The sequence below is a fragment of the Sturnus vulgaris genome, chromosome 15 (genome assembly GCF_052056855.1).
Source record: "Sturnus vulgaris isolate bStuVul1 chromosome 15, bStuVul1.hap1, whole genome shotgun sequence".
Taxonomy (NCBI): Eukaryota; Metazoa; Chordata; class Aves; order Passeriformes; family Sturnidae; genus Sturnus; species Sturnus vulgaris.
In genome coordinates, this window is record NC_142257.1 from 17,185,103 (window position 1) to 17,245,124 (window position 60,022).

The window sequence follows — 60,022 nt, forward strand, 5'->3', positions numbered from 1 at the left end:
GGTGGTGGGAGAGGCTCTGGAGCCAGCTTGGCAGGAACCACTGCTGGAGCCTGGGATGGGATATTGGGATGGGATGAGATGGGATATTGGGATGGGATGGGATATTGGGATGGGATATTGGGATGGGATATTGGGATGGGGTGGGATATTGGGATGGGATGGAGCTGCAGCAGGTGGGAGCATCCAGAGGCACGGAGCAACCCAACCTGCAGTGCTGGGGTCTGCACCAAGGTGGGTCCTTGAGGCATTTCCAGTGCTGCACGTCTGCGTTTGGAAGCGCATCCATTGCTAAAGACACTTGAGAGCGTTTGGCAGGGTTTCAACCCCAAACTTGAAGCCAGTGTCAGTTCGCGGGGTGAGGATTTGCTGGCAGGAAGCAGAGCAATCCCTCAGCGCTCTGCAGGTGCCCGTGGGGGGAACAATCCCCAGCGCTCCGGGGACATCCCTGGCAGCTCCTGCGGGTCTGCTCCTGCCGGGGGCTTCGCCAGCCGGAGCTTTATTCCATCCTCTCCCTGGTCCATTCACCATGCCTCCTGCCTCCTCCCCCTCTCGCCGTCCCTCCCACCCTGCCTGCCGGATCCCCAGCAGTCTCTTGACACCTTGGGGGAAGGCTGGGAGGTGTAACCATCGCCAGCGAGCGAGGCAGAGCAGGAGAGAAGGGAGAAGGAAGCCAATAACGGGGAGGTCCAGGAAGGTGGTGGAGGGGGAGGGACGGGGCCACTCCTCCATCGGTGGGACTGCAGATTATTTTGCATGGATTGTTGAAGAGAAAAGGGAGCTGCATTTGTGAAGGGACCAAAAAATAAACAGCTCATTGCTCGGGTAAGTGCCAATGCGAGCTCCCCGGCTCTCATTGTCATGCTGTACATCGATCCCCGCTCCTATTTAGCTTAGTTGTACTGGGTTTGATTCTTATTAGGATTATTTGATGCATCAGCTGTATGCTTCAGCTGCTGGAGGCTGAGCCTCCCGGTACGTGTGTGTGTGTGTGTGTGTGTGTGTGTGTGTGTGTGTGCATGCGTGCATGTGGGAAGATGCCCGTTCTCTGGATGTACATTGACACATTTTTCCAGCTCTCAGTGCGGTGTCTCGTTCGCAGTTTTACCCCAAAGCGTGCCTTACACACACACACAAATGGTGCTTGCTGCTCCTGCCTTTAAAATCCACTCACACGCGCAATTATTGAAGCTGAAAATTAAAGAGGGGGCTCTTAAATCACAGACCTCAGTGGTAGGGGGCTACTCCTCTTTATGCTGAGCTTGTCACGTTCAGTATTATGTTTTATAGCAAAGCTACATTTAAAGATCAATTCGGCAGTGGTTATTGCATCCAAATTACATGGTTGTCATGGAGATGGTACAGAGAAGCTGAAGTGATATGACTGCATCTGGACTGGAGTGGGGCTTCGCTGCCGACTGAGATCCTGCCTTTCCTCCTGTGTCTTTTTGTCTCTGCTGGGTTACAATTTCTTTTAATCTTGAATGAAGCGGTGCCGTGTTAGAGGATTTAGAGGTCGAGCTGCTGGGAAGGGTGTGTGTTACCCCCACTCAGCACTGGGTTATTATCATAATTGTTCCATTAACGTCTGCGTCTCCCTGAATTTCTTCCACAAGTCTGGGAAGGAGGAAGGCGTGAGAAGGACGGATAGTTTTCTGCACACAGCTAGGGCTGGGAGTACTTTCTAAAAGGATACCTGCCATGCCCACACCTCCCTGCTGGCTCCCACACCTTGGGGGACAAAAGGGAAAGGATGCTCTGATTTTAGCCATGTTTATCTTCCATTTTTCTGCCTTCAACTTCGAGGATTCAAGGAGCCCGTCACCTGCTCGTCACTGTCTCAGGGGAATGGCTTTTAAAATTTTTTATTTTTATTATTATATTTATGTTTGCTTTGCAACTGGTAATATGGATGTGTTGGCAGTTGGGAAAGAAAATCCATAATTTATGAGGATGAAATTTTCCTGCCTAAGGCTAGCTAGAATACAAAGAGTATATCTGTGGGAAGGGCATGTTATATGTTACAGATGTGTATTTCTCTAGCGGCTGGGAGTAAATCACACTATTGTGCTCATCTTCATTATTTTGGGTGTTAGGCTGGCTTTAGTCAATATTTAATCTAAGCTCATTGTGTGCTCACACAATAAACGTGCAATTGGAGCCTAACTTTACATCTCTAAAATGCTTTGGGAATGCATGTGGCATTGTCTCCATAAATGCAATTTCACCCTTTTCTGTGAGACCAAGCCTATTGTGGGCATGTAAATATAGTAAAAGGCACTGGTGGAAGCAAGCCCGTCAGAATGGCAGTGTTTCTCTAATTGTATCACTAAACATAAGACAGAATTAATTACTAGGATAAACAGAGCTTTGTAGCTCTTGGATCAGGATAATATTTGCATGGAGTTCCAGGCCTGCATTATAGTAGCTGGCATTATGGCTTAAATTCCCCCCATGCCAGTAGATAATGCTTTTAGCCAGGAGTGGAACATATTATCATTAGATATTTTTGCATTAAAAATATGTTAAATCCCCATGTCCTTGTCAAATTGTCCATTACAACAGTTCCAAACTCTGTGATTCAACTAGGATTTTCCTTAATGTGATTTTTCCCATACAAGTCCAAGCAAACAATGGATAAAGTCTGAAAGTGGGCAGCTGAGTCCAGAGAGAGATGGTCGATTCACAAAATGGATGGTCCTCATTTCGTGCCTCTTTCCCCCCTAAAAGTTAGGCACAAGTGGAGTTGAAGAGGGCAGCTTTCCCTGGACATCCCCTTGGGTGTGTGGGGCTGGAAGCTGAGTAGTTCTGCATTAATACTGAGTTCCCTCCTGTCCCAGCACCCAATCACTCTTCAGCCCACCCTAGGACGTGGCTGGATTATTCTCTGGGGAAACTTGGCGTGGCTAAGTGACTTTGGCAAGGTGGCAATGGCAGCGTTGGGCAGGGGACACAGGAGCTGTGCCAGGAAGAAGCTCTGTGTGACCACCAGGGCTGCTCAGTGTCCTGCTTGCCCTGGGGAGGTGCTGATGGGAAGCAGTAACTCCAGTTCCTGGAGACCAGGTGGATGGGGTGAGGCTGTGTTTGCTGAGGCCACTCAGGAGAGTTCCACGGAGAGTGGCAAGAGGGAGTCAAGCAGTTTCAGACCAGTTTCTGAGGTGCCCAAGAAGAGGATTTGCTTTTCTGACCCCAGGGTGTCCTCCTTGCGTGGCTCTTCACATCAAGCACTCACAGGTGTCTTGGCTTTCTGCTCTCCCCACTGGTGCTGCTCACCCCTCAACTCCCTCCTGAAATACCCTGAATTGCTCTTCTGGACTTCAACCCACAGTACCATCACTTCTCTGCTCTCCATCCCATCACCCAACACCTTTTTGTCCTCTTCCTCCGTGGGTTTTCCCTCCAGTGGAGTTCCCTCCATCCAGCAGTGCCACAAGCTTCCCTGCCATGGGTTTGTGTGTTCTGTGCCTGTTCTGAGGCACACAGTGCTGGGTATCTCAGGCCACCATGTCAAAGGGACTGAAGTGAAAAGTCTCCTTTGAAATCTGAAGTTGCCCCATGTGGAGTCCGTGGTTCTGCACAAAGCTGGAGCTGGTTCTTGGTGCCAGAAGGAAATGGAATTCCCTGTTCAGGTCACACACACAGCAGCTGTGTGTGGCCCTGCTGACTTGCACAGGTTGGTGGAGGTGCCAGAAGGACGTTCCCTGGGCTGGGAGGGAGCTGTGGTTACTGCCAGCAAAGTGCTGGCTATGGGCAGAGTGATTCCTGCTGAGGGAAAAGCTGCCTCGGAGGTTGTGTGTGAGCAGTCCCTGGAGTGGGTGATCTCCTGGTGGAAGTGGTCACATCCCTTGAGGGTGCTGCTTGCCCTCCTACCTGACAGACTCTGCTGTGGACACACCTCTTTGCCACATTTGCTGGAGGTGGAAACATCTCCTTGCCCTTTTGGCAGGAAAATGCCTTTGTCAGGGATGTGGTGGGACAGGATCCATGGGAGGCTCGGTGCATCCAGGCTCTCAGTGGCTGGATGGAGCCATAGGAGTGGTACAGGACCAGATTCTGCACAGGAGGCTCTGGTACTTCCCTCTGGAGGTGACAGTGTGAGAGGGACAGGGTCAGTTCTGGCTCCCTCCCTGTTTGCTGTGACCCTGGGGAGGTGACTGGCAGGCTGGGCTCATGAGGGAGAGGCACCTGTGCAACCTGGACACCTCTCCTTCATCCTCACTGTCCCTTTGTGTTCCTGCAGGAGCTCCAGGAGGGGCTGAGATGCTCAGGGAGGTCCTTCCCTGCAGTCCACAGCCCAGTTTTCCTGAGCCTGGGCAGCACCTAGCTCTGCTCAGCTCCCAGGTGGGGACACTGGTGATTCCTTTAGAGCAAACCCTTCCCATCATTGGATCAGCCCCGGTGCTCCCTCCCTTGCACCAGGCAGGGCCAGACAGAGGAAGGAGCTGCAGGCAGCCTCAGCAGAGATTCTACACTGAGCCCAAGCTCCTTCTTGTGCTCTCTGTGCTTTTTCTGGGCTCTGGCCTCAGCCTGGCACTGGGCACAGGCTTTGTCACCTGCCTCTTCGCCACTGTTACATTTCCTCCTCTCCTTCCTCTGCCTCCTTCTCATCACCTCACATACTGCCCTCATGGTTTCTCAGCTCTGTGGTTCTGAAGGGCCTGGCTGTGGCTCAGGTCTGCTGTCAGGTTGTTTGAAGGAGCTGTCCCCATGTCCCCATGTCCCCATGTCCCCATGTTCCCATGTCCCCATGTCCTGGCCAGGAGCTGTGCTCACGCTGGGTCCCAAAAGAGGAGACCACACCTGAAGGGATCTTCCCAGCACCACCCTGAGGGGTGCCATGGCAGCTGGTCAGGGTCACCTCTGTGGTGCCACCAGCCTTGCCTCATCCTCTGCTGTGTCCTCTTCTTCTCTGAGGAATCCTGGATGGCTCCCAGCAAGGGTGGTGCTGGTGGGATGCCCTGACATTGGTGGCTGCTCTGAGACCTCACCAGGGGCAGGGAAGGGGCAATGCTTCCCTCCAAGCAGGATGAGCCCAGGATTCATCCCAGGATTTTCTGCCTTCCTCTGCAGCATGGCACATGGTCTGGTTCCAAGGGTAATCTCCCAAAGCCCCACTTTGGCAGAATCTTTGTGCACTGGTTTTGCATCTCCCACTCTCCAGCTCTGACAGTGCAGAGCTCCCAGTGGCTGTGGGAGCTTTCCAAGTGTTGTGACTGTGGCAGGGGCCATGCTGGGGACAGGGCTGCTCTGTGACCTTCTGGATGAAGTGTTTCCTGGGCTGCAGGCCCTCAGCTGGATTTGGTGTCTTGTGCAGTCACTGCCCGTCCTTGTGTCCCCTGCAGGTGATGCAGCTGAGCTCCCCGTGTGTCTGTGGCCTTTCTGTGCCTCTGGGATGGAGAAATTAATTCTCCCTCAAAATACAAAACCTAGGAGAGGTATCACCTAGAGGTGATACTCCCTTTCTGGGGTTTGGAGGATGTGTCTCCGAGCTCTCCTGAGCACTCAGGCAGGAGAACTGACATCAGACCCCAGTGGCTGATGCACTTATGGTTCACCAACCGTCCTGAAAAGCCCAGGGAAAATGATGTGAGCTCAGCCTCCTCTCTGGCTTCTCCTCCCCCATGTGCAGTTGTCTCTCTATTATTTTCTTGATATGGAAAAACAAATTTGACCCAAATCTCTTTTTCTTGTAAATCTTTAAAAAATTGTAAGATAGCAGGGAAATGCTGTGATACCAAACTAAATTGAAGGGTTGCATTTTTTGTTTTCTGTATTTGCTTACATGCTCCAAAGTCAAAGCAGAAAACTCAGTTCTTGCAACTTTTTTTTTTTTTTTTAATCCAGCTCTTCAGTGTTTTCAGCACAAGTGCATCAAAACTCTAGGCAAGGTTTAGCTGACCTATAATTGCCATTTTCAGCAAGTGAACAATTTTTCCAAAAAATTTCACACGGTTCTGGTCAAAAGCCTCATAGAGGTGGAGAGGGAGTTCCCTGTGGTACCTTCCAGCCTTCCTCCAGCTCCTGATCCAGAACTGGGTGGTCTGAGGCTGGCTCAGGGAAATATCCAGGTGCTGCCATACACAGAGCAGGGCCTGGGCACACTCACAGAGATCTCTGCCCTCTCTGTGCACGGCCTCCTGCTGTTGGCTGGTGCTGCACACAGGAGGAGAGGATGGCCCTGGACTAGTGGAAGGTGACCCTGCCCATGGCAGGGGTGTGGAATGAGGTGATCTTTGAGGTCCTTTCCAGCCAAACCTTTTGGGGATGCTGTGGCACCTTCTCCAGTTCACCCACAGCCTCTCCTTGTTTCATGTCCTAGAGCAGCATCTGCTCACCACAGGTCCTGGAAGTTCAAGGAGTGTTTGGACAACGCTCTCAGGCTGGGGTTTTGTCCAGCCCCACAGGGTGGGATTTCTGGGTTGTGCTGTGCAGGGCCAGGAGTTGGACTAGATGATCCTTGTGAGTCCCTTCCAGCTCAGGGTATTCCATGGAAGATAGATTTGGATGAGTCCTGCCCTCATTGTGACACGAGACACTGTTCCCAACGCTGAGCTCACCTCGTGTAGGGCTCTGCTCCTTCCCAGATTCTGCATCTTTGCTGCTCAAACAGGCACTGGCACCCAGGCTGTGGGAGTGGATGGAGCTTTGGGAGCCTGGAGCTTTGGCACTCCCTAGGAACAAAAGCAAGCAGGACACAGGCATGGGGGGAACAGGAGGAGTTCCTGGCTAGAAGGGGATACACGATGCAGGGGGATTCTGCTAAATTAAAAATAAGTATTTGTCTTTACTGGTACAACAGAAGCTAGGGGAGCAGGCAAGAGGAAAGTGAGAAAGCTTTATTTAATTAGATTATAAGGCCCCAAAGGCTTCAGACTCATAAAAAAAAATGAATTGACTTTTGTAATTGAGGATGGGGTTTCTGCCAAGTGCTGCCTTAATGAGTATTTAGGTTTTGCCTCCTAAGTTAGCAGCACCAGGCAAGGGCAGCTGTTCAAGCCACTCCTCACCTGTCCTGAGCTTGGGAACAGGAGCTGCCTGCCTGCACTTGGGAGTGCTAACCTGCCTTTCCAGGAAGGGACATGCTGTGTCCTTTCGAGGCAGTTTATCCAGGTCCCTTGGTATTTTCTCACCATAAAAGCCTTTCCTCTTCCCCAGAACACACAGGCAGCTTTCTCCATGCATGGGTGTGGAAACTGAGGCAGCAGATAATCACAGAGTTGTTTTTCCTCACAGTAGAGAGAATTAATTTGCTGCAGCAGCTGAGGCAGTTCCCTTTGGTGGCTCCTTCCTCGGGGCTGCTGGGACAGGTGTGTGGCTCTGGAGCCCATCCTGTGCCTCTCCTGCAGGTGATCCTTAAAGCTCAGCACCTGAGCATGGTGAAAGGGTTTTTGGTGTGTGCACAGCTGGGACCTGCCTCTGCAGGAGCCACAGGACATCAGGGAGGGAATTATCCCTCATCCCAACCCATAAAACTGTCTGGAAAGAGCAAGAGATTTTTATCCCAGACTTTTGGACCTACCTCCTTTCGCCCCTAGAGGCTTCCTAGAGGCTTTTCATTTTTGCATACAAGAATGGGGAGAGTTCAGTGTGCAAAGGTGGCTTCAGGATTTCCTGTGTGCCCTGCTGTGAGAGCTGGGATAAATCCAAGAGGAGGTGATTCCAAAATGCCTGGTGGGAATGTTGATCCAGAGCTGCCTGGGGCCCAGGAGCAGAGTAACAAGCCCAGGTGAAAGGCAGGAGGTTTGGATGTGCAGCACCACAGCAAGATCACAGCTTGATAGCAACACCTAAAATGCAGATGTGTTACTATTACTGCCATGAGAGCAGAAAAGTGGCCACAAAATTCCTGGTAGATGCAGGGAATGGTTGTGTAGCAGAAGCCTGTGCTTTATGAGCTGGGTATTTTCTGAAAGCAGAAGAGCAGGAAATCCACTGCTCTCCAGATAACAGCAAAGTGCAAGGAGTGCACCTTGGGGACCCTGGGGACCTTGGGGACACTGTCCCTTTAATTCTGCACACTGCAGCAATCAGAGATTCCAGGGTCAGGCTCAGGACTGCAGTTTGCACACTTGTCCCCTGCAGCAAACCTGGCTGCCACTCCTCGTGTGCCACTGTGTCATTGGGTCACCAGCTGAACCAGGCTGAGCAGGGCTCATCTCCTCAGCCTCTTTCATCTTTGCAGCACACTCATTTCTGGCAGGCCCCTCTGGCCTCTCTGTGCTTCACTAAAGCCTCAGTCCAGCACGTAATTCATCCGTTCACAAAGTCATTGTCTGATGCCCAAATGTAATGATGTCTAAGGAGAGGGAGAACAGAAACTAAAAAAGCCTGCTAAGAGGCAGATTGCAGGCTGGTGTAGCAGCTCTGCCCTACCCTTGCCACAAAATCTAGTGCAGGGCATCTTGGAGGTCAGGAGGGCCTTTTGGTCCCAGAGCAGGTGTAGTTAAAACACAGTGCTGGTGCAATTACATCATCCTGATGTGCTCTTTGCTCTTTTTTGTAATTCCCCAGAGGAGAAGCAGCATCCTTGACCCTATAAAGCACCTTTACATCAATTGAGGAGTGTGCCTGTTAGAGTCCTTCCTCAGGGAAATCCTGCTCCTTTCACCATGGTTATCCAGCACATCCATTAAGGGCAGATCCAGCCTCTGCACAGGAACTGCAAAATGGCTCCACCAGGGTTTCACTTGCACTTTCTGGACAACTTGCTCTGTTTTCAAAACAAGTCAGCTTCAACATTTCAAGCTGCTCAGAGGCATTCGTGCCTAGGGAGCTAGATCTGGCCATGTCACAGTAAGATGTGGAAGAGTTTGCAGCCCAAATACGTTCAGCAGGGCTGGGCAGGAGCCCCGTGTGTTTCATGTGGGTGTTTGCAGCATCAGACAGAGCTGGGGCTGCTGTCCCAGGCTGGGGGACAGAGAGCAGCAGAGTGAATTTTTCTGCTTTAACACAAACTTCTGATGCAGATCAGACAGAGCCTTTCTGCTGGCTCTGAACCCTGGGGGCTGAGCTCAGCTGGAGATGTCTACATTTGGGTGAGCTGAGTCTCACTCAAAGTGCTTTTCCATGTATTCAAGCCAGTTCTGCTATATCCGAGCAGCTCCTGTGCTGTGTTAATGATAACTCATCAATCCTAACGGAGCAGCAAAATCCTGCTTTTCCTTTAGTGGTTCCATCCTGGTCTCTAAGTTCTGAGAATAAATATGCAATTATATTTTCTGCCTTTTCTACACCCTGCTGACTGCAGCCTGGGCAGACAGCACATCACTACACAGGATGGACCCACCAAAAACGTAGGTGTGCCCCAGACCATTTTTCCTTGAGTGAAAGATGCTGGAGAAAGGAGAGTGGTCATGCTACCTGCAAACCAGACACTCTCTCCAGAGAACAGAATGAGTGTGACTCCTCCAGCATGGCAGAATGATGAACTGTTGGTGCCTCCCTGGTTTTCTACAGCTTCTGAAAACAGGCAGTTTTCAGGTCAGTGATCATCTGTTCACCTTTGGAAGATTTGCATAGCCCACACTTCTTTTATAGGAATGTTTTCTGTAGTTTTGAAAGGAAAAGTGGAAATTCTGGGCTAAACCACATTAAAAATGTCCTGCTGAAATGAGCTTATGGGCAGAGTATTCACCAGGAAAAGGGCTGATGTTCATATCCTGGTCTGAGAGGGGGTGGTTTTCCTACAGCATTGTCCTGTTGATGCCAGGAAAGGCCGAGCTGGAACAGAGACCGGACAGAGCAAAAGGAATAAAATCGGGATTTATTGAAAGGATTCACCTCGGGCAGTACAAGAGCCCGGCCAGGGCTACACCCAAATCAAATCCCAGCTGGATCCTGGGCACGAGTTTTACACTTTTATCAGTTTTGGTTCATCTGCACATTGGGGTCAATGATCCACCCACAGCCCCAGGCTATGAAGTCTCAGCCGCTGCCTTGCCCCCTTTCCCTCGCTGCTGTTTCTGCTTTTTGGGTGCCAGTTGTCCTTGATTGTCCAGCTAGAAAGGAATTGTTTTGTCTGAGTCCCCTGTGAAGAGAGCTCACTAACACCTAATGTGACGTTTCAGAGTTCCACACTAAGCAGCAGAGATTCTGAAAAATATAAAAGCTAAAACCCAAGGCATCACTGTCTGCTCCCCTGTAGTGACTTCCTCTCTCCACTTTGTCTCTCAAATGTCTTCATTTGGTCCTGGTGACGTATTAAAGTCCCTTCATGTTAGATCTCATGTTCCCAGGCTGTTTTTTGCAGGTCCTCTGGGCAGACAGCTTTATGCCCAAGTGGAGCTGCTGACTTTAGTGGAATTGCCACATTTCGTGCCCTAACACCCTCTAATTTCAGGCAGGGAAGTTTCAGCCCTTTTGGCTGTCAGCAAGTCTTGTCTGAGTCTGTGTTTTCAAGCCAAATAAGTGCATCTCAGTCTGATTTGGGTGAGGGAAGCTGTTCTCCCTTCCCTTCACTGAGATGAAAATAGAAAGTCCCCACTGGTGACAGTTCCCCAGCTGTTCCCCTCACAGATGGATGACTTGCCTTAGGTCCAAAGTGGACACTGCTTGATCCTGTGTTATGCTTTGCTTGCTGAAATCAGTCAGAGCAGTTAGTCCCGTCTGGACTCTCCAACAGCCTTTTCTGGACTCAGCCATCTTCAGCAGTCAAGGTCTCTGCGACCCATCCATGGGTGCCTTGTACCAGTGCTGCTGGTTTGGAGCCAGCTGGAATTGCAAGGCTGACATGGCAACACTCAGGAGCATCCAGGAGGCTTGAAGCAGGTTGTAACAGTGGTGAGTTTTGCACCACTTAATTAGTGGTTTGTCTTTTTTGTTTGTTTGTTTGTTTTTACTTAGAGTTAGGATTAAAAAATACATGAAGGAAACAGATTTTTTCGTGTTTAGGCTTGGTTGTTTATTAAATTTTATTAAAAAGTACAGAACATTCAGCAGCGCTTTTAGTTACTTGTCAGAAGCGAGTAAAATGGAGGAAGATTTAGCTGCTACGAGGTCTCTTAAAGTTAAATACTTCAATAGGGAATTAATACTTATATTATTTATTTTTTAACCTAATAATTACCTTTTTGTGACCCTTAGTGTGACACTAATTGACTAACAAGAAACTACTACTTGAAATTCATGAACAAGAAGGAAGATGAACACTGAAAGAGACTCTACTTAAAATTTTCCATTTTGTCCCATACCTCTTGCTATACTGTAAAAACTTCAAATTTAAAACTTCTTACCATGTGAAGGCACACACTTTTATTTAACTACCCACCCACGATTTTAACTCCATCACTCAAATTTGGAAGCCTTCTCCAAGGCCTCAAGTCAAAAGCAGTGTTCTCCAGGGGGTCAGTGCTAGAAAGCACAGAAAGCTCAAAAACCCCCAGGTCTCTGGGATCCAGGGGCAGGTGTTTGTCTCGAGTCTGGAGGATGTGGGGACCACCATGGTGTGCACAGAGCTGAGTTGGCAAGCAGAAACCGTGCTGAAGTGATGGGCAGGGAGAACCCTTGGGAGAGCAGGGCAAAACAAAGATCATTCCTCTCTGCCAAGGGAGCCTGGTCACCCTCCTCACACGGACTGGAGTTATTCCTTTTTACCTGGAGATAGTCCAGGGTGGAAATGCAGACCTTTGGGATGTCTGTAGATGTATACAATGATGACATCCACAGTGCTTGCTCTTCTCTTTCTCAGAGGAGGATCCCCTCTTTTGTCCTCCAACTTCAAGAGCATCTGTCTCACTGACAGTAATGCCAGCAGGTGGTTCCTGGTGGTTCCCTGTGGATGAAGGAGTGCTGTGTGGAGAGAATGGGAGATTTCACACTCACACTGACGAGTGAGGAGTTGTCTGGTGTTGCAGGTTGGTGCACATCAGTTTTGGACATCATCAGCTGGCTCCAAACCAGCTTTCTCTGCTGTCAGCACCCACAAAAGTCTGTTTGCTGTCATCCCCTTCTCCTGATAGGTTTGGGGGATACTCAGGAAGACTTTGGTCCCTTCTCTCTGGGTCACACTGAGCTCCCAGGGAGCCCAAAGCAGTGCCCAGCCATCTCTGCTCATTCTGGGCATCGTTCTGGACTCACAGTGCTGCTGGTCCCCACATCTGTCTGCACACGTTGTCCACCAGCTTCTGTGCTCAGAGGACCTCTGTACAACTCTGATGTATCCCTGGTCCTCATCTCCGAGGTTTATGGATGTGTTGGAGTGTGAAGGGAGTTTTCCTCCCTCCCAAAACTCCATTTCATTCTGCAGTACTGGTCTCCATCCCTCTGGATGTTTCTCCCAGAGGACAGGCAGGATGGGCTCTGCTGCCTCCTGGAATCTTGCAGCGAGGCGTTGCATGGGTTTAGTGTAGACAGACAGCATGGCAGGAATTTCCTTTTCTGGGGTCTGAGTCAGCTGCCAGCCTTGTTTTATTATTTTGGGTACTGGGAGAATGTGGGGAAGGAGGATCAAGCAAAGGGAGGGAAAGAGAGGGGAAGAAGCTGTTTCCATTTATGGGTTATGAGAAGCAGTTGCAATGCTTGTGGATTTTTATGGAAGGTAACCCTGGCTGTGGGGAAAGCTGGGTTTTCATGAATTCAATTACAATGCTGCACAGAACTGAGTGGAAATGCCCCATAAACAGCCTGGTTTTATATAAAAAACCCCAACCCTATAAACAATCAGATTATAAACTCCCCTCCAGAGAAGGTGAGCACCAGAGCACAGAGGCACAGGTGAGGATGGAGCCAGCTCTGAGATGAGCCTAAAACCCCTGAAAACTCCTGTCTTGAGTTGGACTCAACCCAACACAGGCTGATTACAAGGTGTTTGTACTGCACTAAGGCAAGGCTGGAGCCACAGGGAGTCACCTGTTACCCAGAACAGGATCCTGCTCTCAAGCTCTTCTCTGAGCTCTGGGACCTGCCTGAAGGTGGGGTGCCAGGGCAAGAGAGGCTCTTCCCCTTTTCTCCACCTTTTCTGCCATGCCAGGAAAGAGCTGGCTGGGATCCTTTGGTGTCCCTGTGATCTCTTTACAGCTGCAGGCTTGAGATCTGCACCTTGGGCTCCTGCAGCAAACAAGGACCTTGGCCAGACCCACTTAGTGGGTTGGAGAACATCCTTTGGGAGCTGCCCTTCTCCTCCTCGCCCCAGGATGCTGTAAAAATTTTCCCTCCTTTGCTGCTCCCTCTCTGGAGGCTCCTGGTTCTGTCTGAGCCACAGGAGGATTCCTGTGAATTGCAGTGGGTTTCTGCAGGACTAATCCACAGGGAGCCCTGCAAGGTCTCCGAGGGGGTCAGGGTTTGCTTCTGCAGGAGGGAGGATCTGAGGATCACAGACCCCACTGCCTGCAGCAGGGTCCCTGTCCTCCCACAGGCAGGCTGAGATGGGGTTTGAAGGGGCCTGTTCCAGGAAGATTGCACACCTGACACAAGGACATTCAGGTCCGGGTTCATCCACACCCGGCACCTTCTGCCTCGAGCTCACACTTCTCCTGGCAGACCCCTAAGCTCATCATCCCCCTGCTTTGGGGCACTTTTTGTGGAGGCTTAAGTGACTCCTGCCACATCACCAAGATGTAAAATGAGGGTGCAGTCACAGAACCACTGAACCCCAGAGCCCCAAAATCCCAGAACCCCAGAATCCCAGAACCCCAGAATCACAGAACCACGGAACCCCAGAATCACAGAACCCCAGAACCCCAGAGCCCCAGAATCCCAGAACCCCAGAATCACAGAACCACAGAACCCCAGAACCCCAGAATCACAGAACGACAGAATCACAGAATCCCAGAACCACAGGCCAGGGAAGGTTGGAAGGACCCACAGTGGCTCATCTGATCCAATCTCCCTGCTCCAGCAGGGCCATCCCAGAGTTCAGGGCACAGGAATATCTGGAATATCCCCAGTGAGAAAACTCCACAGCCTCTCTGGTCTCTGCTCAGGGCTGGGCACTGCCCAGGGCAGAAATTCTGCCTCCTGTACAGGGACAATTCCTGGGCTCGGTCCCTGCCCCTTCCTCTGGTGCCATTGCTGGGTCCTGGAACAGAACCTGCACCCAGGGGCACCCAGGGACACATAGGGACACACAGAGACACCCAGGGACACACAGAAATACCCAGTGACACCTAGAGACACCCAGGGACAGACAGGGACACCCAAGGCTGAGGTTCCTCTCAGCTGGGGCTCCTCTCCAGGCTGAGCAGCCCCAGCTCTCTCAGCCTTTCCTGGGCACAGAGATGCTCCAGGCCCTTTTTCAGCTCTGCAGCCTCCACTGGACCTGCTCCAGGTGCCCCAGGTCCCTCCTGTCCTGAGAAGGCCAGAGCTGGACACAGTCCAGGCTTTCTGTTTGCCCTGTGAAGGGGGCAGTCAGGTTTGCATGGTGCACACCCAGGGCTGGAGGAAGGCTCAGTGCACAAAGTGCTGCCCAGCCACGGTGTCAGTACAAGGAAAGGAACATGCAAAAAATACTGAATATATTATTTTATTTTCCCCTGTTTTAATAACTTCAAAAGAGGGCAAACAGGAAAGCTGTTAAAGGATTTTAAGACTCAGCTTTATTGTTTTCTATAAGCAAAAAACTGCTGTTGTTTCCCCAGGATGAAGTTTAGCAGGAGTCATTTGGAACTCAATGTGTCCTAATTGCTCTGGGGACTCTAATAAAAATTCAAAATAAGGAGCTGTAGGATTTGGTTTCAAGAAAAAATACGTTCCATGCACAGTGATTTCTGATTACCCAAAGGCTCTTTTTTTAGCATGTAGCTGGTTTATTTTAGTCTGTGGGATATGTTTTATCCACGGCCTCTTTTCCACATTGGAAGTGAAGGATGTAGGACCAGTTTGCAGTGGCAGAGATGGATGGAAAGGGCTGGGACAGCACATTGCCCATGAGCAATGACCACCAGTACTCCAGGAGCTCTGCAAAATGTAATTCTGGCATCAGTGTGTGGCTGAGAGCTCAGCCCAGCCCTGCCCTCACAGCCTGAAATGCTGCAGGTGATTTAGAACTTGGTGTCATCAGGGAGGGGCTCCTGCACAGGGCAGTTTGATGCTGCATCAATTTTTGGTGTGCCCACATCTTGAGTTCACTATGCAGTGCTGCCTTCCCTGTGTTCAGACTGTAACAGAGCAATAGAAGTAAAAGAATTAGAGAAAAGCCAGAAAAAGGTAGGCAAAATTCTCGAGGGGGTGGAGAATCTGTCTTCTGAGAACAGGCTAAGAAGGCAGGGTCTACAATCTGGAGAAGAGGAGCTGAGAATATGATTGAGATATCCAAAATCATATAAAAAACAAGTCCATGGGAAAAATAAATGGGGATTTTCACAATGAGAATGGTAGAAGGTTTTTATTTTCAGCCATGTTGAAAGGGCAGAGGTCAAAGCAGAGACATAAGAAGGAAGAAATGTGCTTCAAAAAGAAGAGCCATGGCTGTGATCTCTCCATGTCTCTCCAGGATTGTCTCCTCAAAGAGCCCTGGCCGTGCCCATGTGCAGGGTAATGTGTGACACCTGCCTTTTATAAATTCACTGGTAAGGCAGGCCATAAAAACACATCCATCCCTGTCCTGCTGCCACGCTGGGGATGGGATCTACAGCCTGGACATCAAATAATGGATGGGATCAACAGCCTGGACATCAAATGAGTGGGATCAAATGGATAGGATCTACAGCCTGGACATCAAATAATGGATGGGATCTACAGCCTGCACATCAAATAATGGATGGGATCTACAGCCTGCACATCAAATGAGTGGGATCAAATGGATGGGATCAAATGGATGGGATCTACAGCCTGGACATCAAATAATGGATGGGATCAAATGGATGGGATCTACAGCCTGCACATCAAATAATGGGTGAGATCTACAGTTTGGGCATCAAATGGATGGGATCACATGGATGGGATCTACAGCCTAGACATCAAATGGTTGCTGGGCACATTCCATTCCTGCTCACAGGGGATAGGAACTCAGAGCACATGGTCCATCACAGCAAATGATGTCACTTATAGGCATTTTAGCCCAAGGAGTTCGACATCTCTTCCAACCCAAACCATTCCATGATTCCAAGCTGGAGGGAATGGGATGCAGAGCAGCAAGGAAAAGCAAGGCTGCTGCAGGAAGCAGCCCAGCTCAGCATGAACTTGAGGAAAAGCTCATGCTTGACTAAGCAGCAGGATTCTTCTCCAAGCCTTCCTGTGTCCCAGCAGCCAAGTGGTTACACAAAACTGAAGTGGGAGCCTTTCCAGTTCCTAACTCAGGGAAGAAAATTAAAAATAAATCATTTCCCACCAGCCATTCAGCTTCAACAAAAGCTGGGACACTTCCAGATCCCGTCCCTGAAAGAGCTGCTGTGTGGTTTCCAACCTCTCACAAAATCAGGGCAAACTTTGCTGCATCTCTGCCCGGCCTCTTGGGGACCAGTGCTTCCCTGCAGTGGATGCCAGCCCGGCTTCACTGACCCCACTGCAAATCCAGCGTCATCCCAAAGCAGGTGATGGGATATTTCTGCTCTCCTTCCCTCCCAGCCAGCCCTGCCCTGTCTCCTCCTGGTCCAGGGGCTGTGCAGGACCCAGGGCAGATCAGGGCTGGAGCAGGGAGTGAGTGGCTGTCCTAAATTGCTGTCCTGTGGCACTGGAAACTCATAGTGATGAGCTGGTGCTGCTGGAATTCTGCTAAATGAAGGTAATAGCTGTTGGCTTGCTGAATCTGGCCTGTGCACATGGTCAGGGATGGTCTCAGGGATGGGGCTCTCAGCCCCTTCAGCCTCTGTCCCATCTCTCCCACCAAGCCCCAGCTCAGGGAAGGAGATGGAAAGGCCATGGTTAGCCATGGGTCATGGATGCCTGGGCTTCCCTTAGCCTCTCCTACAGCAATAATGTGCTCATTCTAGCATGAATCCATGTTCTTCTGTTTACATGGGCCCTGCAGAGCTGGTCTGCTCCAAATCATGGAGCTCCTGTTTCCCAACTGTCTACAACTCAGCAGGGCCACATTATCTGCTGTTGTGACCAGTCCTGGCTGGGATGTGTCCCAGGTCATCCCCTTTTCTTACCAGACCCTTTTTTGAATGCTAACCTCAGTTAAGTTTTGCAGGAGGCTGGGAACACTGGACGTGCAAGAGGTGCCCACCCCATTCCCAGGACCTAGGGAAGAGCAGTCACTTGGGAGGGTGCCTGAGCCTGCAGAAGGAGCAAGACCTGTGAAAATCCACTGATGGGACCCACACACCCCTTTTCAGCTCTTACCTGCTTCAGAGAGCACTCTGCAAAGCAGAAACAGAAGGAAATGAGGAGGGATTTGGGGGGAATGTCAGCCTGCAGTCCGAGGCAGCCAGGCTGTGCAGATTTGGGACAGTCAGAGGAGCCCCAGAGGGACCTCTGAACATCCCATCCCTTGCCCCAGTGCTGCAATGTGTCCTCTCCCCACAGCCTGGTTGAAGCTGGGGCAGCTTCAGAGGCTGAGCTGCACTTTGGTGCTTTCCAGGGCAAACAGAACAGTGCTGAGAGTCTGGGTTTGGCCTCTCTCCAGAGCTGGTGACCTTCCAGCTGTCTGCTGGAGGCAGATGTGGACACTTGCAGCCAGCTGTTCCACCATCGTTTGTCTTCCAGGTTTTCCAAGCTGTGGCCTCACAGCCTGTGTGCTCCTCCCTTTGCTCATTTGCATTCCCCACGCAGGTGGGGAGGCAGCAGGTCATGGGCGAGCTGTAGGGTGGCACAGACCCTCTGCAGCTGATGTGGGGTGAGCTGGAGTGTGGCAGGAGTTGGCTGCATGACTCCAGTACAAGGCATCACCATGAAGAGAGATCAAAGCCACAGCCTGTCACAATCCAATCTTGCAATTCCTCTGAGGATTCTGGGAAGCCTCAGCCACTCATAACCCGTGTGTGCTTCAAGTGACTGTCACTGCAAGCAAAAATCAAGTAGTTGGTGACTTGTTGGGAGTTTGTCATGGGTTGTTACACCCTCAGCTCGTCTGCAGGTTTTGGGTGCACACAGCACCCCCAAGCAGGTGTGTGAAATGGAGCACGGATCCAATGGAAGACTTCTAAATGTGTTAACTGTACTAGCTAATTAGTGGCTTCTTTTCTTTACTTTTTCTTTTCTTTTTTTTTTTTTTTTTTTTTTTTTTGGTCATTACTTAGAGTCAGGATTAAAAACACAAAGGAGATGAATTTTTCATGTTTGGACTTGGTTGTTTATTAAATCTTATTTAAAGTACAGAAAGTTCTGCAACACTTCTAGCCACCAGCTAAAAGTGAGCAAAATGGAGACAAATCTAGTTAGTTACAAGGTCTTGCAAAGCTAAACAGTCCAATAAAGCACTAACACCTATATTATTTATACTTTTGACCTAATAACCAAACACCTGTGACCTGCAATACAGCACTAACTGTCCAACCAAAAACTACTGCCTGAAAGTTGGAAGAAGAAGGGAGAAGACAGAAAGAGACAACACCCAAGAACATCCATCTTGTCCCATACCTATTACTATATTCTAAAAACATCAAAACCCTTCACCATGTGAAATCACACACTTCTAACTACACACCCGTGATTTTAACTCCATCACTCAAATTTGGAAGCCTTCTCCAAGGCCTCAGGTCAAAAGCAGTGTTCTCCTGAGGGTCAGTGTCACAAAGCACAGAAAGTTCAAAACTCCCAGGTTTCTGGATTCCAACAGAGACACACAAAGCTCAAGGGTCAGGAGGCAGCAAGAGACCCAGATTTCTCCTCCTGGCTGAGCTCAGCTCCCAGATTTGCTACACTGGAAGCTGATGGTCTTCCCAGCTTAGGAATTGTCTGTGCACACATCCTGCCAGGGCTTCCCTGGTGCCTCTTCTCCAGCAGCAACACAGGCCAAGGAGGAACATGACTAAGGCTTTAAGTATTGATTCCTCAGCACTCCTTCCAGACCACAAACATTCCAGTGAGACTTCACAGAGGGTGAAACAGTAGTGTAATGCTTAACAACTGGAGTAGTTTATATGTAATAAAAAATGGTGGGTTTTTTTTTTTTTTTTTAAATATAAATAATGTAAGTGACTTAAAGTTAGGAGGGATGGCTGGGACACCACACTTACTGAGGTTTGCCAACATTTCTTACTCAGGCTCATCTCCTAACTGCTTTTAGTTTCCTGTTTTCTGGTTGCATACAGCTGTGCCAAGCTTGAACTACTGGACTGGAATTCAGCTTGGGTGGTTCCTACTGGAGTTTTTGGATGGATGGCAGGGAGGTGGAGAATTTCAACTCAAAGCCTTTTGGTTGTTCTTTAAAAATTTCACTCAAAACCCCGCATTATTCATCTCATATTAAGAAAAAGGCCAGAAAGATTCCTCCAAAGATTTGAGTAGTGGCTCGGTGTTGCATGTCTTACATATCTGCATTTTACCTTCACTTTGAGAAAGTCAAAATTTGGCCCATGTTGGGTTTTCAGTATTTTTGGGATCACGTTGTGGTTTTGCTCAGGAGAGTGTTGGTAGTTTTGTAAGTCAATTCCTGGAACATGCTTCATTGGCTTGGCCCTGCTGTCAGTGCATGGCAACACCAAGTGCCTGGGACTGATTTTCCCCTCCTGGATTTGGTGGCAAAGATTTACTGCTTTTCCCTCTTAATTTGGGATGGCAGATGAACAGCACAGAGGAGACTTGGCCCACATGTGTGAACCTGAGGACTGTCCAGGGGCTTGTTTTGGGAAGGCTCAGCTCCTGCTGCCCCAGGTGGGATTCTGGGCTACGGGAGGCTGATGTGCTGGTGGCCCAGGAAGTCTAGGCCAGCCTTTCTCTTGTCAGGCTAGTGGAGAATGAAGCTGAAGGCCTGCAAGGGCAAGGCCAAGAGAGAGTATAAGCAGATCCCTCTGCAGGGACTGGACACTGCAGACATCTGCTGCTCCGTGGGCTCTTTGCAGGCACTGGAAAGCAGGTGGCACATCTGGACCCTGATCCACCCATCACCTCCAGCAGCACACAGGCAGTGGTGTTCTGTCTTTTTGTCTCCATCAGCTCTGTGCAAGTCTCTGAGCTCAGGCAGCTGTGTGCAGGGGACACACCATCTGTGGTGACCTGGCATGGTCCCCCAGCCTGGGGTCACCTCAGGGGGACACATCACTGTCCATCCCTGCCTTGTGCAAAACACTCTGCAAGAGAAATGCTGCTACATCAGTCACTTTGATAGCTCAGATTTGCTTGCATTTAGCTCAAAGACCTTTAATGTGGCTCTTGTTTGTTGGTGGGGCTGGGGAGGGGTTGTTGGGGGGATCAGTCCAAAACTCAGGTATCTCACTCTGTGGACCTGATGGGTGAAATTGGACATTCTGTGGGCTCACATCGACAAGTTTCTCTTGAAACCTGCAACCACAGAATCCATTTGCTCCACTTTAGCTGGTTGAGGGGGGCTTTGTAAGGAAAGCTGCCAGAAGCCCTGTGTAAGGAATACTCTTGCACTGCCATGTCAGAAAACCCCAGAGAACCAGAGCATGCTGAGCAAAAAGCACTTGCAGAGCTCTGCCAAGGAGCCCTGGGATGGGTCTGGGAAACAGCCTGGTGGAGAGGAGCAGCAGGGTGGCAGGAAACCAGCAGGATTCTCTCTCTGGGCTGGGTCTCACTTTCTCTGCTCCCTTGTTGCAGGCAGGGGCCGTGCAGGGATCGGCTGCCATAGGTGTGACCGCGAGGGATGCTCACGGATGCACCTGGAGGAGAGGTAAAAACTGCCAGCTCTGCCTCCAGCAGGGACCTGCCCCACCTCAGGGCAGCCTCAAGGAGTGCCTCACCCCATGCAGGGCTCTGAACTCCCCAGCCCATCACACCTCCCAGCTGTGGGGAGCAGGACGTGGAGAGCAGGGTCTGAGGTCCAGGATTGCCTGGGCTGTGAGATTGGGAGCAACGTCCTGCAGGAATTTGGGTTCCCCTTGGGATCTGTCCTGCTCAGCAGCAGCTCAGCATGTACCTATGTGGATCTGCCCCTCCCCAGGCCACAGAGGGGTGTTTGGGTCCAAATCTCTCCCCTCCTTTACTCAGGTGCAGAGGGAGCTGCTGACCCCTCCACAGGGTGAGAGGTGCTCTGTAAGAGCAGAGGCAGCTGCAGTTCTGCACCCCTTGTTTACAAGAGCTGGTAGAGCCCTGACCTGGCCGAGCAATTAGTGATTTTGCTGCTAATTAAATGTTCAGCTCAGCAAGTGAGAGCACCCAGAGTCTGTTGCTGAACCTGGGCACCCTCCTGGCTGCTCAAAAGTGATGGTTCACTGAGAGGGAAACTGAGGCAGGGAGTTTGAATGATCTGCTTCAGATGTGAGTTAGGAACTGAGTTAGGGGGAGAACCCCAGAGTCCTGTCTGCCTGTTGGCACTGATTAGCCAGGTTTCCTGTGCAGGTGAATCACAGTCACATCACCAAATGGTTTGGGTTGGAAGAGACCTCAGAGATTATCCTCCAACCCCCTGCCATGGGCAGGGACACCTTCCACCATCCCTGGCCTTGGACACTTCCAGGGATGGGGAAGCCACAATTTCTCTGGGCACCCTGTGCCAGGGCCTCATTACCCTCAGAGAGAAAAATTTCTTCCCAATCTCTAATGCAGCCTCTGTCAGTGTGAAGCCATTTGCCCTTGTCCTGTCACTTAATCAAAGTCCCTCTCCAGCTCTCTTGGAGTTCCTTTAGGTTCTGGAATGGGCTCTAAAGTCTCCCTGGAGATTTCTCTTCTCCAGGCTGAACAGCCCTATGAAGACAGATAATATTTTAAAAATATCTGTGAAGACACATATTGCTTAAAAGCAAAATCAGCTGTTACAATGGCTCAGCCTGGGTGCCATGAAGAATACTCCTGCTTCCAGAAGAGAATTTCTGGTGGCACTTGACTGCAGCTGTGGGAGGTTGTGATGGAGCAGAGCTTGCACAGCCTTGTGGAACTGAGGATAGTTCTTGTAAGACCTTGCAGACTTTGCATCAATGGATCTATTTGCCAATAAAGTGTCTTTCTGTCAAAAAAATACTTCTATCAGTGCAAAACAGTGTCCTTCTCTTGCCCTATAGAGAGAGCATCCCAGGGAATATTCAATCAGGACACTTTTGCCAGAGTTTTAGCTGGCAGCCTGTGACACCCTTCAGCAGTACTTGTGTGTTGGGAAAGGAGAAGTGGTGATCTGGCAGGCAGAAATGCTAAGTCAGCAGGGAGAATCACACAGGTTGGCACAGCACAGCTGCTTAGAACGGTTAGAAAAGAATAAATCACACTTATTGCCCGTTTCACCTATTTCTCCTATTTCTGGAGGGTAGGGAATAGCATCCCAATAGTGAGCCTGGAAAATGCAGCCGTGCCACGTTCCTGTCCCCAGCCCTGGGCACTAACAGCCTGTGTGGGACCTGTCCCCTGTTCTGAGGCCATCTGGGGTTGTGGGAGCAGGAAAGGTCGGTGCCTGTGCCCCAGGGGCTCAGCACCACAACCAGACATCAGAACAGTCCTTCCCTGCTTCTACATTGAGGATGTGAGGTGGGGTGAGGGCTTCAACTTCCCCTTCCCGATGTGTTTTCTTTTCCCTTTCTCTTCCCTTATTTTCTTTCTTTTCCCCTGTAGGTAGCCCCGAGGCTGAGCTGAGCGCGGGGAGGGATCCCGAAAGCGCCGGGGGACAAGGAGCGGACCATGAGCGAGCCCAGCCCCTCGCCTTGGGCTGCCCCCGAGGAGTGCGAGCCGCATTCCCCGGGCTCGCAGCCGCATTCCCCGGGCTCGCAGCCGCATTCCCCGGGCTCGCAGCCGTCCCCGCTGGCCCGCAGCGATGGGGACGAGCAGCCGAGCCCGCCTGCGGAGCCTGCCAGCGGCAGAGCCAGCCCCCGGCACGATGCTCAGCCCTCCCGAGCGGAGGGGGAGAGCGGGGAGCAGCGGCAGGAACATCTGGAAGCGGTGACAGAGCCGGGCGAGAGGCTCAGCGAGCGGCGACAAGGGACAGGCGCTGCCAGCCACAGCGGGGCCGTGCTGGCCAACGGGGTGGACGCGGCGCTGGCCACGGGCCAGGAGCGGCCGCGGGACGGGGACACAGCCGAGCTGGGCGACAGCGGCTCCCCCGGGCCGGAGGTGGCGAGCGGGGCTCTCAGCAAGCAGCGGTGGCACAGCGTGCTGGGCTCCTCGGAAGCCCTGAGCGCTGACGAGGCGGAGGAGCAGTTCGGGTGAGTGAGTTCGGCTCGGTCCTGCTTTGTGTGTGTTGTTTTCGAGGCTCGCTGGTTCCAGTTACTCGGCTCCGTGTGTAACTCGTCATTTTAAGGAGCTGCAGCTGCTCTCATGGCTGACTGTGGCTTTCCGCTCCTGTTTCTCTTTGGGCTCCTCGCGCATTTTTCCCTGTTTGTAACATTTTATTCTGTTTTCTCTCTGGGCTTCTCGCACAGTTTTTTCCTGTTACAAACGCAGAAAGCTGTGATTGGAGCCAGTGTCTGCTCACAGAGTCACTAAAGTGAAGGGGAAGCTTTTGAGATCTCGAGAGGAGCTGGTTGTGCTCATTTTGGGGGTGTCCCACTTGCAAGTTGGAGACTGAACTGCAGCGCTTGTGGCAGAGTTACCTGAGGTAACTTAGGGCAATTACAGCAGCCTGGGGATGCTGGAGAGCCAGGCTTGTCTAGGAGGCTGGTGTGCCCTGGAAGCCCCCGGCAGCATGGCTAGCTCTGGCAGTCCCTGGGCTAGCAGGTGGCAGCTGTGTATCTGGAAGTGGGCACGGCACTGAGTTGCTCTTCACGGCACCTGTGACAGGTGTTACCAGCGCCTGGGCGACAAGGACAGCAGTGTGAGACAAAAGGTACAAGTGTCATCCAGTTCTCAAGTCCCTGAGACAAACCTGCACGTGTGCAATGTCCCTCAGTCCCTGAGTCCTCTCTTCTGGCAGCCTGGCTCACAGGAGAGCTCTCCGGGCTGGGCAGCACTCACACTGGTGTGGCGTCCACAGCTGATTTTATGCCTCTGCAGGTTTCTAGACCTCCATGGGATTCTGCAGGCTGGGGGCTTAGGGGGAATGACAGATCACTGGGATGAGAAGACGTTCTTCCCGTGCCATTCCTGCAGGAGGGGTGTGGATGCTTCCCTTTGCCACCAGAAATCAGCCAGGGCTCTGTGTTGTAGCCGCTCGAACTGTGAATTTTACAGCCCTACCTGAGCACCTACCCCGGGGCGGGAGAGATGCTGCAAGCAGGAGGAGCTGAAGAAGAGCAGCAGGGGTTGTCCCAGAGGAGCTGTGAAGGGACAGGGTGGCCTGGGGATCTCCTCCTAGCTCTGGCCCCGTGCAGGCTCCATGCTGAGCTGCACGTCCCGAGCACTGTCTGGAGCGTGGGCAGCAGAGCTGGGGGAGCCACGCAGGGCTGGCAGCAGGCATCCCTCCTGCTTTGTTTCTCTGCTGTTGAACAGGCTTCTCTATAAAAAGGTTGATGGTTTGTTTCGCTCAAGAGCCCCAGCAAGAAGCAGCAGCACTGCTTCAAAAAGCACAGCTGAAGGTGTTGCAGGGGAAGTGTCCAGGTCAGGCTGCTGCTGTCCCCAGGCAGGTCCCACGAGCCCTGTGAGCTCTGCAGTCAGCTCTTGGATAGCTGCAAGTCTCTCAGGTTTCAGGGGAATCATATTTGCTTGGTAGGTGGCTCCCTGGCAGAGGCTGCAAGTTCAAAAGGAAACTAAAGGTGGTCAGAGAACGCTGCTGCAATCACTGGAAGTGCAATTATTTTAAGGTACTAGGGCATGAATTGGTAGAAGTGGCAGGCTGAGGATTCGGAGATGATGCAACCTGACTGGGGTCTGCCTGCAGAGTCCGTGATCTCGTGCTCTAAACATATTCACTTGGAGAGCAAATCAGTCTTTTGGGAGGCCGAATGCACAAGGGACAAGTCACACGCTATATTCAAAGCAGAAGGGCAGCTGGAAAACTTCTGGGACGCAGCTGAAGTCTGGGAAACCACTTGGTGCCTGTAGATCGTGTTTGCTCACTGTGCTGGAGCTCATCAGTGCTTTGACCATCTATCTTTAAGGTAAATTGCAGGAAGGTGTAGCTGGGCCAAGCAGAGCGTGGAGCTGCTCTGCCCTGGCCACATGGACTGTCCAGCTCTCCTGGGTCAGTGTGGGTCAGGAAGAACTGACAGATGGACCAAGGCACCAGGAAGTTGCTGTCATCCTGCATCACCTCTGAGTTTTCCCATTTTTTTCTTTACTCCCCTTTGGGGAATTGCTGTTATGACCCATTCTAGGTATAGGAGGACCTAGTCTGATCTTTTACTAATGAGCAGTCGACTATTTGTTCCTGATGACAAATAATTTGTCATCATCTGCACGTTGGTGTTTGTATGATGTATTTTCTCCCTGAATTTTAAAGTACTTTACAAGAAAGTGTTGAGTCTTGCTCTTCCCACTGGAATGGGGAATTAAAGGGGGAAGTCATCCAAGGTCATCACTGCATGGTAGAGCTGGAGAAAGAACCCATGATTGCATGATTGTCCTCCTGAAGGTAGGTTAGTGCATCTGAGTGGGAAATGGTTGGTAAAAAAAATCAGGGAAATAGAGACAAAGATTGAGTGTTTGTGTTGCAGTTTGCATTAACTGAATGCCCTTTTAAACTTTTCTGGTTTATCCCATGGCATTTACTGTTTGTCAAAGCTCCATTTTCCTTTCCTTGTGGCTGTGTTGCCTAAAGGTCTTCTGCCTTCTCAGAAACCCCCAACACTGGCCCTGCTGATTTCAGGGTGGTCACAACTTTGCAGTCCAACTGTGAGATTCACCAGGGAATGGTACTCTCTACTTTCAGCCCCATGAACTCATGGAAAAAGAGCAAAATTTTTAACAGAGCAATCCCCACCTTTTGCTCACAGACACACTCAGCACCTGCAGTTTTGGGACTGCTGCTTTTGCCCACACATTTCCTCCCATGGCAACATATAGCTGTCAAAAAATTCACATTCCATCAAATAAAACTTCGCAGAAAAACTTTGCAGAAAGACTGCAGTACAGAGGCAAGAAAGTCCTGGTCCCCCATGTCCTTCTCTGGCAGGATCTGCTCTCCACCAGCACAGCAAACTTGATGGTGATGGCAAACTTTGATGGCAAGTTGAACATGAGTCAGCAGTGCCCTGGAAGCTGGGAGGGACAACCATGTCCTGGGAGGGCATCAGGCCCAGCATCACCAGCTGGGCCAGGAAAGGGATTGTCCCACTCTGCTCTGGGCTGGGGTGGCCTCACCTCGAGCCCTGGGCACCACAATATGAGAAAGATCTAAAGCTGTGAGGGAGTGTCCAAAGGAGGGACATGGGGGTGGTGAAGGGCCATCAGGGCTGGAATATACAAGGTCTGTGGTGTCAATAGTTAATAGAAATTATTCTGTGAAGTGTCTTGAAAGAGCAGGGCTGTCTTCCTTGGGATTATGGCAATGTGGGACCTGCTAAGTAATAACCAGGAGGTTACTCTGGCACTGGATCCAGTAGCAGTGTCACATGCAAAAGTCTCCAGTTCAGAGGTCTGGATTTTACTGGGACATGACCAAATTAAGTGCTGGCTGGGCCTCTGGGATTGCTCATCACAGAAACGTTTTTTTCAGCTCTAGAATCTTGTAACAAAATTGGGAATCAAGCAGGTTATACCACAAAGATCCCAAGGGCCATTATCACAGCAGCCACTTCTTCTCTTCCCTCCCAGCTCCAAGTGGAACAGGGCAAGAGCTGCCTTGACAGCATTTTCTACATTTCTCCTTTCTGTCCAGGTTTGCTTCTGGAGATGCCAAGCTGAGCTGCAGTGATGATGACAGGGAGCATTTCCAATTCAAAGACATCAGGGATGGCTTCAGCTCGACCTTCGAGAAGATTGTTGAGTCTGACCTTATGAAGGGGACCTACTACAGCAGCCTGGACTCTTTGGACGTGCTGTCCCTCACAGACGAGACTGACAGCTGTGTCAGTTTTGAGGCACCACTCACCCCTCTGATCCAGCAAAGGGCCAAGGAGAGCCCCGAGCTCCTGGAGCAGAAACTGGCAGCCCAGCAGAGAGAAGCCCTTCACCACATGGCTGCTGATAAGCAAGAGCTGGCGGCAGCCAAGCCAGCAGAGGGAGATTTTGGGAGCCCTCTCAGACACTCAATTACCAGCAGCAGGTCAGAGAATGTGCTGAGCCGGCTGTCCTTGAAGAGCATCCCAAACGGATTCCACGTGGAAGGGTCAGAGGAAGATGCCACCAAGATCATTAACTCCATCAGGTAAGGCAGGGACTTTTTTGGACAGTGGTTCCTTTTTTAATGGGATCCCAGTCCAGGAGCAAGGCTTAGTGGGCATGATTGAGTTGGAACTGCTCTTTCACCCTTTGTGCTTCCTCTCATGTGCTGTTGTGGCAGACAGGGCAAACACCAGCAAGAAAACTTTCACTTGCACCTGCAAAGCCCTTGGCAGGTTGGGGAGGGTCAGGTGCCCTCCCAAATGCCTCTGAAGTGCAGGGAAACCTCAAGGTTTCACTTAGGACAAGGTACCCCTACAGAAGCCTCCCCAAAGGTTCTTCTTCAGGCAATGGGGAGGTCAGCAGACTTCATCCTCTAGACCAGTTCAGACCCAAACCATCACGCCTAGGAGACAGCAGCTCATCCATGGGGCACTTCCCTGAATGAGGAAGCCAGGTGATGAGCAACCAGGTCAGGGGAGAGCTGGAGCAAGGTCCTATCTCCAGCTATCAGGGAGCAGTGAGTCACACTGCTCCAAAATGCAGGAATTGGTGCTGTAAGTGGCCTTGGGCAGGAAAATAAAGGGCTGTATCTGCTCCTGGGTGGTGCCAGCAGGGCTGCTCAGGGCTTGTCTGTGGGCACAGCTGGACATGAGGCCAGCAGGCAACTATGGGAGAGCAGGTCACCAGTAAAAGCTGGTCTGGTTCCAGTCCCATTGACAAAAGTAGTTTCTCATCCTGAAATAACCTGAACTGAAAAGCATAGCATCAGATTATCCCTAAGATTTCCAGGATGTCCATGGCTTGGGAAGAGCTTGGGAGTCCCAGTGGGGAGAGAGGAAGTTTCGAAGGTGTTGAGGCTGCTTACTTTGATACATCCTCGTTTCTCAGGAGGAAACTGCCCTCTCTCCGACCTTTTCTACCAATTTGGAGTTACACTGCACTATTTAATCTGAGCTGAAATGCAGGAGGGTTTGTCCAACATCCAGTTCACAGCCATATCGGGTTTTTCTCATAAATTTGGGGGTTTTTTTCATAAGTTTTGGGTTTTGTGTGAGGGCGAGAAGAAATCCAAACGCGGCGTTTTCCGCGGGTTTCGCCTGGCCACGCTGCAGCTCCCCGAACGTTTCTTGTGCCTGCACAGCGACGCCAGCCTGAAGGACACCCTGTCAGACTCGGACTCGGACATGGGCAGCACGGAGCAGCTGGACCAGGGCAGCACGGACACGCTGGCCAACGGCTGCAGGGCGGACAGCGAGGCTGCCAAGAGGTTGGCCAAGCGCCTCTACAACCTGGAGGGCTTCAAGCGCTGCGACGTGGCCAGACAGCTCGGGAAAAAGTAGGTGGGGGGACAGAGACACGGGGGCTGGGGAGCACTGGGAGGGCAGGAAAAGGCAGGAAGGGCCGAGGCTGTGTGTGGTGGATGGAGTCAGGGCTGCTGGAGATCCTTTCCAGTTGAAGCCCAATGCCCTTAAAATATGAATCCTACAAGCTGCCTGTAGTATTTGTTAGGTGTAAACGTGGTGTCTACACCAATTAATTAGTGGCTTGTCTTAACTTTCTTCTGTCTTCACTCAGAGTCAGGATTAGAAACATGAAGGAGATTAATTTTTCATGTTCAGGCTTGGTTGTTTATTAAATCTTATCTAAAGTACAGAGAGTTCTGCAACACTTCTAGCCACCAGCTAAAAGCAAGCAAAGTGGAGGTGAATTTAGCTAGCTACAAGGTCTTTTAAAGCTAAACAGTCCAATAAAGCACTAACACCTATATTATTTATACTTTTGACCCAATAACCAAACTCTTGTGACCCACAGTCCAGCACTAACTATCCAACCAAAAACTACTGCCTGAAGTCATGAAGAAGAAGACAGAAAGAAACAACACCAAAAATCCTCCATCTTGCCCCATACCTATTACTATATTCTAAAAACCCCAAACTTAAAACCCTTCACCATGTGAAATCACATACTTCTATTTAATTACACACCCATCATTTCAACTTCATCACTCAAATTTGGAAGCCTTTTCCAAGGCTCAGGTCAAAAGCAGTGTTCTCCAGGGGGTCAGTGTCACAAAGCACAGAAAACTCAAAAATCCCAGGTTTCTGGGATCCAGCAATTGGGCAATAAATGTCACAAGCTGCTGCCCATCAGATCCAAGAGCTTCCTGCCTTTGGAAGAGCCGAGCCAGGCTAGAGCAATCCCCAGGCTGAAGGGTTTGGGAGCCAGACCTGCCCTACTCTGGGCTCCTGCCTCTCCCCAGCTGTTTCATGACTGCACCCCAAAATATTCTTGCTGCAGAGCCTCCCAATCCAGTCTGTACGAGGGTAGGAAAGGTTTGCTGGAGAGCCAGGAAACACACAGGGAAGTCCAGGCTCTTCAGCTGGTAGATTTGCCTGGGTAAGGGAGAAGTGAAACCAAAAAATATTCAAAAGTGGGAGAGTTAACAGAGATTTCTAAGAGACAGAGTAACAGTAACAAGTGTAGCAGTAACAGATTATTTTAGGATGGCAGTGGGTGTGAAGGCACCAATCCCCATCATCCTGTGCCTGGATCAGATATAACCTGTGTTGCTGGGATTTCTTTTTTTTTTTCTTTTTTTTCTTTTTCTTTTTATTTTTTTTTTTTGTCCTTTGAATGTGTCCCTCCTGCCCAGACCAGCAGAACACACCTGTCCTTCAGCAGATACCCACACTTTTAGTACCAAGGCTTGTCTGTGATTCCCAGCTTAGTGCTGGGACAGAAGGAGACCAGGAATTGTCTCCTAGAGAGGCTCTTTGCATCACCTGGCAACATCCTCACTCTTCTTTGCTGAGGTTCTTGTAGCAGGTGCGTTGCTGGTTGCTCTTGCCTCAGGTGTGTAACATCCTTCTCCTTTCTGTCAAATTTGCCATGGAAACTCACAGAGGGGGCAATTTTCAAGCCCTGAGTTTCTGAGTCTGTCCCTTTGCTATTTCCCGCAGTCCTCACACCTTGGGAGGCTGTTTGGTGACCCACATCTGGGAATTGACACAGCCTTTGAAATAAAAGTTTTGTTTTGATCAGCTGGGTTTTGACATCTGAACCATTTCGTGACATGAGACCTAAATAGAGCTGCAGATTCTCGAGTCGTGCAGGTGGATTGGCAGAGCAGAAAATGAAATAAGGTGAAGATAGGTATTTATAGGTATTAATATAAGTATTTGTCAGTGTTGCTCACTTAAGACAATGTAAGACCAACCTATAGTGCTGGGAGCAGACTAAGTTTAAGTAGTGCTTTCAGGCCAGCTTTATGTAGGAGGGCTGTACAAAAAGTGAAATCTCTTTTTTCTTTGTGATAATTGGCAATTTTCTAAAAAAAAAAGAAAAGGAAAGTAAACCAAAGCCAAAACTATTCATCATTGTCAAACAGGCAGAAAAGGCTTGACAGACAAGAAAATGCAGATTGGATATCTCCCCACAGTTTGTTTCCATCTGCCTCAATTCTGTGAAATTAACCTCAACCCCAGAAATTACCATTGTCCCACTGAAGGGCAAATGTTTGGGCAACTGAACTCTCCATGGAAGACTCTTGTTCCAGCATTGGTCTGGAGCCCTCTCAGCTCCTTCAGTGCCCACAGTCACATCTTGTGCTGTGGAGGTTGAGCTGTCCCAGGCTGTGAAGGTGGCAGTGCCAGGCACTTCCTTGCAGGGTTTCCCAGAATTGTGCCCACCAGATCCCTGTGGCAGCAGCCCAGGACAGTTCCAGCATCACAGAGCCCTGGGGTGTGGGGTCTGTCAGGGTCCCAGCCATGGGCAGCACAACGTGGGCACAGGGCCTGGTTTATCCCTGTCTTGCTTTGAAAGACAGATGTCTGCTAAGGAAGGCAGGAGCCTCGCTTGAAATGGAAAATGTAAAGCCCCTGTCTCCAAATTATTATTATTTTGAAATCAAGGGGCTCTCAGGCAAAGATATGGGAATAGGAATAACAGTTCTTTACTAGGAAAAATTAAAATAGAAATAGAGTATTACAAACAATCAAACCCAAAAAACCCCACAAACCCAGAGCAGGGGCAGAGTGAGAATCCAAGGTGCCCCCGTCAGTCAGTCAGGATTGGTGCAGTCCCATTCCATGGTGGCTGCATCCTCCTGCAGTGACAGATGTGGTTCTGCTGGAGCAGGGCTCCTGCACAAGGTGCAGTTTTCCTCCAAAGCTGCAGGGATGATGTGCAAGGCTCTGGTTTTCCTCTGGGATCCAGTGGGAAAAGGCTGCTCTGCTGTTCCAAATCTCCCCTTTGATCTGGGTAGGAAATGCTCGGCTCCTGCCCTGGCTGGAGCATCTCCCAATGGGATGATGGAATTTGATCAGCCCTGCCCTGGGACTGCATGGCCATGAACAGGAGAGATCTCCTGGAGGGAGGATGGGCTGTGGGCAAGATAAAGAACACTGCAACAGCTGGGTGAACAGCTGGTGATAGAATATAAACTTTTGGTCACATCCTGCATTGCAACCCAAGACAATCCCCCTGAGATGAGCTTTTACTCACACAAGCTTCTTATGGATCTGAAGTGACCCAGGTGATGCAAAAAAAGGAGCCCTGCTCTGCAGGGCAGCGGGGTTCAGGCTGTAAAACAACAAATCTTTCCATGTTCAGACACATGGGAATGGACTGGGAGCAAGACCAGGGCTCCTGTGTCCCCCTGGGTGGCTTGTGACCCAGCATGTCAGTCAGAACTCTTGGTGCAGGCAGAGGGAGGGAGCATCAAACTGGGCTGTAAGGTGAGAGGAGGTCTGCAGAGGCTGAAAGGGCAGCAGGCAGAGGATGCCAAGCATGTCCCCACAGGAAATGCCTCACAGGGCCACCAGCCAGAGCATGGCAGGAATGTCCCCATGGGAAATGCCTTCCTCTCCCTGTAGGAATGTCCCTGTCGTCATGGTGGAAGTGTCACCCATTCCTGCAAGAAGAGCTGGCACTGGCACAGAGACAGAGGAGGATAATTCCTGAGTCAGGAAACCAGAGCAAACATAAAAGCCCATCTTAGGGTGGCACACGGTCCTACCCCGGCCACTGTTGTTATCCCATGGCCTGGGGCATGTTAACTGGCTCTGGAGCTCAGGGAGAAGGGTCCCATCTATGTCACTGAGTCCCTGGAGACACAGGAGTTCGTTGTTTGCAGGGGTGTGGCTGCCTTCTGATGCCCTGTGACCCTGTCCAGTTCCCTTGGCAGAGCCAGCAGCCCCTGCCTGGAGCTCACTGAGCTCTGCTGCTCATCTCCAGCAGCCACAGGAGCAAGGGGCTCTGGTGAGAGGGTGGGATGGGAGCCTCTGTGGGTGAGAGCAGGAATATTTCAGTGGGAGGAGAGGGCACATCCAGCAGTGGGAGAGAAGCAGGTGTTGGAGGAGCACAGGGTATCCCTGTGGCCTCCCCTGGCTGGTTTGGGAGGAGGCTCTGCCTGGCCAGCAGGGACCATGTCTCTCATCCTCAGGTGTCTGGGGCTGGCCGTGGGTGCATCAGGGAGGTTTCCAGCAGCATTCCAGGCCAGGAGCAAGTCTCCCTGTGCCTGAGATCATGTCTTGCTGGGATTGGGCTGGCCGAGAGGCAGCATTCTGCTGTTCCTCTTGTGGACACTGTCTTCTTCTCTGACTAAGGGGCTGACCACTCCCTCTTTAATTACAGTAACGAATTTAGCAAGTTGGTAGCAGAGGAGTATCTCAGCTTCTTCGACTTCACTGGCCTGACCCTTGACAAAGCACTCAGGTGAGCTCTGGGATGGAGAGAGTGGTGGGATTTTGGGGTTTCCTCCAGGCTTACGAGCCATCCAGGTGACAGGAGCAGGGACTGGGGGGACATACAGGCTGTCATTCAATCCTTGGTGTCACGTTTGGTACAAGGTGCTGCCTTCAAAAGTGGGCTTCAACAGGAGGGCCAGGGTGGAGAGCATCTCTCCCAGGAATCAGAGTCAGAGCGAGTGGGAGCAATTTTTTTCCTTGGGATTAGCAACCCGTGCTGGTGCCATCAGACCCAAGGTGGATCAGATCCCAGCTGGCAGCACACTTCACTGCACAGCTCCACGGGGCTGGGGGGAGGATAAACGACCCCTTTCCGTGTCCCACCCTAGCCCAGCAGTACCCTGAGCACCCCTTTCTCTGTGCAGGACGTTCCTGAAAGCGTTCCCGCTGATGGGAGAGACGCAGGAGCGGGAGCGGGTGCTGATCCATTTCTCCCGGCGCTACTGCCAGTGCAACCCCGAGGAGAGCACCTCTGAAGGTACAGCTTCCATTCCTCTGGCTCCTGGCCACTCCACAGGGCACCTCTGCACGGAGCTGGAGTGCAGAGCCAACCAGGTTTTCCCTTTCCCGAGGATCCTGCCCTGGTTGTTATCCCTGCCCGGGGAGGGGCTGGAGATGCTGGGTGCTGGCAGACCCCCCAAAGACAGCCAGAGCATGCCCAGCTCACAGCACTGAGATGCAAACACATTCTGGCACATGGAGTGGTCCTCGAAGGGCCTCACAAAACGGCTGGAGAGCACCAGGGAGGAGGCAGGGACTGCAATATTGCTTTCACAAGCAGCTGCTTTGGGTTTAGAAGTGGGAAGTTTGGTGTTTTAAAGGAAAACTGCTTTGAAGCCAATTTTATGGTCGTTGTTTTAGGAAAAGGTAAACTCTGAGGGGAAAGAAGAATCTCTGGGGGGGTTCTGTGTTGTTTGTTTTGGTTTTTTGTTAAGTTCTACACAGCTGAAAGGAGCAGATACTCTTTAAGTTCCCCAGACACAACAACTGGCCTGGTTTTGCAATAGCTGGGCTGCCAAGGCAGCAAACACCAGAAGTGCACGAGAAGGGGGGTAAGCCACAGCTGTGTGACTGTTGTGTGTTGCAGATGGGATCCACACACTCACCTGTGCCCTGATGCTGCTGAACACAGACCTCCATGGCCATGTAAGTAGCCCTTGCAGGAGCATCCACCCTTTATTCCTTCCCAGGGCAGAGCTCTGTTTGTTCCCTGACTCTGAGTGTGTTGCTGGATAGTTGAGATGTGTTGGCAGAGAGTTCTCTGACCTGCTCCAGGCGGAATTTTGGGTGCCAGGTCCACACCTGAGTGTCACTGCACTCGTCCTGCTGCCATCAGTTATCCTGTCCAGGGACAGGCAGTGCTGCTTCCTCTCCTGCTGCCCAGCTCAGCCCTGTCCCAGGAGCTCTCAGTGAGGTCTCCCCTGCCAGTCCCTGCGGGGCTGCTCCTTCTTGCTCCCCAAAAAACTGCTGCAAGGGGGCCAGTGGGTTTACACAGGTCTAGATTGGATCTTTCCCAAAACATGAAGTGAATTCCAGCTGTTCCTTTTCCCCAAGATGTAACAGGCAGCCACTGGGGAGTTTCATAGCAGAGAGGCCTCTGCACAGAGAGCAGAGTGAGCAGAGCTCAGTGCCCAAAAGAGTGGCTGGAAAATGCTGGAAGCTGTGGGAAGATCTCTCACCACCTTTTGGAGGCTCCCAGTACCTGTCTCTGCACACAGTGGTGGGATCAGTCTCATAGAGCATTCATCCTCCAGACAAAATGGTTGGAGCCAAGGAATTATTTCCATCAAATCATTTCCTGGAGCAGCAAAAGCAGCATTGTGGCAAAAGGCAAACTATGTGACTTCAATCCAAAATAATCTTATTTTGTCTAGCTTTTTTAAGTTAAAAAAAAAATAAATCCAAAATATGCCTCTGGGAAGATAGACATAATTGAAGAGACAAAAACCCAACCAAAACCTCAAAAACCTCACCATTTCTATTCTTCATTGACAAGCTGGCTCAGAGGCCTGGTAAGAAGAAATGTTCTCATGATATCTAGGCACAGAAAAAAATAGCTTTCTTTTGACCAGGTGTGCAAATGCCTGAGCTTTTCTTTGAAAAATCTTCTCTTTATTTTTCTGCATGTGTAACATTAATTTCTCCTTCTCCTTTTCCTCCTTTTTTTTTTTTTTTTTTAATTTCCTTCTGCTCCTGGAACCTCTCTTTCTGCTCTTTAACCCTTTACCAGGTGGTAAGTGCAGTCCTTCTAGTGTTTGGCTTTAAAACACTGGCATTTGACTTGTTTTGATTGTGTTAAAAACAGTGAGGAATTTTGTTTGTCTGGAATCCTAAGTGATTGTGCAGTGTTCTTCCCTACTTAGCAAGCCATTAGCAGCTGATATCATCACATGAAATGCTCCTGGTGTAAAGAAACCTCCATGAACTGTGGTGTACCTGGGAATGTGTGACTCGATCCCCACCCCTCCTTGTTAGAGATGCTGCCATGATATTCCATGTCACTTTTGATTTTATTTCCCTTTTTGATGTTGTGTGTGTGTGTTGCAGTGTTTTACTGTGCATTGCTGGAGTGGGAGATGCCCTCGGTGAGGAAAAGGGGAGGATGTGTGTCTGTAAAGGGGCAATTCCTCACAGCAGTGACTCTGGCAGGGTCTAGTTCACCATTCCAGCAAAGACCTGACACCCAGGGTTAGAACAGGGGATTTGCTCCTGGCCTTAGAACTTGGTTTTCTACTCAGGTGCACTCAGACCCCGTTTCCAAACCACCCAGAAAAGTTCAAAATGACACATTCCCAATTCATGGAAGCACCTGGAGTTGGTGTTAGAAGCCAGTGGTCACCAACAAACATTCCAAATATAACAAGCTTTCCAGGACTGATGGAGTGGCTACCTAGAACAGAGGCCAGACAAGGTTAAGAGAATAAAAGCAGGTATTTACTGAAGGCCTTCAATAGATACCTTGGGCAGTCAAAAGCCTCCAGGGGCTACACCCAAGATGGTCACGGGTTTTTCACACAATTAAAAGTTTGGTTCATTTACATATCAGGGGTTAATCCTCCAATTACAGCTTCAGGTAATGAAGTAATTTACTCCAAGTTTGCCCCCCCAATTCACTGTTGTTTACATTTCTCAGGGCCTGAAGACAGTGAGGTTTCCTTGAGTTTCAGGCCTAGAGAGAAATTGTTTTAGCTCAATGAAATGGGAGAACAGGAGCTGACAGGCTATGGAGTTTTAGAGTTATACACTAAAGCAGTTCAAGATCTGAAAAATATGAAAACTAAATCCTAAACCTATCAGGACTCTACATGTAGGATAATCCAAGTTGTTGCAACTTTCTGCCTTGCTCTGCTGGTGCTGTTTGAGCTCCAGGACATCTCATGGCAAAGCAAGCAGTGCCCTGCTCCATCTCAGCTCTGGGAGACAAAGCTTAGGGCTGGGTCCTTTCCACTGTCACTGTTGGCCCTCCTGGCCGTGGGAGGAGAGTGACAGATCAGAAACTTTGCCTCACCAGCACTCAGGGGTGCATTTTGGTCCTTTAGGAAAAGCCACTTTCTGGAGTAATAAGGGGATTTGTTCAAAAAACAGAGCATCAAACAAAGCTTGAGATGGGATCCTGGGCAGGTCCTAACTCCATTTGTCCATCACTATTAATCTTACAAACCCTGTGTTGCCTGGAAAGGCTGACCTGGAACAGAGACCAGACAGAGCAAAAGGAATAAAATCGGGATTTATTGAAAGGATTCACCTCAGGCAGTGCAAGAGCCCGGCCAGGGCTACACCCAAATCAAACCCAAGAAGGATCCCAGTCACGAGTTTTACACTTTTATCAGTTTTGGTTCATCTGCACATTGGGGTCAATGATCCACCCACAGCCCCAGGCTATGAAGTCTCAGCCCCTGCCTTGCCCCCTTTCCCTCGCTGCTGTTTCTGCTTTTTGGGTCCCAGCTGTCCTCGATTGTCCAGCTAGAAAGGAATTGTTTTGTTCTGATTCCCCTGTGAAGAGAACTCACACCTAATATGAAGTTTCAGAGTCACACACTAAATAGCAGAGATTCTGAAAAACAAAAGCTAAAGGCATCCCTGTGGTAGTGTCCTTAAGCCGAGCTCAGGGCTCAGCAGCACAAGGAGGGCTGGGGAGCTCCCAGGTGTGAGCATCACCCCTGGCATCACCTGCCCACAGCAGGTCTGTGTGCCCCAGGGCCCACTGGTACCCAGAATTTGCAGGTTGGTTCCTTGCAGGGCTGTGATTTTGTTGCTGCAGCCTAGAACACCTCCAGGACCAGATCAATTACTCAGCAATTAGCTGCTTTTCCACAGCGTGGCTCCTGCCCAGGTGAGCTCAGAGGTCTCAGAGAGAGAGAGATCTCACACAACAAAAAGGAAGGCGTCCCTTGGGATGATTATGAGCCCCAGACACGAACATGAGAAACCCAGAAAGGGCCTGTGAGAGTGGTGATTTGTGTTATCTCACTGTATCCACTGCTTCCAAAAGAGCCTTGGCCTCTGCATGCAGTGCTGAATCACTCTTTGGGCGCAGTGCTGTGCTCTCTGATCCCTGTCTCAGGGCAGGGCTGGGAATAGGCACCAATTCTGTGCTCCAGGTCTTAGGCAGCACCTGCCTCACCTCCAAACTCCCTTCTGGAGGCTCCTTGCCCTCCTTCCTTTCTCCACCCACGCTCTGTTGTGCTGCTGGATTTTTCCTTTCTCTTTTGTGTCCGAAATTCGCTGGCCAGCGAGCACACAGATCTCTCCTCTCTGCTGAAATCCCTGCATCTCTGCTCATTTCCTGAGCCCTTTTGCAGCCCCTGTGCCCAGTGAACACTGGCTGGCAGCTCTGGCTAATGGGGCTCTCCGGGACAAAGCCACCAGGGCCGAGCTGTGTTGTGCCACACCACATCCCCAGGCACTGCAGATTTGTAACAGTGCTTTACTCCTCTTTTTCTTGATCTCTCAAGGGAGCCAGCTCATCTGGAGCTGGCAGCAGCAGGAGGCATAATTAAGAGTATCAGACAGAGCTGCTCAAAGGCAGAGCTTGGCTCCCTGTGCAGCCCAGAGTGTTTGCACACACAGAAGGCAGGGGGTGCAGGGGGGGCATGGTGATTTAATCCCAAGGCCTCTCTTCTTCCTGATGCTTTCATCTGGGGAGAAACCCCCAGGTCATCTGCACTGCACGTTTGTGGGCAGAGGTTTCTGCTGTCGTCTCTTTCAGGAGGTTATTTCCTTGCACAGAGGACACATCTCTCCCTGCAGGGCATCTCCTGTATCACCTGCTGCAGCTTCATCCCCTGCCAGACTCACCGAGGCCCTTCCTCTTCCTCACCGAGCCCTGAGCAGGGCCTGGCTCTGCTGTTCTGGGCCATCCTCCCACGTCCTCCTGGGAGGTCACCCTGCCCATTCAGGTCAGGATGCTGTTGGGATCCTCAGGACCACTGGTGGCAGCTCCTGCTGTCCTCACTGCCCCCTCCAAGCGATGCCACCAGGGTCTGCCCCACACACTGGCCACGTGAAGGACACCACATGACACTGGAGACACCCATCTTTCCTTTGTGACATCAGACTCCTTTTTCTGAGCCCTGTATTTGCCACTGACTCCTCCACACCTCTGCTCCATCCCTTTGGAGAGGTAGGATTGCAGGGGAGGCTTGGGAAGAGGCTGCCTGCCTCAAGCCTTGCAGGCTGAGGAAGTGAAGGCTGAAGGGTTTGGGAAGACAGATGCCACAGATGATGAAGCCATGACATCAGGGATGCCAGGTGGCCTGGAAGCATCAGTACCAAATGTTGCTGGCATTAGCTGGTGCTGAGTGTGTTCCAGGCTGTGAGATTCTCCCAGTGTGCATGTTTTGCCCTCTCCACAGTACCAGTAGCTGGACCATTTCTTTTTGTTATGGCAATCAAAAATAACAGCTTCCATCAAGGGCCAGCATCCCCCTGCCCAATGCTGGCTGTTCCAGGTGCTGGCACTGCAAGCTCACACAATTTCACTCACAGCAGGCTTGGAGCCCCATCCAAACATTGTCATTTCACCAGGCAGAGTGCTTGTCTTGAGTTTTGAGACACAGAGCCCAGGACCACTCCGGCAAGAGCTGGAGAGGTTATTTTCAGGTGTCTTATTTCCACCATTAAAAAGGAGGTAATTTGAAACATTTGTATGCTGGCATGAGCAAATAAAGCAGAGAGCCCAACAGAAAATCAGATCAGAAGCCCTTTGAGCTCTTGGGAAAAGCCCAGGCTTCAGCATTACATATAAAATTATTCTTTGAAAGACACTGATTAAAGTGAAAACTCTCCACAAGTTTAATGAGCTGCTTCTTTGCCTTACAGAACATTGGCAAAAAGATGTCGTGCCAACAGTTCATAGCAAACCTGGATGGGCTGAACGATGGGAAGGACTTTGCAAAGGATTTGCTGAAGGTAATGTGATATACATACACAGTGGGATATTGTCATTATTATTGCAGTGCCACCTAGTCCTGCTGGGACACTCTGAGCCCTTCAATCAGCATTTTCCAGTTGTTTCAGGAGAAGAATTGTAACTCCCATGATTGTCTCTGCTAACTTGCAGAGAGCCACAATAGGTCTGTTCCCTGGTGGTGTTTTATCCAGATTTGAGGCATATCTTCCCTCAGAGCATACCAGGGGTCCTTTTCCCCCAGCAGCTCAGATAATGCCCAAAGCAAGGAACTCCTCACCCCAAAACACAACCATCCAGCAGGAAAACTTTTCTCTGCCCCCACTAGCACGTGATGAAATGTTCCAACACAACCAGTGCAGTACCATGGGATATGGTTAAACATCCCAAAGGGAGTATTTCCTCCTGCCACATGGTTTAGCAGCACCACTGCTCTCTGCACCTGCTGCAGGCCTGACCTGAATTTCCCTGTGTGGAAGGAGGTTGGAAGGAGAGGTGCCACATCAGGGGTGTCACATCATGTTTGGGGTGGCATCCCCATCTCCCAGCAGACCTCACCCTATCCTGCCCCTCTGTATGGTCAGGACCACCCCCACATTCTGCTCTGCCAGCTCATTCCTGCTTCTTTTCCAGTGCCCCAGGGAAGCCACTGGAGTTTTGCACAGAAGGAACTGGAAAAGCTGATTCCAAGGTCATTCATCCCTCCCCTGCTACTCACTTCAAGCCTCCCCTGTCATTTTGCCTAGTTAAGACATGGAAGGTGTCATGGCATAATCCTGAGGCTTCTACCACTGTGTGTAGGCCAGGATTCACTCAGAACTGGGTGCAGCACCCAAAATGAGTCAAAAACATCATATTCAACATTCATACCTCCTGAGCAGGGCTGGCTGCCAGAGCCCTGTGCTGCTGCTGTGTCCTGCCCAATACCCAGTGTGGACACAGAAGGAAGGGGTCCAGCAGGACAGGAGCCATCCTGCTCACCAGGAAATGCCTCTCCAGGACAGTTCAGCAGGGAAAACATCTCCAAGAGCACAGACAGGGTGTGGAGGAGGAGATGTCTCCACAAGCAGACAAGAGTTCCATGAGAGACACAGCTAATTCCATGTTCTTTTTTCAGACTCTGTATAACTCCATCAAGAATGAGAAGCTGGAGTGGGCCATGTAAGTATATGCTGAGCATTAAAGGGGTAGTGTGTCCTTCCCAGTAGCTGGCAGGTCCCAAGTCATGTTTTCAATCCCAGAATATTTCCTGCCAAGCCCTTAAGTGCTGAAGTCTCTCTGTAGACAAATGGAGTTTATTTATGGATTAGACACAAAGGCAGCTGGGAAGGTTGGTGGCAGTCTGTGGATCCGTGACCTAAAGGAAGGGAATGCCCTTTGTTTACTGTTACACTTGTAAAATGCTGGTTCCTCTCCAGGTGCTTCAGAAGTCTTTGCACAAGCCTAGATCTGGGGTTATTTTGGTCACTGAGACTTTCCATCTCTCCCACACGTTTTGGGGTTTTTTGTTTGTTTGTTTGTTTTTGTATTTTTTTTTTCTGGAAATAGTATCAGAGAATCACCTAAGAAGGAAGAGACTTTGTGATATCTCTAGTTCAGCTTCCTCCTCAAATTATGGGCAACGTTGAATTCAGACCAGGATGCTCAGGACTTTAATTTGATCCTGAAACCCCTCCAAGGACAGGGAACCCACAGCCCCTCTGGATCCACAAACCAATATTTTATTATTGTAGTGTGTCATTTTCTTTTGTCTCTGTTGTTTTGACTTCTGCCCACTCTCTCCTGTCCTTGTGCCATGCACCACAGTGAAGATCCCAGCTTTGTCCTCTCAATAACCCCCTCACACCAGGCTGCCATGAGGTCCCCCAAAGCCACCTCTTCTGCAGATTGATCAAGTCCAGTTCTCTCAGCTCTTTCTTACACTGCAAGCGCTGCAGCCCCCAGGTTTCCTGGCCTCAGCTGAAGTTCTCTCATCTTGCTGATGCCCTTCCCTGTGCTGGGGGCACTGTTTGCTCCATCACGATATGATGCGGGGAGTGCAGAGCAGACGATCACTTCTCTTCTCCTCCTCACTGTGCCGCTGTTACACAGCCCAGGATGCTGCTCCTGCCCTCTGCTCCTGCCAGGACACGCTGCCTGAGTGATCCTGATCATCCTGCTCATCACCCGGAGCACTCGGCTGCTCCCGGCCCTCTCAGCCGTGGCTTTGCACCCCTCTTTTTTATGCCATCCAAAAGTTCGATGAGATCATCATTTGTTACCCTGAAACGAGCCTGGAAACAGCTGGAAGGGTGGGCTCCATCCCAGGTTCACCAGCACCTTCCTCAGTCCTTCTTGCCCTGCTCTGCCACTCAGAGCACAGCCCAGGAGCATCAGCGAGGTCCCCCAGCCAAATGTCCCTCGAGGGGAAGCCTGTGACAGACCTGATGTCTTAAGCTGACAGAGGGGATGCTCCTCTCCTCTCCTCTCCTCTCCTCTCCTCTCCTCTCCTCTCCTCTCCTCTCCTCTCCTCTCCTCTCCTCTCCTCTCCTCTCCTCTCCTCTCCTCTCCTCTCCTCTCCTCTCCTCTCCTCTCCTCTCCTCTCCTCTCCTCTCCTCTCCTCTCCTCTCCTCTCCTCTCCTCTCCTCTCCTCTCCTCTCCGGACAGAGCAGGACCTTCTGTGCCATCACTGCTCTCTTCCTCACATTACCCTGACCAAAAACAGCATCAGGGGAGGGTGTTCCTCCCTCCGTCCCTCCGTGACCCCCGGGATGGAGCGGCGATTCCAGCTGCGGGCTGGTTTGTGACAGGGCACTTCAGCAGGAGCGCATCCTCCTCGGGGTGCGGGCTGTGCTTACACAGCACAGCTCACAGCCAGCACAGCTCCGTGCTCGGGCACATCCCGGGGATGTCACCCACCCTGCCGGGGTCCCGCTGGCTCCGGACTGCAGATCCCACCTGCCTTTCTGCCTTTCTTCACCCAGCCCGATGTGTCCCTTCATCCCTTCTCTCATCCCAGCCCGATGTGTCCCCTCATCCCTTCTCTCATCCCAGCCCGATGTGTCCCCTCATCCCTTCTCTCATCCCAGCCCGATGTGTCCTCACATCCCTTTGTAGCCGTGGAAAGGGGTTTTAACCCCTTAGGTGCGGCGGAAATAAGATGCACAGCTACCTGGTCATCTTTCGTGATAGGAAAGAGACAAGTTTATTTAGAAACACACTTGGTTTTATAGCATGACTTGTAATTCTAAGAGTAGAAAAAAGATTATTGGTTTAGAGAGGAGACACCCCGTTCCCAGGGTTTGGTTACCCACTATAACAGGTGTTCTATTTTTGTTATTAAATTTCTTTTTATTTTGATCAAGTTATTACTCTGAGAGAAATTTTCCCTAGCCTTTAGCTGGATCAGCTTATCGGCTGGGAACAGAGCTGAGAAGCTCCGGCCTGGAATATTTTTTAGACTGTAATTTTCTTGCTTTCTCAATATGTGTGCCTACATCCCTTCACCCAGCCCGATGTGTCCCTGCATCCCTTCTCTCATCCCAGCCCGATGTGTCCCCTCACCCCTCCTCTCATCCCACTGCAGGGTTTCCTGCTGGGCTGCAGGCTCAGAGCCCTCAGCTCCTCTGCAGGGGTACAGATGCTCCCTGACATGGGGACTCCCTGGCACAGGGTACCTGGTTTTCTTTCAGAGACCTGGCATTGCGTGATGCCCTTGCACAGGCAGGACCCTCTTCTCTCTCCTTGCCTCTGCCCTGTGTCCTTGTGCATCCCAGGGAAGGAGAGTCCCTTGCCCACACAGACAGGCAGGTGTGTGACCAGCAGCAAGGAGCTCAGAGAGGTGCAGCCCAAACACCACTAACTCCCCAGCCAGGAATAGAACCTGGGCTCTGCCTCAGTCCCAGGACTCCTGTGGTGCTGAGGGTTCAGAAATCATCCTTCTCTACCAAGAGGTGTCTGATGCTTTGGCCACCTGCTTGCTGCAGGTGAGGAATTGTGTTTTACTGCTCACATCCCAGCCATTGAGGGGCAATCCTCAGCCGAGGTTTGGTCCCACCTGATCTTCAACATGAGGTGACCACTCATCCCATTTAGACATTGACATGTGTCAGACAGGGCAGAAAAGCCCTGTTTGCTCTTTCTCCTTCATGTCCCAGGGACACTGGGAGCCCTCACTTCCCATACAAGTTCTACTTCATTTGTGCCAGAGTAGGTTCATCTCCCAAATGTCTGCAGATTTTCTGTTCCTCAGAGATGCAAAGGACATTCCTAAAGGTACTTCACTGTCTGGGAGGCCCCAGGCATTGCCTCTCAGCAGCTGAGAAATGCTGGTAATACCTTGGTCTTCAGCAAAAATCCTCCTTAAGCACAGAATTGGAGACCTTTCCTGTGAAATATTTCTAGTCCTCAGCATGGGATGTCTGCAGTTTCCTGGTGTTCAGACAAGCACCCAGTCCCTTCCCTGTTTTGAGTGACCTCACAGTGGGACCACTGGGACCTGCCACCCACACTCCTCCCCACTCAGACCACCACTATTGGCACTCTATTATGGTCCTGACATCTCCTTCCTTTTTCTTTCTCTGACCTGTCCTGTAATATAAACTCTAAACCCAAAGCAAATAGGGCAGCTTTGCACTGTGACCAAACCCACATCTCCTCCACTGAGTCTCTCCTCTGATTTTGTTTCCAAGTGACGAGGACGAGCTGAGGAAATCACTCTCAGAGCTGGTAGATGACAAATTCGGAGCCAGTGCGAAGAAAGTGACAAGGATTGTTGACAGCAGCAACCCCTTCCTGGACATCCCCCAAGCACTGAACGCAGTCACCTACAAGCACGGCGTGCTCACCCGGAAAACCCACGCAGACATGGATGGCAAGAGAAGTACGTGACCAGGGACAGGGACAGCGACAGGAGAGGTGCCCCAGGACAGTCCCCAAGCCTTGCCCTGGCTCTCCTGATAAAGGCATTTCCTCACCACATCCCAGGCAGCACAGGAGAGATCCCCATACGTGCTAGGATAGAGGAGAAGGAGGGTCTTTTGAGGCATTTGTAGGTATGAGTGTTTTCAGGAAGCCTCAGTCTTCTCACTGCCAAGGAATCTAACACAGACAGACCTGGCCTTCCATCCTGTTCATGGCTGTGATCCCAAATCCCAGTCTCTGAGCAGTGGGGGAAGGCTGGTTCCTCAGCATTTGTCCACTCCAGCCCTGACCAGGGGGATAGTCTGGCCTGCCAAGCCTTGCTCCTGTCCATATCCTGCCATGGGCTGGCTGGGCAACAGAACACCCTGGTTCTGTAGCCAGGTAGCTCTGCTACCAGCATATGGCATTACAGGAAAGGTAAAGGTATTTGGGAACTGTTAATGAGCAGAGATTAATTAAACCTTGTGTAATTCCTTTTGCTAATTGATATGATAGGCCCAGTCACTGCAGCTGATTAAAAACTCATAATTAGAAATTACCACCAAAGGCCTCCCTCGCTTCCAGCACCTTCCTAAAAGCCTGTGCTTGGAGGATCAGCTGTCTGGTGATGATGGGGATGGCTCCTCTCACCCCTTTCCAGCTTCTGCCAAGCTCTCTGTCCCCAAGCCCATCAGGATGGTAATGCTCCCTCCTCAGGGGAACAGAAATTGCCTTATCCAGCTGCTCAGTTCCATGCAGAGGAGCTCAAGGAATGTCTCTGCTCTCCAAGCATTAGGTCCAAGGAACACGAGCCTGGGTTTGGAGAAGCAGAGACTTCCTGCAGGTGTCCATGGTGCTCCTGTACCAGCTCATGTCTGGCTCTGACCTGCTTGTGTTCCTGCTGGGAGGCTGCAGAGCCCAGCCACTGTCCCTCCAACTCCTGTTCCTGCTCACAAACCACTCCTGAGCAATAGCCTGGAGGTGTGGGAGCTCTGGGCATCAATGAGTGCCTGTGGTGGGTCAGGAGAAGGGCTGGGTTTGCCTGGAAGATCAAGCAGCACTGGCAGACGTACAATTAAATATTCTTCCTTTTTTAGCTCCCAGAGGAAGAAGAGGTTGGAAGAAATTTTATGCTGTGCTTAAAGGGACCGTCCTTTATTTACAAAAGGTAACCATGGGGGGACTCTCCCCTTTGCTGTCTCCAAAGCTGTCACACACCCCAGCAGAGGTGAATCCATGTCCTACCTCAGGCATGGACATGGACAGAGCTCCTCCAGAGCTGAGGATGCTCTCACCTTTGGTGGTGGTGCTCATGCTAAGAGCACTGTTCACAAACGCCAAAGGGAACCCTGAAGGAAGAAGCACGAAAGAGGAAACAGAGATTTCTGCAGAAGGATCCCAGCAAGCAGGAGCTATTGGGGAGGATGAGTGAACAGATGATATGGAATGGGTGATATGGAATGGGTGAAATAGGATGTTGGTGAGAAATGAAATAGGAAGGTGAAGAGGTGGAGCATCTGGCCAGTCTTATCCTGCCCATAGTTTTATTTGCTGGCATAGATCTGATTATGCACAGCTTTATTGAGTCTGGTATAGGAAGCCAGCTGATGTAATGCTTTTGGGTTTCACTGAAGCTTTTGATACTGTCTCTCACAGGATCCTTCTGGACAGAATGTCCAGCACACAGCTGGATAAACACATCATGTGGTGGGTGAGCACCGGGCTCATGGGCTGGGCACAAAGGGTGACAGTGACTGGGGTGACATCAGACTGGTGACCTGTCACTACTGGGGTTCCACAGGGCTCCATCCTCCACCCTGGGCTCTAAAACATCTTCATAAAGTGCTTGGACACAGGACTCAAGGGAATACTGTGAGTTTGCAGACGATACTAAACTAAGAGGAGCTGCTGACTCCCTCAAAGGCAGAGGCCCTGCAGAGAGAGCCTGACAAATGAGAGTCCTGGGCAATCATCAACTGCATGAAGTTTAGGAAAGGCAGTGCTGGATTCTGCACCTGGGATGGGCAATCCTGGATGCACAAACAGGGGGAATGAGAGGCTGGAGAGCAGCTGGGGAAGGGGACCTGGGAGTCCTGGTTGATGGCCAGTGGAATATGATTTAGCAGTGCCCTGGCAGCCAGGAGGGACATCTGTGCCCTGGGGACATCAGGCCCAGGTTTGGATAAGGCTCTCAGACACAGAGTAGGGTTGTTGGGGTGTCCTGTGCAGGGCCAGGAGTTAGAGCTGATGGTCTTTGTGGGTCCCTCCCAGCTCAGATTCTGTGATTCCATGGTTCCATGCTGAAGATGTGTATTCTTCAGGACCTTGATGACCCGAGTCCTTCCTTGGGCTGTCAAGTGACACTTTGTGCCTCTCTTCATTTCTGTTCATTGTGTAGCCACCTCCAGTCGACACAAGTGTAATTCCCAGGTCCTTGTGGGACACAAAGTCACCATGGAACAGCTTCCCTGAATGCTGTAGCATTCACCTCTCTGGCACTTGGATGCTTGGAGGATTTGCTGGGAAGTCTTTTCTGAGGGAAAATCCAAGGAAGCTGGATAGGGGCTCACTTGAGTGTCAGTGTGAGCCAGCCCAGGATGCTAAATGTCTGTTCATCATCATAACCCACTGAACTAGGTCTGAACTACCTGAGCAGCACATTCTGTGCAGTAACCCATTGAACTCACCTTGCTGGAGCAGCACTCCCCGTGGGTCGATGCTCCTGAGCATTATCTCCACAGCAATGAGAGTAAACAAACATTGGATTATATAAGAGAGGCAGAAAGATCCTCGGGGCAGCAGGGAGTTATGACTCAGAGCTCGTAGCACACCCCCGTGGCTCTCGTGTTTCGCCAGGTCCTGTGGCACACATCAAGAGCCAGCAGAAATCTGGCAGCAGTGGATCCCAACTCCCAGTGTGGGTTGCTCTTAGCCCAGTGGTGTTTTTACAGCTGTGCCACTCTCCCCTGCAGCTTAGGGAAGCTGCAGCACAAAGAGGAGCCCAGATCTCCTCCAGCCCTCTTAAGTGTGGAGTTCTTCAAGCCAGCATAACTCTTCTCACCTCTCCAGTCCTTGTCTCATTACACATCTTCACTTGGAGCCCACCAGAGTCCTCATGCTGACCCATACATGAGGATTTAACTTGTACAGAGTTCATCAGCCTTTAATTGTATGACACTTTTTGTGTGGGAAGGAAAAAAAGGCATTTTAACTATCACAGAACCATTTGGATCTAAGTGAATTTTCCACCAAGGACTTCTCTTGGGATGAGTCTGTTGAGAGGGTATATATTGAGAATGAAATACACCTTCAGGATGGGATTTTCTTCCCTGGCAGCAGAAGGAGCTGTGAAGCCAACACTGATGTCACTGCTGCTGCTGGGGCACAGGGGTTGGGGGTTCTTCACTGTGCAAGGCTTGCAGCAGTAACCACTCATTAACAAAGTTCATTATGTTTGCCTGAGGTGTTCAGGATTTAAAAAGAGAGCAAGGATGAGGCTGACGTGGCAGTGAGGAGATCAATGCTCTTATCTCAATGACCTTCAGGATCAAATTGTTCAGAGATTGAGGGCTTTCTTTATGGACAAGGATGAAGGAGAAAAACACCCAAGATGTGGCTGCATTATGAAAGTGTCTGATAAATAAGAGCCATGACTGATGTGTAATTAGAGGGAGGGACCAGAACTGCCAAGGGTGCCCCAAGGAAGTAGCATTTGGAACAACAACAAAAATAAACCGAAGGAATGTTTGGGCAAAGGATTTGGGGAAAGAGGGGTTTCTTACTCGTGAGTGCTGCCAGGCTGTGTTACAGTCCTCTCCAGGGAATTCCTTGGGCTTGGCTGTAGACAGTGTCTATCAGGCTTGCAGAGACAGGACAGAAGGATGAGAACAAAGTCCTTGCCCTGTCATTTGCAAACATTCCCAGCACCACAACAGAGAGTGGATAAACATCCACCTGCCCTGTGGATCCTTGGTGTCGTTTCTTGCCTGTGGGGTGGTTTGCAGAACAAGGGAATTGCACAATACAGGAAGGAAGTGGTGTGCCAGCCTCCCAAGCTCTCAGCAGAAGACAACTGCAGATAAACAGAAGGTAGAACCTTGGCTGAGCAGAAATCACTGGGGAAAGATTTTCTGATGGAAAGATAGAAAGTACCTGCTTCCAGAACCACCTGATGTCATGGAGCACAGGTTCAGCCTGTCCACTTTTCTGCTCAGGATCTAGGCTTTAATAGTAAATTCACAGAAGTTGAACTCTATTTGGTTTTGAGGAGCAAGATGAGTACAAATAAGACTGAGAGGTAGAGGGAAGGTGGGAGGAAGGAGAGGCTGGGTAGGTGGATGTGTAGAAAGGAGGAATGGCCAGACACAGAGAGAGGTGGACATAACACAGGCAGAAGGGTGGGTGGGCAGGCAGAAGTCAGTCTGACAGAAGCACTTCAGGCAGCAGCCATAAAGCTGCTGAAGAGGAGATGTCACATGTCATTGGCTCGCTGGTGTTAATTGCTGGATCAGCATGTTCCAGCACAGTCTGCTGAAGCAATTGCTTGATCCCCTAAAGGGATGCACCAGAGTCTGGAGGAAGAAATGCAGGCTGGGGAGCAGGGCACACCTCTCCTGTGCACTAATCTGCTCTGGGCACTGACTCACTCCATGGCCTTTGGCAACTTACTTCACCTCTGTGAAATGGGGATAATAACCCTTAATCACCACGCATAGAGGGGGTTAAGAAAAATGATGGAGAGCTATAAAGCATGAGGTGCTTTTATACAGAAGTGCTTGAAAGGGTGCAGGTCTTCCCACAGGTTTGTTCCCAACCAGAAGGGGGTTCCCAGCACAGCCCTGAGCCTGTCCCATGCAGGCAGACCCTTTCCAAGAACTCTGGGGAAGGCCAAGATCTTGCCTAGACTGAAAAGGGCACAGGGGTTCATGTCCCTAATTAAATGGTGTGTTTAGGATGGTAGATGTGAGGTGGAGAAAAGAAAGAAGAGGAAAAGCCACTCACAAGAGCATGAGGAATATGTGTTGGTCCATGTCCATATTGCCAGCACTGCCCAGGGCTGGTTCTGAGGGATGAGGAGAGGGCAGCAGAACTGGGCTCACCCCATCCAGGTGCCCTACAAAAATAGGCATGAGAGCTAGATGCCTTTTCTTGGCAAAACAAGCTTTGAGATTAGTTGTGGATCTGCTCACAGGGGTAGGCAGCAGGGGACAGTGACCCAAAGGCACCAGGATCTCCCAGCATTGTCAGCCAAACATGCCATGGTGACCACCTGGCACTGGGATGAGCCTCCTGGAGGAGCCATCCCAAGCTGGAGCCTCCAGCACAGTTCACTCCTGCAAAGGCAGAAGCAGGGAGAACCTGCTTCCTTCAGCCTCTCACTGATTTACTGGGCCCAGCATTAGAAAAAGAAGATTGGATTTTTTTCTTACACCAACATGGATGCCTGAGAACCTGAAATCCATGGAGGCAATACTTGATGATTCCATTCAAGATGAGGATCTGCATTAGTCAAAGCACTCAGCAGCTGTGGCAGCTTCCTCTTGTCACACGCCATGAAGCTGGGCTATTTTACACTGAATTTTCAGAAAGCTTATTTTGAAATAAGAGATTATGGGCAGCACAGTCAGATTTATTCAAATCCAGAGAGCTTCAGCCTTGGAAAAATATCCCAAATTGAAGTCTCTGTACAACACATAAGGCCCAAGCAGCAATATCTTCCTCAAGGAACTATTTCTCTTCCAGTGGGGTAACACATTAAGTCTTCACAAGGCAAAGCATTTGTTTTTCTTTGCACAAAAGGCTGATGGCCCATCCCTTTGGCTACTGACATCACCACCATGGTAAGGTCACCTGTACTGCCCACCTGAGTGTCTCCCCAAACACAGGATGCCTGCAGCACCCAACCTTCCTCTGCTGGGCTTTTCTTTGGGATTCACCATCCCCAGGAAGCTGTGCCAGACATTTGTGGGTAGCCTTTTTGGCTTTTTTTTTTTTGTACCAGGCGAAGTTTCATATGATGATGAGCACAGTATGGCAACCACTCTCCTGGACAGGATGACTGCCTCAAAAAATGAGGGAAGAGAGACTTCAGAAGCTCATTTCCCATCAGTAGCAAGAGTAGGGTGAGCTACATCCACGGGCTGGGGTGTGCTGGTCCTCAGTGCTCTGAAGAGCAGCAGAGGGGAAACCTTTCTGACCCTACACCAGAGAACAGCCTCTCTGACCAGAGTTACCATCCCAGAGGCTGCAGCACAGCTTTTCCCTCAACAGCTGCATTTGTACCACTGGGACACGGGAAACAGAAAACAATATTTTTGCAGATTTGCAGAACAGTTCTGGCTTGGAACATACAGACCATCATCACCAGACAGACCTGCTGTACTGGTTTGAAAGCAAAACCAGTGAGAGACTCCAAGTCAGAAATACAATTTAATAGAACAAAAAAAAAAAAAAAAAAGAAAAATAAAATACATGCAATAGTACAAAAGAAAAACCACTGCCAGAGTCAGAATCCAACCTGACACCCCGCTAGGTAGGGTGGTGGTGGCAGTCCAGATGAAGTGTTCTTGTTGAAGGAGGGATCCTGGAGAAAGCTCTGGGAGCTCTTGGCCTCTGGGATCCAGTGGGAAAAGGCTGCTCTGCTGTTCCAAATCTCCCCTTTGATCTGGGTAGGAAATGCTCGGCTCCTGCCCTGGCTGGAGCATCTCCCCATGGGATGATGGAATTTGATCAGCCCTGCCCTGGGACTGCATGGCCATGAACAGGAGAGATCTCCTGGAGGGAGGATGGGCTGTGGGCAAGATAAAGAACACTGCAACAGCTGGGTGAACAGCTGGTGATAGAATATAAACTTTTGGTCACATCCTGCATTGCAACCCAAGACACCTGCCCTGGTGCTGACAGCCAAGGGCAGTCAAGGAAAGTAAAATATAGAGCACATTAATCCTGTAGCACTGGAATCACCAGGGCAGGGACTTCTGGGGACACCCTGTCCTGGCATGGCCCCTAGCGTGGCTGGGGGGGTGGTTTGTTTAGCCTGGGTCAGGTTCTTTCCACCAGGTTCTTTTTTCATCTGTCCATGCATCCATCTGTCCATCTGTCCATCCCACCATCCGACTGGTTGAGCTGGCAAGGGTGCACAGTGGGAGGCAGGATATTGTGTCAGAGGATTGACTGAGCTTTTTTTCCTAAAAAGTCCTGTGCCAAGATCATCATTTCAGAATCTCACGCTTGGTATTTTCTACCTTTTTATAAAATATAAACACATACAGTCACTGCTACGTTCCCTACTCATGTGAAGTTGTCCAGTGGAGAAAGTGAAGCAGGAATACAGGGAATGCTGCTGCAATCTGCAAGTGCCAGTCTAATAAATTACTGGGGAGACCATGCCAAAGGGGCAGGTGTGCTAAAGGGAGACCAGACGTGGTTCAGGGGAGCCACACTCAGACTGGCAGCTGCCCACCAGGCCCCACACCTGTACAGAGATGCACTGGTTGCAGGGATGCTGCTGTTCCATGGCTACCTTCCTCCACACAAAGCTGTAGTGATAGGACAAGGAGCAATGGGTTAAACTGAAAGAGGAGAAATTTAGGCAGATATAAGGAAAAAATTCTTCCCTCTGGGAGTGGGGAGGCCCTGGCAAAGGTGGCCCAGAGCAGCTGTGGCTGCTTCGTCCCTGGAAGTGTCCAAGGCCAGGTTGGACAGGGCTTGGAGCACCCTGGGATAGTGGAAGGTGTCCCTGCCATGGCAGAGGGTTGGAATGAGATGAGCTTTGAGGTCCTTTGCAGCCCAAACCGTTCTGTGAAGCTGCAGCACCAGGGCAGGTGCTCTTTGATATCCTCTGTTGACTGGGGGTTGCATCCTGGTTTGAGCTCTGCACTGTGGGGGAAGCTCTGCAGAAACCTGGCCCTGCCTTGTGCCTCCCCACAAAGCCTCAGGCATGTGCTGTGTTAGAAATAACTATTGATAATTACGTTTAAAACTTTCATCTCCTTCTTTACATCTTCCCAGTGAACTTAATGATGGAAGCAGTTGCCAGATGTTAATTATTATCATTATCAGCTCCTAGCATTTACTGTACAAAGCAGCGCTTTTCCTGGTCTCAGCACTCTGTGATTATAGAAAGGCAGGTTCATTAAAGCAGCCCGCAAATGTTAGTGTTGTCATTATCCAATTAACGTTCCTCTTCACAGGATGAATATAAACCTGACAAAGACCTCTCTGAAGTGGATCTGAAAAATGCCATCCGTGTGCACCACGCCTTAGCCACAAAAGCCTCTGACTACAGCAAGAAGTCCAACGTGCTCAAGCTGAAGACAGCTGACTGGAGAGTCTTCCTCTTCCAGGCCCCGTGAGTCCCAGCCCTCCCTGCAGTGCCTGGATGGGCAGCTTGACCTCCAGCCACTGCCAGACTCCCTCTGCCCTGCCCAGGTCATGGGGGGCACACCTGGGGGGAGGGAGGGGCTGAGGGTCGTTTCTGCAGGGCTGTGCAAAGGATTTGGTCGTGGGTCACAGTTTCTTGGTAGCTTTGTGCCAGTCCTTGGGGCCCTTCCCAGCTGTCACCATGCAGGATGGGCTGGGATGTGCGGGGCTGAGTGAAAGTTAATTTAGCTCTTGCTAACTTCTGTTGATGTATTCTGGAAGGGAGGACATCTGTGTGCTGCAGGTGATGATTCCCCTTGTCAGTTTTTGATGGAGAAACTGTCTAAACCTCCTTAAAGCAGTCTCCCCAGCCAGGGTTGATGTTTTATCTTAGTCCATTGCTGAGGAATGTTATGGTGTTAATAAGTGTCAAGTGTGATGAAGTCATCTTCTGTCTTGTCTTCTGCTGGGAGAGGTGATGCTGTCTGTAGGTTGGGCTGGGGTGCTAAGGTCAAGCTAAAGCCTGGCATCTGAATTTGTGCAGCAAACACCCACTTGAAGGCCTGGGGGAGCAGTGTCTGGACAGATTTGATGAAGGACCCTGGGCAGTGTCTCATACATGACATAAATGACATCCTGCTCTGTGGCTCTCAGTCTCCTAAGAGCAGCACATCCTTGGCCCTGGCCTCTCCACAGCTCCTCAGGAATACAACCAGAGCTGATGAGGAAGGCAGGAGTGCCCAGGCTTTGAGAGGCAGGCAGCAGCTCTGAAATCATCAGGGCACTGTAGAGAAGCCAGCTGGACAGTGTTTCCCTCTGTTCATAACCTGGCACACAAGTGGCATCAAAGCAAGGCCACTGGTGGCCCTCCTGGGCATGGGTGGCTCTGGGGCTGTTGTCAGCTGCTGTCTGGCCCTGGTTCAGGAGCATTTACAGACTCCCTCTCTCTTCTCCCCTCCTCCTTAACAGAAGTAAGGAAGAAATGCTCTCCTGGATCCTGAGAATCAACCTTGTTGCTGCCATTTTCTCTGCCCCAGCCTTCCCAGCTGCAATCTGCTCCATGAAGAAGTTCTGCCGCCCGCTCCTGCCTTCGTCCATGACCAAGCTGTGCCAGGTAAAGTGTGAGAGAAGGAGTGGTGGAGGGGTGCCCAGTGCTCTGCAAGCCCTTCAGCTCAGGGTGAGCCCATCTGCAGGCCCCCCTGTCCCTGCCTGATGGACACACTCAGGTGCTCAGTGCAGGAACAGGGGAGTGGAGTGGGCAGCTTGGACTGATGTGGAAAATCCTGGCATCTGGCCAGCGTTTCTTTTTCCACGGCTATAAACAGCCCTATGCACTCACCTGCCTGTTGGTCCTGGCTTGTTTATTGCTCTTTGCCCATCACATCCCAGCACCTTCCTGTTGCCAGAGTGGAAACAGCAGAACAGCTCCGGAGTTGATGCCAGAGAGCCCAACAGCCCAGGTTTGGTTTATATCATGGCACCTTCTTGTTTCTGGAGCCCAAAAACTACAGACAAAAGGGATGGCTGAGTTCAGTCAGTAGGGAAGGGTTTCTGGAAACAAGAGGGCACAGTGCACCGGGCTCAGCTCCCCAAGAGCAGCTGCCATCCAAAGAGCAGCTTTTGTTTCCATGTCCAGGGAAGGCCAAATGTGCCTTAGCACTTCCAAAAAGTAGGGGCACACTGCTACTGCCCCCCAGCAAAGGGGAGGACAGCCTGAAATGTCAGGGCAGGGACTCAGCTCCTGTCTGCTGAGACAGATGTGGCCAGATGGTCACCTTTGTCAGAGCCCAGATAGGGAGGGTATTTCTATCTCCAAAAAGAGCAGATGAGCAGCTCCTGGGACAGTGCTGCTTCTGCCTGGCTGTTACAGGATGCATGTTACAGGAGCATTTTTGTGCTTATGATGCCAAAGATGCTTCAGTGCCAAAGAAATCCACTCTTGGCACTTGAGATACCTGAGTTTTGCTCTCGCTCTAATACCTGTGTTTGAGCTGCTCCTTATCAGATGAATTTACAAGTGCACCACACACCTTTGGCTCCAGCACAGCAGCTGAACTCAAGCCCTGGCAGAGAGAGTTCCCCCAGCCGCAGGCAGGCGGAGCCCTTGGGTGCTGCACTCCCGCGTTTTAATACCTGACACGCTTCTCTCGGCAGGAGGAACAGCTGAGGTCTCATGAAAATAAAATGAAGCAGATTGCAGACGAATTAGCAGAGCATAAATTACATCCTGTAGAGAAGAGCCTCAAGTCAAAAGAGGCTGAGGAATACAGACTCAAAGAACATTACCTAATATTTGAGGTAAAGGAACTTTCATCTTTTCTGTGATAAATGGTACCTTGGCTGATTGAGGAGAACAGAACTCCAGAGTGGGTGCTGTGAGTCTGGGAGAGCGTGAAAGGAGAGAGAAGGACAAGGGCTCCCAAGCTGGATGGGTGTCTTGGGGCAGCAAAAGCCTCACTGCTTTGCATTGAAGGTGAAAAGAGAAATAAGAGCCATTTCCTTCCCTCTGTGATTTCTAACTAGAGGAGGGGAAACAGACAAGAGAAAGAAAGTCATCCTTTACTGTGCCAAATTTTGACATTTCCTCAGGTCCCAAGTAAGAGAGTGGCTCAGTTCTCAGTGTGACTCAGTCTTTTTCAGCAACATTATTAAAAAGCAAAGGGAATCCCTGGGAGAACTAATCCTGTTTTGCTGCAACCATTTTTGTAAATAAATCCAAACCCAGTGTTAGAGCTGATTACAGACCCTTTGAGGATGTATGTAAATAAGTTTTAACTCCCTGAAAAGTCTAGGAAACATTTAGTTGTGGGAGAAATGGGCTATTTTTTTTTTTCCAGTGAGAGTTGAGCAGAAGTTGTGGTTCCTGCCACATAGGTGTCAGTGGGAAGGGACTGCTGGGGGCCTCTAGTCTTGCTTCCAGCAGGAACTTGGATTATTCCTAGTCTTAGCCCAGGCTGAGTGTGCCATTTTAGTGCCCCAAAAATCACTAAAGATGGAAATATCCCACCTCCCTCATGCTAGGGCTGCACCTTCCTCTTGTGTAACGTCCAGCCTGATTCTCCAAAGCCACAACTCCCAGCTGCTGGTTCTCCTGCCTTTGTACCAACCTTCCAAATAGTTGCTGCTGCCTCCCTTTTTCCAGCATCTGGTTTTGGATGCCTGCAGAGAAGTCTCTATCTGAGCTTTTCTCTGGACTGCCTTTTCAGTCTTCAAGGAGAAGCTGGCACTTCCAGGGCATAATTCATCTCATCTGTCTTATGAGATGTGCTCCAGAAATGCTTGGGTTTTTTTGTGCTGACAAAGAAGCCAGCACAGGCTGCCTCTGAGATGTTAAGAGAAAGGATGGGTATTACACAAGTCCTCAAAAAGATCCCATCTAGCATTGGAACAAAGGATCCAGGCAGAGAGGATGCCCCCCTTTATGCTGTGCTCTGTGAGGAGCATTGGGGGCACAACTCAGCAGCAATAACTGAACCACTGGATGGAAACAATGATGAGCAGAAGTATTTTAACCAATTGAGGCGAGCTCCTAAATCAGGAAGCAGCATGTCTGTTGATCTCATTTTGCCCCCAGTATCCTCCTTATAAAATCACAGTGGCAGCCAAGACCTGTAAAAGCAACTGGAGACTCCTACACACACCCACCCACACACCCACACACACCTTTCTCCTCATACCTCCAAACAATCAGCCTTTGCACAGACCAGGCGTTGTGCTAGGTTAAATTTGTGGGGTGGGATTAGTGGGATGATGGTGGGACAGGGTGGGTTTTCCTGCAGTAGCTGATGGAGTTGTTTCTGCGTGCTGCACATACCATGGCCAGTCCCCGTTCCCAGGCTCTCTGTTCCCTCTTTCCCTGCAGAAGAGCCGCTATGAGACATACATCAACCTGCTGTGCATGAAGATAAAAGTGGGGACAGATGACCTGGAGAGGATTGAGACCAGTTTCTTCAAGGTGGAAGCCGAGGACATCGCTTTGAGGAAGACTCATTCCAGCCCTTCCTTGAGCCAGGGGCACATGTCCATCAGCTGTAAGGCAGAAAAGGACATTTTAGAGCAGAACACTTAACAAGGAACCTGTGCACGGGGGGATGAACCGGCGATGCTCTGCGCTCCTGGACTTAGATTGATGAGCACAATTTTACTTAGGAAATTGTATGAGCAAAACTGTAGACATGTATGACATGGGGATTGCTCTAGTGAAAGAAATCCAAGAAGCTTTAGTTGACACTCTCTGACAATGCTCTGGCATTTCAGCATCATCTCTTCTTCATTCCCAACTGCACCAGTGGCTTTTCTTTCCCTCCTGCTGCAGCCTGCACAACAAAGGGATATGCTGGTTCTTCAAGGGCTGGGTCTCTCTTTCCTCCACGAGCCCCCTCCTCCTTCCCTCCCTGGAGTCCCCAGCGGTTCATGGTCACAGTCCCTGGCAGTGCAGGACGTCTGTGGCACCACCAGCGCTCCCAGAGAAGGGCACAGGGTGGCAGGGGCACGTCCCTGCCCCAAGAGGAGCACGGTGTGACAGGACAGGGTCGTGAGCTGGTCACCGACCGGGCGAGAGGCGTTTTCAGCACAGCAGCGTGGGAGCATCACCCGCCCAAGGCAGGAGAAGCCTGAAGGTCCCTCTGCCTCCTTATCCTTTTTATATATATATATATATATACATATGAATATATATAAATAAATATATATATATAAGGAAACTTTAACGTGGGTTTTTAACCTCAGTGTGCAAGTGAAGGCAAGCTGCCTGGGGAAGACACCAGGGACGTGGAGGGTCTGACCAGCCCACCAGGATGTTCTGAAAAAAATGGAGTAGCTGTGTATCTTTTTTCTTTTTTCTTTTTCTCCTTTTTTTTTTACTCGAATGGAAATCCCACCTGGCTTTGCTGTGGAACATTGCTCTCCCATTCCTGCTTATTCAGACAAACTGCCCAAGTGGCTGCTAGTTTGGGATCCACCACTCTGGGTTCGAGGCACAGCTGGAGCCGTGTGCCAGCTCCAGCAGAACCTTTGTGTGCAGGAGTGATCCCGCCTGCCCGTCCCTGCTGTATTCCTCCATCCTGTGATGCACATGCTGTACTCTTTTCAGTGGGAATTGTGTTTCTGTTCCTTTCTGCTGTCTGTGGTCCAATGATTTACTGTTGTGCTGAAGTGATTCCTCTGCATTTCAATGCCACGACTGTCCTCCCACACTTTATTTATTTCACTGTTTTGTTTGATCCTTTATCTCAGATTGCTTTTCTTTCCCCTAGGTGCGTTCACAGTAATCAAGTTCCAGTTTTGAAGGATCTTGTAGCTGCTAATTACAGTCATTTATTGTTTATATTTTGCAGCACTTTTTAAACAAACAAAATAAGATTTATTTGGACCTTCAATGTTTGAGAGCCTATGGACTACTGTTTTCCATGATGGTTCATGACACTAAAAACCTCTTCCCAACTTTATCGCCTCTTCTTTTATCTCTGTTTCTTTGTACAGTTTGATAGTTTATTTGAAATGATGCACTAAGAATCATGTAAAAAAAGAATAACAATAAAACCGAATCTGTTGGTAAAGAGAATTGGTCTGAAGCATCGTTCCACTATGTGCTGGATTGATCCCAGATTTCACAGCACCAGAAGGCCAGGCTGATTCAGATATCCCCCAGCATCTGATGCAGAAAAGCCAGGATCCTTTGGACAGACAGCACCAAAAACATCAATTCCTTTCCACAAGTGGGTACCAGCCCACCCATCCTCTTGGATGGTTCTGGAGCAGTGTGGATAGATGGGCTGCTTTGGGAACACATTCAAATAACTCTTCCCTCCCTCTGGTGCACCCCAGATGTGTCTGTCCACATTCAGCCTGGAGATTTATGGGAGCAGAAAGGTGCCAAGCCCTGCTTTAGTGACTGGAGATGTTCTCACAGCAGTTCCCAGAGGAGTCTGTGGCTGTTTCTCCAAGGCATCACTGCTTTCCTGTCAGGTGTTGTACAGACATTCCTTGCACCCAACACCTCCAAGATGTCACGTGAAGTGTCTGGTGCTGAGACTCTCACAGTGGAAGTCCAGGGGAAAGCTGGGCCTTGCCTCCAAAATGCCAGGTAATATTTTGTACCTCAGTCTTCCCTTTCTGAGCATCCCTTCCAGTGGGCAGTGACATCTCCAGTGTGCTTGAGCTCCACCAAGAGCAGCTCAGCCCCCTGGCTGAAGGTGCCAGTCTGCCATCCTCAGCTGGGAGTAACTTGCAGAGGAAAGCAAGATCTTGCAAAATCTCCTCTGGGCAGCAGGGAAAAGATTCAGAGTTGTGAGACTGAACACCCAATGGATGTGGGAAGAGGTGGCAGCTGATGTCAGACAACACTTGGAAAGACAGCTCAGAGTCTTAAACTTGCTCTTACTGAGTACCTGCAGCTTGCCTCGTGCACAAGTCCTGATCCAGGTGCACAAGTCCTGATCCAGGTGCACAGGCATGTAAAAATGTGTTGAGAACATCTTACCACGAGGGCAGAGCCAAAAATGCCTTGTTTGACCAATCCACAGCCTCAGCTTGTGACTTGGAAGAAATGGGTTTTTTCATGCACTTCCTCCATCCCTGGAGGTCAAGGACTCAGCCACCCACCACTGAGAGAGAAGAGCAGCATCTCAGAGGAATTAGGCAGCCACATCCTTTTCTCCTCCTGGAGTTACTCAAATGCACTTTCTGCACATCCCCAGCCTGTGCCAGCCCCTCCAGCAGGCACCACGACTGCTTCAAGTCTCACAAAACCTCACCTGGCAGTGCTGGTTCAGCCTGACCTCCCTGCCAGGCCACTTGTCCTGGATACAACCACATTCATTTTACAGGGACTTCTTTGTGGGGGAGACTTTGTGACCCCTCAAAGCCAGGATCCAACACTCCTCTCCTGCTTGTGTCACTGATCTGTGTCACCAGAGCAGCTCCTTCCCCTCTGGGAAGGGCATTAAAGGCACCAGAGATACAGAGTAGAGCTGTCAAGAGGCTTTGGTGGCTCCCCCACCTGTGAAAATTGCTGTAAAATATTTACGGCAGAACCCTAGGAGCACACACGGCTGGAAATGAGGAGTCTAAAAATAAACCAGCCAGGGAAAAAAGAGAGAGATACAGGCTTCCTTCAGAGGCAATTGGAAAGAAAATTGAAGTAGCGTAACTGCCTCTAAATATAGAACACAATTATGGGAATCAAGGGGCTCAAAAAAAATCATCACGCAGTATCCTGAGGCTGCCATGGCTCAGAGCTAGTGGTATCTCAGCAGATGCAGAACATCACAGATCCCTGCAAACCATGGAGCAGGGAAATATCCCCCTGTGCAGGGCAAACCCACAGCTCCTCTCCAAGGGACCCAGAGAGATTCCTGCTGGGGATCAGCTGCATCTTCTTGTAATGCAGATGCTGCTGTGCCAGCCTTGGGGGAATTTCTCCGTGAGTGGAGCTCACAGATCTTGAGGAGAGCTGGGCAGGGAGATGGGGCTGCTTTGGGAAGCCAAAGGCACCCCACCTCTCTCT

The 60,022-nt window shown here is 50.5% G+C and overlaps 1 protein-coding gene across 1 annotated transcript; it reads left to right on the forward strand.

Annotated features, from left to right (window-relative positions):
• Positions 1-612: 612 nt before the first annotated feature.
• PSD2 (pleckstrin and Sec7 domain containing 2) lies at positions 613-58,078 on the forward strand. Its single transcript, XM_014887665.2, has 16 exons — positions 613-822; positions 20,596-20,668; positions 22,537-23,123; positions 26,672-27,160; positions 28,259-28,453; positions 32,752-32,832; positions 33,230-33,342; positions 33,952-34,010; positions 39,186-39,275; positions 40,391-40,434; positions 43,944-44,134; positions 45,252-45,322; positions 52,347-52,504; positions 53,485-53,629; positions 54,670-54,813; positions 56,378-58,078. The coding sequence occupies exons 3-16, from the start codon at positions 22,603-22,605 to the stop codon at positions 56,582-56,584; spliced, it is 2,508 nt and encodes an 835-aa protein (XP_014743151.1). The 5' UTR covers positions 613-822; positions 20,596-20,668; positions 22,537-22,602; the 3' UTR covers positions 56,585-58,078.
• Positions 58,079-60,022: the final 1,944 nt, after the last annotated feature.

Coding starts and splice junctions, on each gene's coding strand:
- PSD2 (XM_014887665.2), top strand. CDS start 22,603: ATGAGCGAGCCCAGCCCCTCGCCTTGGGCTGCCCCCGAGGAGTGCGAG. Junction 28,454..32,751: donor GCCAGACAGCTCGGGAAAAA/GTAGGTGGGGGG, acceptor CTTTAATTACAG/TAACGAATTTAGCAAGTTGG. Junction 44,135..45,251: donor AGACATGGATGGCAAGAGAA/GTACGTGACCAG, acceptor TTCCTTTTTTAG/CTCCCAGAGGAAGAAGAGGT.